This window comes from Cottoperca gobio, chromosome 12 (assembly GCF_900634415.1).
Source record: "Cottoperca gobio chromosome 12, fCotGob3.1, whole genome shotgun sequence".
Classification (NCBI taxonomy): domain Eukaryota; kingdom Metazoa; phylum Chordata; class Actinopteri; order Perciformes; family Bovichtidae; genus Cottoperca; species Cottoperca gobio.
The window spans coordinates 4,083,042-4,153,562 of record NC_041366.1 but is presented as its reverse complement, the minus strand read 5'-3'; the positions used below and the strand labels follow the sequence as shown (position 1 = coordinate 4,153,562).

Genomic DNA, 70,521 nt, shown 5'->3' with positions numbered 1-70,521 from the left:
AAAGCTTAAAGGTTCTGCCAGGAGCCAAAGATCAGCTTCATTACTCTGCAACTTCACTTTGCTTGATTTTTCTTGACTTCACCGTGCGAGGAGCCTCATTAAATAAAGCTACAGCTTCGCTTAATGATTATAATGATGATAATAAAGTTAAAGTTAGTATGACATCACTGAACCGCACAACACCAGAAAACATCTCAGAGTCTGTGATGTCCTGAAAAAACTTCAAAATTCTACTGAAGTAAAAGTATGTGAGTATAATCAGGAAAACGTAGTTTATGTATTACATGTATAAAAATGACCCAGGCTGTGACTGTTATACTATTATATATATCATTAGATCATTATTACTAATGCATTCATGTGAAAGAAGGATGTTACTGTTGTAGTTGGTTGAGGTGGAACTAAAGATTATTTTCATTATGGATTCATCTGATTGTTATTTCCTCCATGAATCGAATGTTTTGTTTGTAAAGAAATAGTGAAAATAGTAAGAAATGCGTCACAATAACCAGAGCCCAAAGTGACGCCTTTAAAATGTTTGTTTTGTCCAAGCAACAGTCCAAACCTCAACATTATATAGATACAGAATTTTGATAAAGTAATTCATTAAAAGGAAAATCTTCAAATCTGAGAACTTGGAACTATTAAATATTTTTGTATGAAAAATGATGATAATCAAAAAGGTTGCTCTTATAGTGAAACATTCATGTTTTATTTGCTAAAACTTTAATCTGTAAAGTAACTAAAGCTTTCAAATAAATATAGTGGAGTAAAAAGAAAAATATTTGCCTCTGAGGTTTAGTGCAGTAGAAGAAGAAAGTGGCATGAAAAGAAAATAGTACCTCGAAACTGTACGTAAGTCCAGTACTTCAGTAAATGGAGACTACTTAGTTACATTCCACCTCTGCTGACAATACAATACAAAGTCGTATCCGATGCCAAGATGCTGCATTTTACTACTACGGTTCTTACGGCAGAATTATTGTGTCTGTCTTGACGGTGAACAACAGAATTGCTCGGAAATCCAGACTGTTAAAAAAATCATCATTTTTTACCAATTAAATGCACTGTTGTCCTTGAGTCTGTGTCAGCACTCCTGCTATGCCAACAAAGTCATTGAAATGAATGAGAAGCCTGCGTTAAGCTAACGTCTGCCTTAATCTGATGCAGTGGCTTGATTCCTCTTGAAGACTTTTGGGAAATCCTCTTATTCACTTTCTTGCAAAGAGTCGCACGTCTCTCGTGTTTGTGCAGTAAATATGCAGCTTGACGCAGCAGGTGACTAGCTTAGCCAAAAGATAAAACATTGTTATACAGATTTAACAAACAAGATTCAAGTTAGTGAGTTAGCATTAGAGCAGCTGGTGGCTTTCAGTGCCTTGGGACGAGCCAGATCAGCTGTTTCCGGTCTTAATGCTAAACTAAGCTAACAGCCTGCTGCATGTTGCTGCATATTTAGAGACATGAGAGTGGTAATCGTTTTATCTTTTTATCTAACTCTCAGCAAGACAGCGACTTAGCACATTTTTACTTTTGTCAAACTGTCGTGTAAACTTGGTGTTCTAAATGTACAAGGAAGCCTGGTTTTACAACTGTGCTGCATAATATTTAGACTCAATTAAAGGCAATGATTACAGTGGACTGTTATTAAGGATGTTATCCAGAATGATTTTTTCAGAAAAATGTGAAAAACAATCATGAGTGAGTGGAGGACAGAACTGTCAATCATCTGTCTCAGTTAAAAGAGAAGGCAAATGAGATGAATAGATGTGTGAAGGTGCACGGAGGTAGATGTTTAAAGAGCGGACATGTTTGTTGTTGCTTTGAGTTGCACACAGGTTACAGCTGTGTTGGTCAAGACTTTAAAGTTCAGGAAACATTTAAAGGACTCCTTAAAGAGCAGTGTGCAGAAGAAAAGGTCTCCGTGGGACTTCATTTATGCTTCAGACAATTTAAACCTTCCGTGAAAAAGTCAAAGTACAGTCAGAGGGCAATATTAAATTCAAAATTTTTATTTCTATGCTTTCTTAAAATCAGATATGCAGAGAACACGTTATTTAATTTGACATACATAAAGCTGAAGTGAAACCCTCAGGAACAACTGCAATTGCATTTTAAAGGTATTTTTTGATAATATGTTTCAGATTTCAGATTCACACACTTCTTTCATTTTTTTCATTTATTTTTGTATTTCTTCTCTCAATGTTACTATCTAAAGTGAAACCTTTAGATAGTATTTTTTAAACACTTTTTTTTAAAGAATATTTTGTGAAACTGTTATTTCAAATATTGTTCCAACAGGATGGAAACGTCAAGTCTTCAGTACATAATTAAATGCTTACAAGACAATCTTACAAATTCTCATAATTTTTAACATTAACATAATTAAGTCATTTTCTAAAGTGAAACCTTTAGAGAATAAACTTGTTTTTGAATGTATTTTTTTAATTTTTTATGTTTTAGAATATCATTTGTCATTGTTAAATTTCTAAAGTGAAACCTTTAGAGAATTAAGACAATTCTGGAAAGTGGGAAACATTTCCGCTGATTGCAACTGTTGTTGTGTTGCTCAGCAAAGAGGACGTCTTTAAAAAGTCCCTTTTTAAGAACGCCTCTTTCTCAGCACCGCTTCTTCTCCTGCTGCGCGTGCTTTTCAACGTGCGACGTTTGCTCTGTGAGACCCACAGGACGCAGAACTCGCATCTCCTCCCTCTCCAAACCTCATCCACACAAAGAATGAGGGTCGATGCGTCGCTCTTGTGGCATACCTGACTCTCATTCACATAAAGAATGAGAGTCATCTTGGCATGGACGGGACAAGAGGCGACGGTTCACGGGGGGGCCCTCGGGCCGGCGCCGTGCTGCCTGGACGGGAAGCCTCCTCAGGAGTATCCAGGGATGAGTAGAAACAGGGTCATCCTGTTCGTCAGGATGAGTATTTCAAGATGAGAAGCTTTAACAGCATCTGAGCAAGAGATGAGCCGAGGCCCAGATCAGCGCCCGGGTAGGCTGATCTCAGGAACCCAGTCGTTGAGACGGCGGCTCTCCTCACAGAACAGGTGCAGCTTCTCCAGAGCAGGGTCCTCCCAAGACCCATTAGCTGGGTTCTGTTCAAACAGGAGGAGGAGGAGAGAGAATTTAGTCACATGTTTCGTTCAACAACGCACCAAACACACACTTGTGAAATGATTCAGTATCACATAATTATCTGAGCTCGACATACCGTGATGAGGATGCAGTGGGCATCTTCAAGCTGCTCCGCCTTGCCACCAACAATCTCAGCCAGACGCTGCATGTCGCTCACTCTGACGATGCTGATGTCGTTGTCGAAGCAGAAGGACTGGATGAGGGTAAAGTGGATCTGCAGAGCGATGTCACACTCAAACTCCTCATCCGTGGCCAGGACACAGAAAGACACGCTGTCTGGATCACTGTGGACAAAGAAAAGTCACCTGTGGTTAGCTGCTGCTGTTCATGATGGTCATGTTGGCTGTTCAGAGACGATGCCAAAGTCATATTTAAGTCCTGTTTAGTGTACTTACTCAGTCATGATTTTAGCGCTCTCGTAGACTCCAACAGTGAGTCGATCCTCGCCCTGAGCACAGCACAGAGCTTCCTTCAGAGATTTTCCAGCAGACTGCATGTTGCTATAGGTAATAGTTCAGGTGATGTGGTCGGATAGTAAACAGTTTGTGCTGTCTCTAAGAATCTGCCAGTATTTATACTGCAGACCCGGCACACGCTCGCTCTCTGATTGGCCGTTTGGGGCACAATAGCTACAACAGGCCTGCAGCCCCCACCCCACCCTCTGGGACGCGTGCCTATAGAAAAGCCATAGAAAGTTGGGGGAAGCTTTGGTTGAAAGGATCAGATGTAGAAAACTCTTTGACCTTTAAATGATTCCTTGAGATTAGAGAACTGATGAAACCACACATGGAGAAACCTCAAAGAGTTTTCTACTGTCGTCCAAGTCCTCAAAGTTCTGGAAGAATTAGATGCGACCAATAATCAAGCGAGGACCATACGCACATACAGTACTTTACATCACAGCTGAACGTTTTTCAAACTATGCAGTTGTGTCCATTTTTGTAGATTTGATGTTCAGTGTGATGGATTCTCACCTCGATCAATATTAAAGAGTGCTATTTGATTTTCTATTGAACAGAAAATGTATTGAAATCAATGGCTGCCTAGAGCTGTACAAAATAACTGAAGCAAAACTTTCAGGAAGTGCTTTTTTTATAGTCCTTCCATATTGTTTCATATTTCAAGATTCATATTCATATTTTAAAGCATGTTTTCCCCAACAGTCCAGTAGGCTGTTCTTCCATTCATTTCCATACAACATAAAAATCAAGTAGCAGACTCTTCATAGTTGCTTGAGCTGTGTAATGCACAGTGAACATTAATTATTGTATGAGGTAATACAGTGGCAACTTTTCAATCAATCACTCTGCACTTACAAATGAAAAGCTTAGGTTTTAACTTAAACCATATGACCGTGCAATTATAATATAACTTTGACAGAAACTAATTCAGACTTGATGTTCAGTGATTTAAAAAATACACAAGAATAATAATACAATAAACTTGTTGAAGTTTTCACCATTTTCATGTGATAATAATGTTTCACTGCATCGTGAAAAGTCTGAATTCAATAATTCAGTTCTCTGACTGTCCTTGAAGTATCTCATCTAAGGTTAAAGTTTATATAAATAAGTCTCATGTGGACCTTTAAAAGAAATATATTTATAATAAACTGGTTTCTTGTTCTCTGTTTTGAGTTTTGAGTTTTTTGGATTTTGGATTTTCTTTAAAAGGGAGTTTTTACCTCAGAATGTCTCTGTACAGTAATGGAAACCAAAACTTAAAACCTAACAGCATGCATACACAAGTACACAGTGTTTGCTAAAACTTGCTATAACTCTAGCACAGTCCTTTAAATAACAGTTAGTAGTCAGTATCAGTAGTTAGCATAATGATACAAATGTGCAGTTTGGAGCTGTTTATGTGTCATAAGGCTAAAATACAAACCATCCTAATTCCATTGAATGTCAGACACTTTTATAACTCATGACCAATTTCCCTGCATGCACTGTTTTTTCTGTAGACAGTGACACGCGCCGCTGCTTTGCATGCCTAAAGGCCGGTCCTCACTTGAGGCGCGTGGCATCTGGAGATGCGTGCATGCTTTATCTCTCTGTCTGCATCACTCTCCACAGCAACCGAGAGATACCATCTGTGCCCGCGGGGGGAAGGTGAAGGGGAGGGTGGACAAAGGAAGTCGGACAGCACCTGCTGGCCGTGATGGCAGTTTGTCAACCCGCTGTAAAAATGATTTTAAAGTTTTGAGGTGAAACAAAATCCAAACGCTGAAGTTTTTCGAGTTTTTCCTATTTACGTGTATTTACTTTTTCTATAACTACTAAACTATTCACCTATTTCCCCAAACCTCAGGTCATATTTGCAAAAATCTTTTCCTGCAGCTTTAGACACGTTCTATCCTTACAAAGAGGTTCAGAGCTTTATGAGTCGCTGCAGGTCACCAGAAAAGAGCTTAGACCACCAACACCTGTCGCGCGCTGCCGAGGAGGCCTCCGTCTGGCAGATGTGCTTCAGCAACAATAGGTCGGTATCGATTTGCACGCGCCTGCCTGCCCTGTGGCCATGCAAGCTGATCCTTCCAAAAAAAAAAAAGCTCAGTGTTTGACTTTTCATCTACTGGATCCAAATCAAACTTTGGCCCACATGTAAGTTTGGCGGCCAGCTGATGTGCTGATGAGGGCACGAGGGCAAGTGAAAGTGATGTAGAAATAAACAAATGTGCTGCAGTAATGCGCAGATAAGAATTATGTTGTTTAACAAACACACTTTGAGCATTCTTGCACGTGTTTACAGCGCAAACTGAATGTAATTTACACGTCTGGCATCTTTTGGAGATAACATCATTGTGAAAGTTTAGACCATAAGCTCGTGTCTTTGGTATTCAAATTTAATCAAAAGTCAGACAACAGACTGGCAAATGTGGAGACTTGTAGACAAAGGATCGGCGCGCCCAGGGGTCGGGGTTGACCTGGGTTTAGGAGAGAGGAGAGGAGGGGGGCGGGGGTCCCTCATAGCGACAGTTCTCCATCTGCCGCTCTGAACAATAGCGCTGAATCAATCACCGCCAACCTGTGTCTCCTGCACAGACAGCCCCCTCCTCTATTGATGCAGCAGTGGCAGCAGGCCTGACCTGATGCGAGATGTGTTTTGGATTATTATGCAGATAAAATAGAACCAAATAAGCACGTGCTGTTAGGGAGACACTGCTATCAGTGGAGCAGATGAAACAGAGGTGTGCGTAAAAGTTTTGTTGTGCGTAAAATTATTTAAAATAAATAGACAGATGTCAAAAGGTAGTTTATTTAAAACATAAACACATTTAGTGGATCAAAAGGCCAAATTCTAAATATATAACCAAATAGAGCCGTGCGTAAAAGTGTGTCGTGCGTAAAAGTAATCGGCAATGAACAAAAGGTTGTCATAAACAAGTGTATTTAAAAGCACAGATTAAGACATTTAGTGGATCTACACACCAAATACTGAACATAAACAAATACAGCAGTGCATGATAGTTTCGTCGTACTTAAAAGTGTTTGGATAACAGAACGTTGTCAACAATAGGTTTACATGTCCCCGATGAAGACATTTGCTGGATCTACGAACCAAATACCAAAAAAAGTGCAATAAACTTCACATGTTCTCCTTTAGAATTCAGTTCGAGTGGCCCCTGAACTCCCAAGAGCAAATAAATAAAAACCGAGCAAGGACAGCTGATGGCCACGTGGTCAGCATGGGCCAGCAGTGCAGATTGCGCAGCACGCACAGCGTTCTGGCACGCGCTGCTCATTTGCATTTGTATGGGTGACCGTAATAATAGAGGGCTTCTGTGAGCACAATGAGGCCGTTTTTATGGCCATCCTCTAGTCCACAGATGGCATCATCCACCTGCCCTTTCTCACTGCTGGAGGGGGAGGGGGCGCTGCACACTTTCTCCATGTTGTTGCTAAAATAATGTCACCAAAAATCCTAAAATGCAAGAAACTGGTATTAAAGTTTGTTGAGTTTTCTTTTAGTCGAGTTCATATTTAATGTTTGAATGTTTGGAAGGTTGATTATGATGAGGTTTAAACTGGTCTATAAATCGTCTCCAAAGAGTACAACATGAAGATTGTGCGTTTGAAGAGTTCTTATAAATGCATGTAAAAGTGCAATGTTCAGCATGCATCTCTGCAAAAAGAATCACCGGCTGTGTTTTCTATAATTTGTTGCACTGATTTTTTTTATGTTTTAATGAAGCTATTTTTAGTTTCAGTCCAGGCTGCTGCGCTCAGAGGGGGAGCGTGCGTGGCTCGATGACCCCCATCAATCTGCCACGAGCCGGAGTGTGACAATAGCATTATCATACCAATACACCATTCAGCTTTTAGCCAATCAGAGCGCAGCGCTTTCACTGCGCCGCACGAGCTGCAGAGTATAAAACATCGAGGCTGCTGCTCAGAAAGTACTCTGCTCCCTTTCGGATTTACTCTCTGACCATACTATCTAAACCTCTCTGCCTTTGCGGAATATCTTCATCATCTTCATCATGACTCTTGAGGAAGTTTTGACCCAGAAACCCGCCGAGCGTGCTCAATGCACCGGCAACGCCCTCGAGGAGGTCCTGGTGTCCGCTAAGGACAATGACTCCCTCACTGTCGGTGTCTACGAGTGCGCTAAAGTTATGAACCTGTAAGTATGAAACTCTCAGCTGAAGATTTGCACATTTTCATCAATCATATCAGATAGTTAGGATCGTTTTTGGATGAAATCTCATGTTTTTTTCCTTTTCTTTTGTCTCCACAGTGATCCAGACAGCGTGTCTTTCTGTGTCCTGGCCACGGATGAGGAGTTTGAGTGTGACATCGCTCTGCAGATCCACTTTACCCTCATCCAGTCCTTCTGCTTCGACAACGACATCAGCATCGTCAGAGTGAGCGACATGCAGCGTCTGGCTGAGATTGTTGGTGGCAAGGCGGAGCAGCTTGAAGATGCCCACTGCATCCTCATCACGGTATGTCGAGCTCAGATAATTATGTGATACTGAATCATTTCACAAGTGTGTGTTTGGTGCGTTGTTGAACGAAACATGTGACTAAATTCTCTCTCCTCCTCCTCCTGTTTGAACAGAACCCAGCTAATGGGTCTTGGGAGGACCCTGCTCTGGAGAAGCTGCACCTGTTCTGTGAGGAGAGCCGCCGTCTCAACGACTGGGTTCCTGAGATCAGCCTCCCCGGGCGCTGATCTGGGCCTCGGCTCATCTCTTGCTCAGATGCTGTTAAAGCTTCTCATCTTGAAATACTCATCCTGACGAACAGGATGACCCTGTTTCTACTCATCCCTGGATACTCCTGAGGAGGCTTCCCGTCCAGGCAGCACGGCGCCGGCCCGAGGGCCCCCCCGTGAACCGTCGCCTCTTGTCCCGTCCATGCCAAGATGACTCTCATTCTTTATGTGAATGAGAGTCAGGTATGCCACAAGAGCGACGCATCGACCCTCATTCTTTGTGTGGATGAGGTTTGGAGAGGGAGGAGATGCGAGTTCTGCGTCCTGTGGGTCTCACAGAGCAAACGTCGCACGTTGAAAAGCACGCGCAGCAGGAGAAGAAGCGGTGCTGAGAAAGAGGCGTTCTTAAAAAGGGACTTTTTAAAGACGTCCTCTTTGCTGAGCAACACAACAACAGTTGCAATCAGCGGAAATGTTTCCCACTTTCCAGAATTGTCTTAATTCTCTAAAGGTTTCACTTTAGAAATTTAACAATGACAAATGATATTCTAAAACATAAAAAAAAAAAAAAAATACATTCAAAAACAAGTTTATTCTCTAAAGGTTTCACTTTAGAAAATGACTTATGTTAAAAAATGATGAAAATTCGTAAGATAGTCTTATGAACATTTAATTATGTACTGAAGACAGAAATGTTAACAAATGAAAATATTTTCTAAAGGTTTCACTTTAGAAAATGGCTTAATAAATTAATGTTAAAACATATGAGAATTTGTAAGATTGTCTTATAAGCATTTAATTATGTACTGAAGACAGAAATGTTAAAACATATAAATATTGTCTTGATGTTCTGATTTTGTTGGAACAATGTTTGAAACAAAGTAATGTATATATTTCTAAACGTTTCACTTTGCTTTGGAAAATGCTTAATAAAAAACAAAAAGTGAATATGATTGGTGTGATGTGTTTTCACTTTCTAGTTGTATGTATTGTGTGTGTTTGGGTTGAGGGGGTCAGAGGGGAGGGGGAGGTTATAAAACTAACAAAAGTTTTAAACTCAGCAGATTTGCATGGAAGGCGCACAGGCCCGTCATCTGTTGTCCCTGCAGTAAAAAAAATATAATAATAAAACCTCCGAGGTCCCTCCTCCAGCAGACCTCATCTGCATGTGTATAGCGCGGCGCACAATAGCGCGAGCTCCCGGCCTGTCAGCTCCAGCGGTCCGCACAGAGCGCCTATTGTTCGGCCTGCAGATGTCTCTGCAGCCACGCCACGCCATCTGCCGCTTCCAGCAGGTGGGGGTCGGGCAGGGCTGGGAGGAGCTCGGGGGTGAGTGAGTTTGCCAGTGCCAGAGGGGACAGCCCGGGTTGGGTCTGGCTGGTTTGGGCCGGTTGTCCCATCATCATCTGGTGTCCTGCCAGCTGCTGTCGGGACTATTATTTACTCGCAGGCACTTAGTGAAACTTTTGGTAAACAAGGCACAAAGCCGCGAGCTCAGCTCTGCTGCCACCTGCTCGGCGTCCCAACAATAAAAGCTGCGTGACGCATCACATTTGTTTCTTCACCACTTTATTTAGTTTTTCATAAACAATGGGAGTCTTTTCAAGACACACACTTTTTGTAAGTGGGGGTAAGCTTCCCTTAAACACATGTACAATGTTCATATTTACTGAAGCCCAAAAGAGACACAAGCTTAAATCAGGTGCACAAACATATTTAGCTTTAAAGAGTTATTGCCGAGAAAATGAATTATTGATCATTGCAGCTTTTCGGTTTGATATTATTGTAAATCAAATCAAATCAAATCAAATTTATTTGTATAGCCCAATATCACAAATTATACATTTGTCTCAGTGTGCTTTACAGACTGTACAGGTTACAACATCCTCTGTCCTTAGACCCTCGCATCGCACAAGGAAAAACTTCCTAAAAGAAACCCCAAAATTAAAGGGGGAAAAATGGAAGAAACCTCAGGGAGAGCAACTGAGGAGGGATCCCTCTCCCAGGACGGACAGACGTGCAATAGATGTCGTGTGTACAGGATAAACAACATAGTACAAATACAACATTTGACAGAAATTATGTTGTGTTGGAAAAAAAAAAGAAATAGAAAGTTTGGATGAATCCAGGAAAATGTCAATAAGGCTTCCCGGTGTCCAGCAGGACCAGGTCAGCAGGCGCTGTCACGATTCATGATCCTGACGTAAACTTTATCAGTGGCAACCTGCCACATGAGAGACAGACACTCCGGGGATGATACCCCGGATGGTGAGTTAGTAACATACATTTACATAAATGCATACAGATAGAGAGGGAGAAGAAGAGAGAGGGAGAGAAGGAAGAGAGCAGGGAGGTGTCCCCCGGCAGTCTAAGCCTATAGCAGCATAACTAGGGGCTGATCCAGGGCAAACCTGAGCCAGCCCTAACTATAAGCTTTATCAAAAAGGAAAGTCTTTAGCCTACTCTTAAATGTGGAGAGTGTGTCTGCCTCCCGAACACAAACTGGAAGCTGGTTCCACTGGAGAGGAGCTTGATAGCTGAAGGCTCTGGCTCCCATTGTACTCTTAGAGACTCTAGGAACCACAAGTAACCCTGCAGTCTGGGAGCGCAATGCTCTAGTTGGTTTATACGGTGTTGTAAACTAATTGTTTTTGTGGCTGTTTGGCTCTGGGAGCTTGTAAAGAGCAGTTGTGACTATTTTATAAATTTGAGGGGTCCCAAGGATTAAACAAAGAAAAGTTACACAACATTCTGTTTATTTTTTTATACATCTTTAACTTTAGATTTTCTTCTTTCAAATATTGAAACAAAAATCAGGAAAAATAACAAAAATGGTGAATTTATTGATTGGATTATTTCACACATTTTACATTTGTTTAATTTCATCAGGCACTTAAACATTTACCAGCTAAGGCCAAAAAGTTGCATTGGAGGAAATGAAAGACATTTATCAAAAGCCTAAAACTACAAGTTTCCAGTAAACAATGCAAAATAAAATGACAAAAAGTCACTATTGCCACTAATTTCATGTTTGTATAAAAGTGTGTATAAAAACTGTGCTGCCAGTCTTTTATGAGAGCACACAGAGTTTGGAGGTGTGTCTGAGGCCCCTGTAGGCCCGGAGCCCCTCCCTCTTGGGGTCCTTCACCATCCCTCGCACCACTGGGGGACAGTCGCAGCCCCTCCTCTTCTGGGCTCGGTGCAGCAGGATCCGATAAACCCCGGTGACGGGGCTGCGGCTGTGTTTGGGCTGATTGTTGTGCAGGTGCTCCGTGGTGAAGCCGAGCTCCTCCAGCGAGCTCCTGACCTCCTTCTCCACCTCCACGTCCACGCCCCCCCGCTCCGAGTCCAACAGGCTCTGCAGAGGGCTCATTGGTTCGGGAGGCACCAACGACCAGGGAAACTCCACAGACAAGAGCCAATCGCAGCCCAGCATCTGGTCGATGGCACAGCGCTCAGTGGGGACCACCTTCAAGATGCCCTTGATGAGCCTCTGGCAGGGGCCGGGCACCCAGGGAGGAACGGTGTAGGCGCCTTCGATGACGCAGCGCCGAAGCTTCCCCATGGTGTCGGCACGGAACGGCATGGTGCCGGTCACCATGAAGAAAAGCAGAACCCCCATAGCCCACACGTCCACCGGGGGCCCCAGGTAGCACTCGTCCCGAAAGAGCTCTGGGGCAGCGTACGGCGGCGAGCCACAGAAGGTGTCCAGGGAGTCGCTTTGATTTGAAATCTGCGTGCTGAATCCAAAGTCGGCCACCTTCACGCAGCCGCCGGTGGTGAACAGAACGTTCTCCGCCTTCAGGTCCCGGTGTATGATGTTGATGTTGTGCTATACAGCAAAACATAAAAAGCTTTTTATTATAAACAGGATTGTAATTGATTATGATATCCTTTTACTGTTTGGGGACTTTGCTGCTTTATAATTGGGATTGATTATAGCAGTCCACTTTATTTAAACAAATATAAAGGTAAGTCTGTTATAATGTGTCTTCTCTACAGTAAGCGGCGTAGGTTAAAGCTTTCTAAAAATGTAGGTTTTAACCAAACAGTCCGGGTAGAAACTTTAAAGCCATCTTTGTTTTGCGTGGTTTAGTAAACCGGGCCAAAGTGAGTCCTGGATCAAAACCTGACAAATTGCATTTCTTGCTGTGTTTAGATGTGTTCAGTTAAGTCCCTGTAAACCCAGCAGCATTTAAGCTGCAACATAAGGTCTGGTTTTAGTAAACTTAATAGAATAAATAAATACAGCATGGAGAAAACAAACCAAAATGTTTCCATGTCACTCACCATATATGTGATGGCAGAAAGGATCTGGGCGAAGGTGATCTTGCCGGTGTTGTCGGACAGTTTTCCCTCGGTGCAGATCCTGTTGTGGAGGTCTCCTCCTCCTGCGTACTCCAGCACCAGGAAGAGGCGGCTCGGCGTCTCCATCACCTCGTACAGACACACAACATTTGGGTGATGCAGGCTCTCCATGCTGCTGATCTCCTTGGCGAGAAGACGCTGGGCCTGACTGTCCAACCGGGTCCTATCCAGGATCTTCAGGGCCACTTTGTCTACGAGGAGGACAGATGAAGGGACACGGAGACATGAAACAACAGTCCGGCTGTCAACTAGGAGTCCTGGTAAAATAACTCTGTTACAAAATAGGACTTGCGTACAACTTGGAAGCTCAAAATTGATCAGAAAACATCTTTGGGTTTTGGACTGTTTGGAAACATTAGCTTGGACTCTGGGAACTTGTCGGGAGCTGTTTCACTAGTTTCTGACATTTTAGAGATGATCTGCAGATCAGCTGATGATGAAAACACTGGGTATTTGCAGGCTGCATTACCACGGCATCACAATTTATAGAATAAACAACACAAATAACTAGAGTTCTGCCACCCTGACCTGAAACCAGACAAAGTATCAGGTGCGTCGAGTTTGAGCTGTTTTGCTGCGCAAAGCTTGGAGCTTGGGTTATTTTAAAATATAATTCATGGGAGGTTTATATTTGTGACTGTCCAATTGTCAATACATCCATAAATGTCATGTCAGTATTGCAATAGTCTGGTCAGCTGACGGGTGGGTCTCAGTTTTAGGATGGTGCAAAACTCTACTTGTAAAGGTGTGAAAACAATCTATTTATTTTTCTGCATCTAGCATGTACCTTACCTTTGGTCAGAGCATGGAAAGCCATTTTGACCCTGGAGAAGGTCCCGTAGCCGATCTCCCCGCGGACCTTGTAGAAGCCCACCCTGCGGCCTATGATCAGGTCCTTGATGGTCTTGTTGTCCTTGCACAGGTCGGTGGTGAGCTTCTGCAGGGGCGTGGGGGGCAGCAGGACGCCCGCCTCCTCATCCTCCGGGCCGACCTCAGAGTTGTCCGTCAGGCTGCACAGGCTGTGGTGGCGCCGGGTGCTTGTCACCTGGTACTGCTCTCCAATCATTTCTGCATCTTTAGAGACATGATGACATCATTAAGGCTTTACCACTTTGACACACATGTATTACTTTCTTCCTCCTGAAACTGCTGATAGGATGTTATACACGCTTTGTTTACTACACTGGAAGTGCAACAAGCAGTGCGTCATCATTTCATTTCATCTAAAACGTTAAAATAGTTTAAAAAGCATCCAAAAAGGGTCAAGATGTGAGATGAGATGTTAAAAGCAGCTGCAAAATGGGTTTAAGTCAAGAGCCTAATGTATCAAGTCTTAATGAGGAAGTAAGCTGCTGAGACATCAACATGTACGGGGGAGTATTTGCACCATGAAGCTCTTCATATTAAAATGAGGGAATACGATCACATTTCCCTTTATATGTTCGCTTCACATCACATATATTATATTCTACACCTGTGTCTTCCAGTGCTTCACTGTAGGGCTGCTAAAGATTATTTTCATTATCGCTTAATCTGCAGATTATTTTTAAGGATTAATTATTTGGTCTATAAAATGTCAGAAAACAGTGAAAAATGTCCATTGCAGTTTCTGAAAGTCTAAGGTGATGTTTAAATGTCTATGTGTGTCAGCCCAAAACACAAAGATATTCACTTTAAAATTATATAAAACGAGAAAAGCGGAAATCTTTATATTTTAGAAACTGAAAAATGCATTTTCTGACATTTACGCATGAAGAATGACTCGATTCTAACTATCAAAATAGTTGCTGATTATTTTTCTGTCGACCAAATGTTTCAGCTCCACTTCACTTAAGCAATATCACTTAAGATTTAAAGACTACGCCAGTATATTAAATACTAATTCTCAGATGTCTTATGGAACAGCTTGTACACATATAACTGCACATGTACTAGACTAGAAACTTTCAACCCTCAAATGACTTCAAAGATTTAACAAAAAGATATCAAGAATATAGAAAGAAAGATTTTCTTTTCTTACCAAGTTTCCAAATTGCCGCTCTGCATCAAAACGCAGCCGTAGAATCCACTGCATGCAGCAACATGCAGACGTTGTTTTGGCACAGTAGGAACCAGAATTGATTTGTCCTTCACTCACATGCTGAAATGTGACAGTTTGTCCTCCTACACGCTGAGCAGAACTGTCTTTAACTGACTACTGCACACTGATGGCCCAGAACACATGAGGGGAGGGCCGTCAGACGAGTGGACAGACACTCACAGCTCACCTCTCCTCTTCACTGATGAAGGATTAAGGTGGTGTCATGAACTCTAATCGTTCACTTGGCTCTATGCCAATCCCTTCAAATTGCTGACATCAGTTCAGGGGGTCAAAAATGAGGCCAAAGGGGATGCAACATACAACACATGTGCAGATGTATTTGTATCCACAGTATGCATGACCACAACGCTGCGGTTTGCAGGTTTCGTGTACATGGCTGTGCATTCGCAGCCAAGGTTGATCTCTTGGCTTTAGTGAAGATGAAAAGTTATGCAACGGTGTTACCCAATGTTCCCAGAGAGATTAGCTCTCTCTGTCCCTTTTAGATGCTGGCTGAGCAGCACATATAAAGGGATTACAAAGCTCGAAGTCAAGCGTCTTCATACAGGAGTATTATCCTTAAGAAGAGCAGTGGAGGGACAGCAGGGAGACATTACAGTCAAAAGACATCAGGACAGTTATAAAAGCATTCTCAACTCAGCTTTCTTTTAAATGTTGCAAGTGCAGTTCATGTATTATGGCCTGATCGGTACAACCTTTAGCTTATCACAGATATTTTGGTATCTGCAAACATGTAGGACGTAAGGTAATGCCACATATATGTTAGAAGTAACTTATAAACAGTGTCACCAGAGAGCACAAAGATATTCAGCTTTCTATCATATACGACAAAGCAAAACTGCAAAGCCTCACATTTGAGAAGCTGGAACTTGTGACTATTTGTAAAAAAAGAGGATGTTTGGTGGCATTGTGAAGTAGCACAGCATGGGAGTGTGTCATTGCAGCTTCTCCCAGTAAAGATTATTTCATTGTTCATCAATTCAGGAAGTTTTTAGCCAAAATGATCTGCAGAAGTCACCACCTCTCCAAAACAAACGGACCTGGTCATTGAAACCCTGGATAGAGCCGGTGGACAGGGAGGGGCTACGAGCTAAAGGCTAATGTTTGCTAAGCTTGTTTCTCTGAAAACTTAAGATCGAGATGTCCAATGACTGAAATCCTTCATCCTGTTAAAAACGACCAAGATCTAAAAAATGTATCATGAAAATGTGGCTTAAAACTGGATTAATACGTGAATTTATGACAGCTTCTGTACAAACAGGAATTACAGAAATCACAGAAATGGATTTTGGTATTGAGTTCAAATCTGTGAGGCAGGAGGACATCAGGAGGACATCAGGAGTACACGAGGAGGACATCAGGAGGACATCAGCAGTACATGAGGAGGACATCAGGAGTACATGAGGAGGACATCAGGAGTACATGAGGAGGACATGAGGAGGACATCAGGAGTACAATGAGGAGGACATGAGGAGGACATCAGGAGTACATGAGGAGGACATCAGGAGTACATGAGGAGGACATCAGGAGTACATGAGGAGGACATGAGGAGGACATCAGGAGTACAATGAGGAGGACATGAGGAGGACATCAGGAGTACATGAGGAGGACATGAGGAGGACATCAGGAGTACATCAGGAGGACATGAGGAGTACATCAGGAGGACATCAGGAGGACATCAGGAGAACATCAGGACAACATCAGGAGTACATCAGGAGTACATCAGGACAACATCAGGAGGACATCAGGAGGACATGAGGAGTACATCAGGAGTACATCAGGACAACATCAGGAGTACATCAGGAGTACATCAGGACGACATCAGGAGGACATCAGGAGGACATCAGGAGTACATCAGGAGGACATCAGGAGTACATCAGGAGAACATGAGGAGGACATGAGGAGGACATCAGGAGTACATCAGGAGGACATCAGGAGTACATCAGGACAACATCAGGAGTACATCAGGAGTACATCAGGAGTACATCAGGAGTACATCAGGACGACATCAGGAGGACATCAGGAGCACATCAGGAGAACATGAGGAGGACATGAGGAGGACATCAGGAGGACATCAGGAGAACATCAGGAGTACATCAGGACAACATCAGGAGTACATCAGGAGTACATCAGGAGTACATCAGGACGACATCAGGAGGACATCAGGAGTACATCAGGACAACATCAGGAGGACATCAGGAGGACATGAGGAGTACATCAGGAGTACATCAGGACAACATCAGGAGTACATCAGGAGGACATCAGGAGGACATCAGGAGTACATCAGGAGAACATGAGGAGTACATCAGGAGGACATCAGGAGGACATGAGGAGGACATGAGGAGGACATCAGGACAACATCAGGAGGACATCAGGAGTACATCAGGAGGACATCAGGAGGACATCAGGAGTACATCAGGACAACATTAGGAGTACATCAGGAGTACATCAGGAGTACATCAGGAGGACATCAGGAGTACATCAGGAGGACATCAGGAGAACATCAGGAGTACACCAGGAGGACATCAGGAGTACATGAGGAGTACATGAGGAGTACATCAGGACAACATTAGGAGTACATCAGGAGTACATCAGGACAACATCGGGAGTACATCAGGAGGACATCAGGAGTACATCAGGAGTACATCAGGACAACATCAGGAGTACATCAGGAGTACATCAGGAGTACATCAGGAGGACATCAGGAAGACATCAGGAAGACATCAGGAGGACATCAGGAGGACATGAGGAGGACATGAGGAGTACATCAGGACAACATCAGGAGTACGTCAGGAGTACATCAGGAGTACATCAGGAGGACATCAGGAGGACATCAGGAGGACATCAGGAGTACATCAGGAGGACATCAAGAGGACATCAGGAGGACATCAGGAGTACATCAGGACAACATTAGGAGTACATCAGGAGTACATCAGGAGGACATCAGGAGTACATGAGGAGTACATCAGGAGTACATCAGGACAACATTAGGAGTACATCAGGAGTACATCAGGAGGACATCAGGAGGACATCAGGAGTACATGAGGAGGACATCAGGAGTACATCAGGAGTACATCAGGACAACATCAGGAGTACATCAGGAGGACATCAGGAGTACATCAGGAGTACATCAGGAGTACATCAGGAGGACATCAGGAGTACATCAGGACAACATTAGGAGTACATCAGGAGTACATCAGGAGTACATCAGGAGTACATCAGGAGGACATCAGGAGTACATCAGGAGGACATCAGGAGAACATCAGGAGTACATCAGGAGGACATCAGGAGTACATGAGGAGTACATCAGGACAACATCAGGAGTACATCAGGACAACATCGGGAGTACATCAGGAGGACATCAGGAGTACATCAGGAGTACATCAGGACAACATCAGGAGTACATCAGGAGGACATCAGGAAGACATCAGGAAGACATCAGGAGGACATCAGGAGGACATGAGGAGGACATGAGGAGTACATCAGGACAACATCAGGAGTACGTCAGGAGTACATCAGGAGTACATCAGGAGGACATCAGGAGGACATCAGGAGGACATCAGGAGTACATCAGGAGGACATCAGGAGTACATCAGGAGTACATCAGGAGTACATCAGGACAACATCAGGAGTACATCAGGAGGACATCAGGAGTACATCAGGAGTACATCAGGAGTACATGAGGAGGACATCAGGAGTACATCAGGAGGACATCAGGAGTACATCAGGAGTACATGAGGAGGACATCAGGAGTACATCAGGAGTACATCAGAAGGACATCAGGAGTACATCAGGAGGACATCAGGAGTACATCAGGAGTACATCAGGACAACATCAGGAGTACATCAGGAGGACATCAGGAGGACATCAGGAGGACATCAGGAGGACATCAGGAGTACATCAGAAGGACATCAGGAGTACATCAGGAGTACATCAGGAGGACATCAGGAGTACATCAGGAGTACATCAGGACAACATCAGGAGTACATCAGGAGGACATCAGGAGGACATCAGGAGGACATCAGGAGGACATCAGGAGTACATCAAGTCCAGAATGACAGCAGTGCTATGAATGTTCTCACTGAGCTCTCCACTTTCATGTTAAAAATCAAAGTTGATCGATACAGTCAATAAAGAAACTGATTCTTAATAATCATTCAGGTAGAATTTACTTTCCTAAACATCAACAACGGGAACTAGAATGTCTACATTAGTAGCATGCAGCTTTGACTTCAATGAATCTGATATAAATAGCAGATGTGAGTTAAAAGATTATTTTTTTCATTGAATAAAGGGGATAAACATGTTTAATTCCCTGAAGAGGATTGGCCTCCCAGCTATCTGATTTACTCAGACGTGTGCTTCTCCTGCTTCAGCGCCTTGCCTCTTGCCCTCCCATGCAGGCGTCTGATTGGATTAAAGCCTTAGACAGGAACATGACTTGTGAGTAAATGTGCTGCACACTGGTCACCTCCAAGTCAAGTATGACCGTGCACAAGAAGCAGTGTAGTTCAATAAGTGATCTGTAAAATACGTCAACAACTCTGAGGAACTGAATTTAAATGTGAAAGGAAACTGAAATACAAATCTGGAAATTTCTCAAATCTTTAGTCCCTTCTGCCCCCTGAGGAGATTCACCCGCCTGCAGATTGGCTCGCCTCCAAACAACTTAGATCTTTCTCTTCTTTATCTGGCTGTCGCTGAAGACGCTGACACGCTGGATCTCTTCCAGCTCTTTGATTCGCTGACGCAGAACCCCAATCTCCTTGTTTTTCTCTTCCTGGAAAGACTTCAGCTTCTGAGGAAACACGCACAGTTAATCCACACACGCTCCAACAGAAAGTGAATATTTTCTGGTTTCTTTTCTCCTCCATGATCTTTGAGTTGTGGACAGAATTGGTTGGAGTGTGTGTGTGTTGCTAGTTAGCTACAGCTCACATTTGTACAGTCGGCATAGTCGGCTGTTTGGGGAGAATAAACACGGACAGACACTGCAATAGTCAAATTTGTGAGATGAAAGTTGTGTCTGAATGTGTTTTCTTTTTTAGACTTTTGTCTTTCAGACCAAGCTGATGGGGCATACTGGAAACGCCTGATGTGTCCTAGAAGGTAGGGACCAACAGGATGAGGTCAAATCTAATACAATTTGCTTTGCTCAGCTGAGGTTGACATGCAGAGGGTACAATCTGACAAACCCAAACCATGTTGTATTTCTGAGGCTCAGGAAATATGTTCCTGCACGGCAGATATGGCAGATGCCATGTCAGTTCATCTTCATAATGTAACGTGCACTGTGTGGGCTGCTCACCCTCTTGAAGACACTCTGTGGAAGAAGGTTGGAGCCGTGTTGTTGTTGCTGCTGCTGCTGTTGGCTCCACTGAGCTGTACTCTGAACTCTGGCTAACTTTGCACCAAACTGCCAAAACGTACAGAGAGTGAAACAACAACGAGCTTAAAGAAAAGCTGAAGGTTAATATCAGTTGATAATAATCTATTAACCAATACCGGTCTATTCCTATGTAATCTGGTGATTGTTAAGCTTAAAAGTAAATTATTTTGACTTTCTTTTTAATTGTACACGTTTAATCCCACACAGTGGGATTAAACGTGTCACTTTACCGCACCGTTGTGACGAAAAGAGAGCTGAGCCAGAAGGCAAAGCTCTCAATCTACCGGTCGATCTTCGTTCCTACCCTCACCTATGGTCATGAAGGCTGGGTCATGACCGAAAGAACGAGATCACGGGTACAAGCGGCCGAAATGGGTTTTCTCAGACGGGTGGCTGGCGTCTCCCTTAGAGATAGGGTGAGAAGCTCAGCCATCCGTGAGAGACTCGGAGTAGAGCCGCTGCTCCTTTACGTTGAAAGGAGCCAGTTGAGGTGGTTCGGGCATCTAGTAAGGATGCCACCTGGGCGCCTCCCTAGGGAGGTGTTCCAGGCACGTCCAGCTGGGAGGAGACCCCGGGGAAGACCCAGGACTCTGTGGAGAGATTATATCTCCTCACTGGCCTGGGAACGCCTCAGGATCCCCCAGTCGGAGCTGGAGGATGTGGCCCGGAGAAGGGAAGATTGGGGTTCCTTACTGGAGCTGCTGCCCCCGCGACCCGATTCCGGATAAGCGGTAGACGATGGATGGATGGATGGACGTTTAATCCCTCCAGCAATACTGTTGGAAGCAGCTTTTCATTTACCTCCATCTGTAACTTGAGGAGCTCGCTCTGCCTCTCCCTCTCCTGCTCCATCAGCCTCTTCTTCAGCTTCTCCAGATCCAGATCCTTTTCCTCCAGCAGATTCTTAACTTCAACATCTTTAGTTTCCACTGTCAGGGAATAAAACAGCAGGCCACAGCCAAATAAAGATTCATCTTATTTGTTTTATTACATTTCTGTTCTGCTGCCCCTCTCCGATGCTGACATCATTCTTAATGTTACAACTCTCACAATGTTGAAGAATAAAGCTGGAAATGTTCCACACTTTTGCCAACATTTCAACCACAAGTGTTAATTATACATTTCAGGATAAATCTGCTGATTCAAGTTGTTCTGATGTCCCTAAAGCAGTGGTTCCCAAAGTGGCGCGCACAGAGCTATAGCAGGGGGGCGCGGGAAGCCTTGAGCCCAGCTAGCATAACATGGACAAGTTTGTGACAGGGCTCCCAGGGGGGGCTTGAAAATATTCTTATCTACAAAAGGGGGGCCCTGCAGAAAACGTTTGGGAACCACTGCTCTAGAGGACCAAAAAATCTGCCATGAAATGATATATTAATATTTTTGGTTAAATCTTTTCACTTCAATCGTGATCATCACTACAAAATAGTCATTCATTCATTCATTCATAAAATTGTAAACCTTTAAATGCCAGTTTGTTTACAGCTGTTATGAAGAAAACAACACACAATTGTAATTATTTTCTGTATAATAAATGCTAAATGCTCCAAAGTGGAAACCAGGAAAATAGTATGTTTTTATTATAGATTTATTAAAGGAGCCGAGGTTGAACTTCCAAAATTCAGAAAAAAGAGACAAACAACAAAAACCTCACTCCCTCGTCAAATGGTATGCCATATGCATTAACACAACGAAATGAGCCTTTAGGACTGTAGGGAGGTTTTTCATGCACGTATAATCTTAGTATTCCCTTAAACATCAACACTGACTGCGTTTTGTTTGGACTTACACTGATGGAAACCCTCCCGGTGGGCGTCCTCCACCTCTCTCCTGCACTGCTGCCCGACAGTCTCTAGCTCCCTCTTGTGTCTCTCTCCTTCTGCTCTCATCTCACTGACGAGCCGCTGAAGCTCAGCTTCTCCATCCTGATGGCAACACGTTTCCAGTTTCAATTACTTCCAAACAAACATTTGGAATTGCTACCTAATTTTAAAGTTTTGAAAGGCACTGACCAGCTTTAACATATTGGTTAGTAGGCATATTTATGGAGAGAATCAACTGATTATTAAGATGTCAAATTTAACTTTAACTCAGTACCTAGAGTTACGGTCCAGAATTATTTTTTTTAAAGTATCTTTATATACACACACAGACACACATATATATATATATATATATATCAATGTTGTTTATTTACATACATTAATATTGATCTAAAAAATTACACTTTATAATGCAATCTCTCTTCAGAATTGGTTAAACATCTCTAACCACAAATCCTAAAAATAAATAAAGCAAGCAAAGAAAAACAATATATCAAAAATGAATTCCTGTGTGAGGAACACTGTCCTTTGCTGCCTTAGCTTTGATTGATATTTTCCTAAAGAATATCTTGTGATAAGAAAGATAGATTGGAAAGGGGAAGAGAGAGGGGATGATATGCAGCGCACAGCTTTTGATTTAAAAAAACATATTTAAACTGAATAGAAAAAATACATAATGTCCCCTTTATATCAAAACATACAATTTATAGATGAATGTTTTTAAAGATTGAGCGGATGAGTAACATATTGACATAACAATTTATCTGAATTTTCTATCAACTCAGAGCTTCTCTCATCTGGATTTTGGCAGCGAGACAGTATGAGGACGATGCTAAATAAACTACAGGAAACTGTAACTCAGCTACTGTGTACAGCCTGCATAGATAAATAAATGTCTCTGAACATTACATTACATTACAATACGGTACATAATACTTAATGTAATGAACATTACTAACACATATCACAACATACAGAGAACATTACCGTGACCACAAACCAGCTATATAAAGCATTCACCTTTCAATCAAACTTCTTGATTCACTGCTGTATTCAATTTAGTTTAATGTTACATTCTGCCAGTGTTCTCTGCTTCACTTCTTACCTCGGCTGTTCTCTCATTGTGTTGTTTCACTTCCACCATCGTGTTCCTCAGTCTCTCATTCTCCACTACAATAGGGACAGTTTCAGAAGAGTCACAGGATGAAAATCCTTTCACCAATTCCAAATTCCAAATATAATATAATACTAAATGGATATCACACAGAATAAATTTTTTTCCAAGCAATGTTTAAAATAGCAATAACAAAAGCAACACTATTAAATCTAAGACTATTGTATTTATTGTAGCCTAGAGACCATTTTCTTCTTTAACTCTTGTGTTAAACATGTGCTACATTAGAGTTTAGGATTTCTCCATCCTGTAAAGACTGATTTGATTACTTTAAGAATCCAGGGGTATTGTTATATATATTTCTGAAATAAGTGTCTAGTGGGTTATTGTGCTTACCTCTGAGGTTGCATTGCTCTTGCAGAGTCTGCTGCAGTCTGTTCACTGTGACCAGAAGACTGTCTCTCTCTGCAACAGTTAGATCAAATTAATTAGCAACTATATATATATATATATATATATATATATATATATATATATATATTATATATATATATATATAGCATTAGCTTCCAATAAAAAAACAACTCAATGGAGGGACATACCGTTTATGCAACGCTTTAAATGTATTTTTTTTATATATTGCTTTTCTGTAGGAAGAAATTTAAAACTGAAACTCACCCATGTGCAAACAATATTCAACCATCTGACACAGTAGGCTACAGTCATCATCATTTCATCATCCTCATGACAATGTATTAGAAATTATGTCCACTAACATATCAGCACTTCTGTACATTTTTCACAAATTTAGGATTTCATTTCCTGAACTGAAAACTGGAGAAGCCAGATCAGGAGGCATGTCATTTAGCAAAACACCCAGTAGAGGGTGACATGCAAACACCAAATCAATCTCCACAAGGATCTTAAATCCTAGAAAATAAACACTGTAGTACACAAAGACAAAAACTCACCCTCAATCAGATTTTTCTCCTTGGTCAGATAGAATTTCATTTGTCTATTGGCATCCTCCAGCATGATCTCCAACATGTTGTTTTTGCCATTAACCTCTGTAATTTTCTGTTTGATAAAAGTAAAGGCAAGTGGAAATACTCTACACTTTTACTCTTCACTACTATTAGTGCCTTTTAAAGTGTATTTTCTATCTATCTATCTATATATCATAAAATAGCGGACACAAAGTGAAACACTAAATAAATACTAATACAGACAAACAAATAAAAAAAGCAAACATTAACTAACAATAATCAGGGTCTTGGAACAACAACGCGTCTATTGAGTCTAACGCGAAAAGATAATAAATCAAATGGCAGAGACGTCCATAAATAGCCATCCGAGAGTTAGCATAGCTAACGTTAGCTACTTTACCTGTTCTAGTTGAGTAAACTCCTCCATAAACCTGTCAAGATTAACACAGCTGAACTTTATCATTTTACTAGATAAAAAGCAAACGGCTGTAGTAAAAAGTAATAGGCTACTATCGTATAACTGCTTAAGTTTCAATAAGTCTACACTAATGTTAAGGTAGATAAAATCAAGTCTCCTTTAGCTAACTGCTGGCAACTATTGAAGTTACGGTGTTATAGCTAGCACTGTCATGCACGTACTGGTTACTGGTTAACGGCTCTGCTCATGTGCTCGTGCACAAAGAAAATATTAATTTCTGTAAGAGCGGAGGTCGGAAGTATCCATTCAATTAGCTTTATTGGCATGAACAATAACATGTTGCCAAAGCAGTTTACAGAAGATTATACATAGGCTACATATTAAATACATAGTTGTCACGTTTGTATTTACAATATGCTTTTACAAATTACAGTTAACGTTACTAAATAATTACTTTTGGCGCTTGTGAGTAGGTATTATTATAATCTGATATTTCGCTTTACTTTAACTCAAAATGTCATTGTAGATAATTTGGATCTACTAAATGTAATACATTTCCCAGAACAATTTATTCGAATGTGTTTCTATTTACATGCAAGTACAAGATGTAGCATCCTGAATGGAAGCTGCTAATTACATTTAGCTGTTAGTACATCCACTTAAATTAAATGTCAATGCAGGACTCTTATCTTCTAGTATTTCTCAATGCAATGCTGCTACTTTTACATAAAAAAAACTCTGAATAATACCACTCATCTTATTACACTCGCAACAGAAATGATGCAGTGTTCTGTGCGGTCTAGCTAATATTAAAGAGACAGACAAATGGGAAAAGTATGAAAGTGCTTTATTTGTAACACCTGAACAGTTAAAATGCATTAACTGTCCAAATCCAGCACTGATGACCATATACCACAAACTTTTAATTTGAATTAAATGCACTGTCAACCAGACACCAACTGAAAAAAATATAAACTTTTATAGTCCGTGCTCTCAAAAAGAAATACTGATTGAGTACTGAAACACTGACAGCTGTGAACACATTTCAAAGTTAAGAAAAAAATGACATCAAAGTAATAGGCATGTGATATTTTATATTCCATTTGATCCTTTTATACACGCACAGATCATGCTTTATTTTCCTTTTTCGGATGTTTTTTTCATTTTGGCAATTCTGAAAAGGTATGAAACATTATGAAAAACATAAAAATGTTGGATTCATAAAAAGAGGGCACATGATCTTTCACAGAGTACATCAACTACATATGACCTGATTTTATCAAAAAGATTTTGAAATGTACAACATGATAGGAATGAAGCATGTGACAGTAACATTAATGTACCCTTTTTAAAGCTTATTTTTTAATTTTTTTTTTATATCAACATTGAATTGAATTGACTCGTAGTGACAAAACCACAGAGAATAACCACCAACTCTGCAAAGCCTCGTCTGCTGAATAGTTTGGTTTAACAAACACAGGACTTTTACCCAGGCGACCACTGTTCGTGTCCCGTATGTAACTAAAAGTCAACGTTCACTTGTTTCATTTAACGTCCATAATTTACATAACACAACAAGCATTCTCATTTAGTCAGCGCTTTTAGCCTGTTTTGGCTCTGCACCAAATAGCAGACACACAAAATGAGCAGCTATCTGGTGAAGATAGTTAAGCAATCAGCTGCTAAAGAGGCAGATCATTTTCTAATGGTTAAAGGAGAGTAAATGGACTTACATTTATCAACTGGACAAAAACACAACTCCAAATGAAGATTATAGTTTCCCTTTGCCCTTTTCTACAACTGCAGCAAAAACACATTCTCATGAGCTCTTCCTCCCTCATACCAAACCTCCGACTAAAACTTTACAGCCCTGTCAGAGGGCGCAGCGGGAGGTCATAGGTGATGGCAGAACAGGAACAGATGTCCCCCAACTATTTTAGGACATTCAACACTTAACATTGGGACCATCAACAGTCAATCTCAAAGACCGTACCCAGGCTTATCTCTACCTTTAATTGAACAGTCTTAACTTTGCCCAGTTCACCGCTGATCTATGGTGTGATGCTTCCTAAAAGGTCAGGGGTCAGGTAGCCGTCTGGTGTCGGCATGATTTTTGGCATTATGAGCTGGGGGGCGTGTGTCGAGTTTGGCGTCAGTAAGAGGCTGTTCTGCCTGTCAACACACTCTACTACGGTGTAGACGGGAGCAGGGGGAAGAGGGGACATGTGGGTGGTATCTGATTCGTGATAAGGCGACAGGGACGGTGAAGAGCCTGAGTCTCCTCCTGTCTGGCAGGGTTCACTCATGTCTCCCGAGTACAATCTGGGGCTCATTTTTCCTGCGTTGAGCTCCGAGGTGTAACCTGAATTCACTACCAGGAGCTGAAACTCTTTCTTTTCTTTCTCTTTCTCCGCCATGATTACTTTCAATGTGTCTTTGCTCTTGCTTTTCCCCACCTCAGCCTGTTCCTCAGGTGAAAGCAACACCTTGCCAGATGACCTCACTTCACTCACCTGGGTGTACAACGCTTCTCTACCCGGTGCAACAAAACAAGGCTCACCAGCGGCGGGGCTCTGGACAGGGGGGCTTGGCTCACAAGCAGTTGAGCATGACGAGTCCTTAGCGTGGCTTTGATTCGGGATAAGAGGAATGAAAGATGACGCTTCTGGGTCGTTTGGGAGATCTGGATCGCAGCAGCTGGACCGGCCTGAGTCGTCGTCTCTGAAGCCCATGGAGAGGGGTGAGCAGTTGGAGGACAGGGAGCGCTCCATGAGACAGTCCGTGTCCAGGTCCGTCAGTCTGTCGCTCTGCTCCTCAATGTCCAGATCGATGAATTCTACCCAGGGGTCGTTGTTGTACAGCTCCGGCCTCAGAGTAGGAGGGCCACCTAGGATGGATGTCAACTCACTCAGCTTCCCTTTCTGTGAGATAAAGAAAAAAAGAGTTGAGAGTCAAGAAGCCACATTCAAGTTAAGATCTTTTCAGACCAAACAAGAATAAATTGCACGTCAATTTATACATTTGATTCCATTCATCTCTATGAGCCTATCTACACACAATCTAAAACAGTGCAGGGGTTTTTCCACAGCATGTTCGATTTCTACAAATGTCTGATGCCGATAAAAACTAGCGAACCAATAAAATGATTACATTTTCGCACACGATCAATAGATTTTCTCGGACGTCCTCATAGTAGCCGATGTTATGATTCCGTCATTCATACTGTCACACAACAACAGGCATGGATAATGACTGATGGATCCATTTGGTCTCACAACAAAGTAAACGGATATAAAGAGAGTATTTGGGGAAGTATAGCAGTTGAACTTTATTGTGATGGTGAGTAGCCTAGAAAAGAGGAGTAAAGACACTTATGACACGGTAACATGTAGAGAACCATTAGCTAGTGTTAATGCTGAGAACGTTATATGCGTTAGAAATAACATGTAGTCGTTGTGAAATGTATACTAGAAAACCTGCCTGTATAAGATAAGCGATAGTGTTACATCAATCATTTCTGTTGTATGTGCACACGGTCAATGGATGATTGTGTGCACGAAATGTCTCGGTCTTGTTGTGAAAAGTTGGAACGTAAAATATTGTCGACGAATATATATATATATATATATATTATATATATAATATATATTATATATATATATATATATAATATATATATATATATATATATATATATATATATATATATATATATATATATATGAATATTCCGTGTTTTTGTTTAGTTCCTGGTGTGTAAAGGCCTTTAGGTCGGCTGCTTCAGGCATAGTTCCAGTTTATTATGACTTCGCTCTTATTTTGTAGCTTTTCTATCAGTAATGTGACGTTGTGCTCGTCAACTACAAATAAGTCAGACTGGGCAAGAAACACAAGCCGTCTGAAGGTTTTAAAAAAAGCCCACAGGTTAGCCAAACTTATTTCGAAGCAAACCATCCTAACTGTGTGCGCACAGTTTGGGTGAGCTCACTTTACAAATAAAATGGTTTGGATAGTCTGAACAAACAGTTGGCCTGTATAAAACCTGCCTGATCGTCTGCCTGCTTGTGTTTCTTGGCTTGTCGGACTCTAGCGGTGTTGCGAAGTACTCAGCAATTACTTTGATGAGCACAGTTCTTTGAAATAATGCCCACACTATGGAAACAAGTTGTAATAAACCTGCTATACGTTGTGCAACACTGTGTTGTAGATGATTCTATTGGCTTGTCAATCATTACAACCTCAGATATTAATTTTGAGTGGAAAGAGTTTCCTACAGAGAGAGTTGCATTATGGGCTAGTGATTTTCTTTTAGAATTAGTCAGCCTTAAAAGTGTTGAGGTTGATGTGTGATTTAGGAGAATATTTCCTTTAGGTTAGAAAGTTGGGAATGATGACAACATCTAGAAAAAAACCAAGATTGAAAAAGTCAATAGCTCCGTACTTCTGTGGGTCTGAAAATGGTTTGCTTTGTTCATTTTAAGTGACAAATCTCTTTAATACAGAGTGTGTGCTAGTAAATAAGGACACATTATGATAAAGCACAATAATATTTTGCATTGAATACCTTGAGTAGTTTAGGGTCAATTCCTCGTATTTTAGGTCCAGGAACAGGAGGCAAAAGAATAACCATCAACCTTAGGGAGGAAAAAAAGGACAAACGTGAAATTTGTGAACTTGAATTTTCTCCAAATTAGGTAGAAAATAATAAGCATGTGCTGAATGTATCAAAAACAAAGTGCATCGTCTTTGGTTCGAATCATGCATTGGGGATTTAGTTGCCTCATCCCCTTGAATAAACGGTTTAGTTTTTGTGTCTCCCTGGATGAACAGGTTACCTATTCTTGTCATATTGATAAGATTGTAGCAAAAAAGGGAAGTGAAGTTCAGTCAAGTGCGACTAACAGAGATTTGGACAAGCTTCAACTTGTGCACAACACAGCTGCACGTCTAGCTATTCACTGTTCATCCAGGGTGAGTGTCAAGGCCATGCATGATGATCTCTCCCAGCTGAAAGTGGAGGACAGTCTTCCTTTGCAATATTTGTACTTTAGCATAAAAAGCTTACGCTCAAATATTTTATATTTTATAACTAGACCAGTAACACAAGGTCATGGAGTTGTTCCTGCACGTACAACTTGTGCAATGCCGACAACAATTTTGTACAAAGCTAACACCATACTCCCTAAAGAAACTACTAGTAAAGCTTGTTTTAAGATGAAGGGGGTACAATATTGATCTAATAAGTTATATATATTATTATTTTCAACATGAAACTTCCCCAGTTGATTACTTCCATTAAGATAATTATTATTTGTAAACCGTGTTTTCTGAAATGATTACATGCGCAAATGGGGCATTTTATTATTAAATATGTCCTTATTTGCGTACATTTCTAGAGCAGAAATCTGGACATTGTATAAAGCCAGGTTCAAAATATTGTCAGTGAATAGAGTTAAAAAACAAATAAAAAAACAAACATTATTACCTTGAAACTTCCTCAGCTGATTACTTACATTAAGATAATTATTATTGTATTACAAATGCTCTAAATATTTATGTTTAAATATGCAAATGAGGCATTATCTAATGGTAACATTTCTGAATTTAGGAGAAATCTGAAGACGCAAATAGACAAAGTAAATAAAATCAACACCTAAATGTGTATTTTGGATGTTTTATTTTCACTAGTCTGCAAGAAGACATATTATGGAAGCAAAATAGCCCAATGTCTTCAAACTGACCTGTGCATAAAAAAAGCCATAAAAAACTCCTAAAAACTTTATTTTTTTAAGATAAGTAAAGAAATCGTTTTGGTTTGTTGACCTGTCAACCGTCGTCTGGTGTACGGCTGGATGTCTTTTGGTCTTGGTATGAACCTTCCCAGGGATCTTGTTCATTTAGTTTAGTCTGTTCTGTTTCTTTTATTTTGTGCTTTCCTTCCCGGGTCGAAACAGAGTTTTGTTTGTTTCTATTTATATTATTGGTTTTCTCTGTTAATTGTTATAGTTATTATCATTGTTTTTGTTTGTGTGATGTTTGGTCAGAGTTGGTACAGGGGGGTCATGGCGTAGCAAAAAATGGGAATCCAAGTTAACAAATAAAGAAATAAACACATGAATGGCAATAGAAAACAAATTGCACTTGACGTCAGTACAAACGTTGAGGAGCAGTTATATGGAATGTCTCACTTTTCAACACCTTTTAATGACACCGCAGATAAACAGTTACTGAGGCAGTGTTTCAAGGTCTAGAAGCCCACACTGAGGTGCATACTGCACTTCATCACTTCTCCAAGCATTTCCAAACCATCCAGTCCTACACAGAAATCTTCAAGGTTGTAAAACACTTACTTTTCCTGCTGCGAGATGATAACTAACATCAAGAGGGTCACTAAACACAAGGCACCGAAGATGAGCAAGGCCATCACTGGGAATCCTGACACTGGGAAAATAAATTCACATTTAATATATTACATCAAAAACTCAAAACAAATAGGATATGTTTAGGTTTGACAAATGTATTAATCACAGAAGCCATTTTCAGACATCACATACATAACATTGCTGGATTTATCCGTTAACGTAATGGCTCTGTCCTTCAGACATAAACTGTTCTGTAAAAGTGACTCAATGTAAAATTGTCATCACATTTACTGTATGAAGTGCATGTCTGAAAGAGGCTCTAAATAACCTGGTGTAGAGCTGAAGACACCTGGCATGCTCTGATATTAAAGGGGTATTTTTGGATTGTGTGAAGTGAGGTTGCATTAGGTAGCCTACTTATCCATAGTCAGTGGTAATAACAATAAGATAATAAAATACAATAAGGTCCGAACTACCCCTTTAAATCATTTCATAATTACTGTATAACTACTGTAGCCAATTGTATCATCCTTCACATTTCACTTTAGAATGCAACATAATTGTTTAGGCATGCTAGCTGCATGGTTGGTCATTCAATTAGTCCCCAAATGTGGTCCAGACCGACATGTCTCAACATGTACAGTAACTCAGCAAGACTTCCAGTCTTGTTATATTTGCAATGCTGATTTCATTAAAGCTACAGTAATACAAAACGCTGTTTTTGTCCAAAATAAATAAAACCTTTGAGATAGCTAGTAAAGCAGCAACCAGCTAGTGCTGCCACCTTTGTTTGGGTAAAGAAATGGAGGAAGGCCTACACTTTATAAAACGGATCAACTTCTACTTTACTGTTTGCCGTAGGTAACATGTTTTGTAGCGGCAGGACAGAAGAGTCTTTAAGCAACATTGACATGTCTTCAAAAAGATAGTAGCCTAAATACTGAGATAGTTGTTCTTCTGCTTGTTTTTTCCAGATAAAGTGCGATGGCTTACTGTGGCTTATCAATGGAAAATTCTCAAATATTTTGGCATAAAATGGAGCTGGATTCACTCATGGCTACTGGTACATTCTGATCACAGGTAACTACTGGAATATACATATTTAAAAGGTTTATTCACGGTGACAATAAAATGCAGCTGCAGCCTCTTCAGGTATAAAGTAACATTTTTCATCCAGCCTGTAAGCAGTTAGTGTTTACCTTTAGATGGGACGTTCACAAATATAGAGTCGCTGAACTCTCCAAACTCCTTCCCACCTAACATTTTACACCGGACCCGAACCTCGTGATTGGCATTAGCTTGAAGCCCATAAATGGAGCGTTGTGTGTCTTTCCCAATGTCGGCCTGTGGTTAAGAAAACAAGGTTGAAATAACAGAAGCAGTGCTGCAGATTCACCATCTTCTCCTCTACAAAACATTCATGTGACAATAATTTAACTATAAAATGAAACAATGCTCCGTAGGACTCTTGAAAGCAACTGTACTGAGGTTAACTGAGGCACAAAAGTAGGATTTAACATGATACATGAATAAAACACCCACCACTTCCCACAGGTCAGAGTTGGCGTCACGGTACTGGACCTCGTACTGCAGCGTCATCCATCCCATCTGCACGTCTGCGGACTGAGGCGGCTTCCAGCTCACTATGATGTCATAGTGATTGGCGGTCAAACTCACATTCAGCAGAGTCCAGTTCAGGTAGACCGGAGCATCCGGCTCCACTGCAGGCCAGAAAATAAGAAGAAAATGTTTTAACTTAAAAGCTTACACACATGTATTCATGTATCCATTCTATAATATACAGGCGGGGGAGGAATGTTAGTTGGAGTCAGAGAGTTCAAAGGGACCAAAGGGACGTTTGTTAAAAGCAGACACTACAGGTGAATAGGGTACAACATGAAACTTCCCCAGTTGATTTCTTACAGAGGGAATTGTGGATATCTCTTTGCATCACTCTGTAAATCAGAAATACTGTCAACAACCATAAAAAAAGAATATAGTAATGAAATGTGATATATAAACAAGCCCCTCTGTGTGCATGTAAGTGGTACTGGTGGTAGTGGTTTCTGGCTCAGAGTGAGAAAATAACAGCCTTTAAAGATATGTAATGTAAAATTCCATACATTTTGCAAAAACACTACAGGTGAATAGGCAGTTAACTAAAAGATATCACCTTGAAACTTCCCCAGTTGATTACTATTAAGCCAATTATTTATTGTGTTACATGTTTTATGAAATGTTATGTTTAAATATGCAAACTTTCGCTGAAGTTAGGAGAAATCTACAAACCAAATAGACAAAGTTAGTAACATAAACACCTAAATGTGTTTATTTTTTTCTTTACCTTTAGTCTGAAAGAAGACATGTTATGGAATATAGCCCAACCTTTCAAAATTGAAAAGAACTCAAATGTTTTTTGCCTGTAGTGTCTCAGCTTCAGGGGGAAAACAGACCAAATGAATCCTTGTGTCAAGATCACTGCCCTTTACACTACATGGACAAAAGTAAAAGGACACACCTGTCAGTTCTAAGCCATGGAATTAATCTGCTGCTATAACAGCCTTCATTGTTATGGTTTCAGGCTTTCTACTCGATTTTGGAACCTGTCTGCAGGGATTTGTCTTCATTCAGACACATGAGTTTTAGTGAGATCCAACAGTGATGCTGGCTGATAAGACCTGGCTCAATCAGCGGTCCAATTCATTCCACTGTCCCATTGAACAGGACACAGTCTTCCCCAAACTGTTGCAGCGAACTTTGAAGCACTCGATTGTCATAAAATATCATTGTGGGGAGTAGTATCCAAAGGCTCTTCAGATAGTAATGGTATAGTAGCTATGGTGGAAGTTGGATAAGAGCATTGGTACTTTACCAGTGTTCAAACAAATCCTGTCTTTAGACTTTTGAGTGGAAAAAAACAGTGGAATAGGAAACCTCACATGGGTTTTTAATCCACTTTCTGTCTGGGTTTCTGTGAAAGGTGTGCAGGGGAGCAGTACACTCACCGATGTCCTGAACGTGGAAGAGTTTCTCGTCATAGATGATCGATTGATCCCTCGAGCTGAGGTGGACGCGGTAATGTGTCCAGATGGATGTGTGTTTCTCGTTGAAAAAGCACTCGTTTGGCCTGTCTGTGCTGTAGTGAGGACACTCGCTCCACTCTTTAGGAGGAGTGTTGGAGGGTCTGCAAGAGGGGGGAAGACAACATTTGGTCTAAAGAACAGCATGAACGAGAGCAAAGAGGTGACAGGAAACACCTCTTCATTCAGTCAGAAAATCTACTCAAAGCAGTTCCTAAATATTTTATATATACGGCGCATATATATATATATATATATATACACATCTATATCTATATCTAGATATCTATATATCTAGATAGATAGATATAGATATATAGATATATAGATAGATATATTAGCTAATCTAAGACCAGTAGTGGGGTTTATGTAAATGTAAAGGTTGCCTTGAAGGTAAAGCTAAAGCAAATGTCATGGGGCTGTATTTCATTAATCTGCCAATTAGATTATGAGATATCTTTTGAACAAAGCTGACATTTTGACCTGATGGCAGTGGTGGAGGAACGTTTATGACTCTCGGTTAGATACCGATTCAGAAATTCGAGATTAGATACAATTCTTGATTTATAAGTGCTTCTCTTAATGTTTCCAGGGAACTCAAATGTATTTTTAATGAAAGCAATAATGTTGTTTGCTTCAGCATAAAAAAAATGTAAATACATTTAGAAAGAGCAGCAGAGCAGACAGCAAGCAGTTAGTGACCTGCCTCTCAAAGCGGCCCCTAATATTCTTTTTACCTTTAAACATGTTTATTTCTGCAGTAAAGCTGGGCATTTTAACATGGAGGTCTATGGAGATTCCCTTTTGATTCAGATAACCAATGTTTTTCATTATATGTCTCCTTTAAAAGTACAACTATATAATTCGGAGCGTTTTGTATTGATTTATGTCTTCATAAGGACCGGTGGGCTTGGGGCTGAATACCAGACAGGGTAGGGAAGTCAGAAAGACTAACACATTGTTGGGTAAGGTCTAAATATAGAATAATATCAGGCTTATCATTTAACCAGCATATTAAGGAAATCTCATGGCCTTTTGTTGCGCATATATACATTCACTTACCAAAGTCACTTTAGGCTGCCCCACACGTTGTAGGCCCAGTTTAATATCAACTCAATTGTATACACATGTAGGGGTTCCCTGCTCCATCTGTCTTTCAGCTAAGAAGTCCTTGTCTTGAAAAATGTTTAAAACTCCTGATCTAAGTAATAAAAACTAAGAAACAACTTGCTATTTGATAAGAGAGAAACACTACAATGCCCTCAGACATAGTAATGTCTCCCAACTAAGTGTAAACCTGAAGTGGACTTTTGCCTTGTCAACAGAGTGAGCTGGTGCACCATATGCCAGATAAGGCTTAGACACAACCATGTGCACATTTGAGTTGTAATAGCAGTGACCCTGCTTGACCTTGAACATGTAGGTGAATTTTTAGTGTGGTTTACAACTCTAACCTAAATTCACTTAAGCTTAAGTGCATTTGTGACACTTATTTCCTTTCCTCTCTTATGAGACATATAAAGTATGTATAAAGAAAACTGCATAGACTGTATATACAGTTTTCTTTTGTGTCTGTCTTTATCTGCGTCACATAGCATTATTGCACTGTATACAATGCTAAGATCAAACAAAAGTTTATATGGGTCGGTTAATAATCAACTCCATGTGTTTGCTGTAAATGTTTGGTTTCTTTTCATTATGCACTTATTATAATTATTATCCTTTTCTTTGAAAGGCCTGGATAGTTGAAGATGTTTTTCTTCTGTTGAAATGATTTGTACTCTGCCTCGTATGCAAATAAAAAGAGAATTCATAAAAAAGAAACCAATGACGGGCCTCTACTCACTGTTTTAATCCGTCGCCTTGATTTGCTTCAACGCACAGAAAAAGCACATAAGCAAAGTTTGCATCCTTACATTTTGTTAATGTAGAACAAGCGCAGATCTCCCGGCTCGGAGAGCCTCCGGGGAGTTCCGACATTCCATCTGCAGCGGAATGTCTCCATGTTGGTGGAGACACAACTGGTGAGGTGCGGGTTTATCTGGGGGGGGACTGTAGGGAAGAGAGAAGGAGAGAGAGAACACATCTAATTATCTTTTATACTGTAAAGATATGTTGCTTTCTCTTCTCTGTTGTAACTTTTATGACTCATCATTGCACTGCACTTCAGGGACAGGAAAGAAACTGTAACCTAAATCCAGCGAGTGGCCCAGCCACACGGAGAATATCAGCTTTTTCCTAGAAGTCATTTTACTGCTCTTCAAGCGAAAGCTGCAGCTGGAGAGTTCACTGGCACGGCTGTCGTGGAATGAGCTATCGGCTTTCAGTGTACCTAAAAAAGGCACAGAAAGTACTACTTGGATGTGTTTTACTAAGTCAAACCAAATGTGCACAGAGCACATTTCTGCTCCTCTCTAGCAGCAGACATGAGCTGGGTCCCAATTCCTGTCTGTGTGTAGTGTGTTCACACTGCCGGTGTCGAGATATACTGGTATTGACGATAACCGTGGTATAAAAAAAAATTAAATAATGATATAATTTTAATAATACACATATAATGTTAATATGGTAGTTTATCTGGCTGCCGTTTCCCAATGCATTGGTGTACAGTTAAGGTTACAGACTCTCGCTCAACCTCCCTACACTCGTATTTTGAGTGTAATTATTTTGCCTAAAAAGAGGGTTAGTTAAATATGAATTTGACTGATGGCATAATTATTATTGTATTGTACATTTTCTGTAGATATCCCAATGACTTGATTGTTAAGCATGCTGTGGATCTGTGTAGAATAAAACAGAAACATCTCTTTCAAAAAACACTATTCTGGTTACTCCAGCAGAAAGTACTTCCGATGAAAACTGCGGTCTGTGAGGTCTGTGGATTAGCAAGAGTAACTGGGACTTAGAAAAACGAGAAGCCGACCAAAACATCCGCCAGGCTCATCAGCCTGTATAGGCTTATCGCAGATATTTGGGTGTTGCCGTTAAGTAACAAGAAATTGCAGTAGAGTAATGATAAAAAATATGTGGGAGGTCATTCAGAAATATTGTTGCCACTACATAGTTTGTCCACCAGATAGCAGTCAAGTTTGTTTTTATTTTTTATGTGAATGCTAACGCATTTCATCCAAATTATTTAAAACATACATTAACATATTTTAATTACATTACGTAACACAAAATAATATTGGCAAATATGATCTTTTATATTCTCAAATATCTATATCAGCCATACAATGGAATTTATAACATACACTGGAAAGACATATAAAGCAAAAACTTTGATGAAATTATCAGAACTCAACTAAACCCATCTAGAAAAGTAATAATTGCAATTAATTTTATCCTGATAATCATCAAAATTTGCTAAAAACTCTTAAATGGCACTATATATATATATACAGTATATCTCAAAAGTGAGTACACCCTTTAGATTTTTGCAAATATTCTGTTATATCCTTTCAGGGGATAACATTATCCTACTGAAACTTTGATATAACTTAAAGTAGTCAGTGTGCTGCTTGAATAACAGTATAGATTTATTGTCCTTTGAAAATTACTCAGTACACAGCTGTTAATGTCTAAACAGCTGGCAACAAAAGTGAGTACACCCCATAGTGAACATGTCTAAATTGTGCCCAAAGTGTCAATATTTTGTGTGACCACCATTGTTATCTAGCACTGCTTTAACCCTCCTGGGCATGGAATTCACCAGAGCTGCACAGGTTGCTTCTGGAATCTTCTTCCACTCCTCCAAGACGACATCACGGAGCGCACGGATGTTGGACACCTTGCACTCCTCCACCTTCCTCTTGAGGATGCCCCACATGTGCTCAATTGGGTTTAGGTCTGGAGACATACTTGGCCAGTCCATCACCTTAACCTTCAGCTTCTTCAGCAAGGCCGTTGTCATCTTGGAGGTGTGTTTAGGGTCATTATCATGTTGGAAAACTGCCCTACGGCCCAGTTTCCGAAGAGAGGGGATCATGCTCTGCTGCAGGATGTCACAGTATATATTGGAATTCATGTGTCCCTCAATGAAATGCAGCTCCCCAGTGCCGGCAGCACTCATGCAGCCCCAGACCATGATGCTGCCACCACCATGCTTGACTGTAGGCAAAACACATTTGTCTTGGTACTCCTCACCAGGGTGCCGCCACACACGCCGGACACCATCTGACCCAAACAGGTTTATTTTGGTCTCATCAGACCACAGGACATGGTTCCAGTAACTCATGTTCTTGGATTCATTGTCTTCAGCAAACTGTTTGCGGGCTTTCTTATGCATCGGTTTCAGAAGGGGCTTCTGTCTGGGGCGACCGCCATACAAACCGATTTGATGCAGTGTGCGGCGTATGGTCTGGGCACTGACAGGCTGACATCCCACTTCTGCAACCTCTGCAGCAATGCTGGAAGCACTCGCACGTCTATTTTTGGAAACCAACCTCTGGATATGACGCTGAGCACGTGGACTCAACTTCTTTGGTCGACCCTGGCGAGGCCTGTTCCGAGTGGAACCTGTCCTGGAAAACCGCTGTATGATCTTAGCCACTGTGCTGCAACTCATTTTCATGGTGTTGGCAATCTTCTTATAGCCAAGGCCATCTTTGTGAAGCGCAATAATCCTTTTTTTCAGCCGCTCAGAGAGTTCCTTGCCATGAGGTGCCATGTTGTCCAGCATTCAGAGAGAATTGTGCCCAAAACACCAAATTTAACAGCCCTGCTTATCATTTACACCTGAATCCTTGTAACACTAACGAGTCACATGACACCAGGGCGGGAAAACAACATCATTGGGCACAATTAGGACATGTTCACTATGGGGTGTACTCACTTTTGTTGCCAGCTGTTTAGACATTAACAGCTGTGTACTGAGTAATTTTCAAAGGACAATAAATCTATACTGTTATTCAAGCAGCACACTGACTACTTTAAGTTATATCAAAGTTTCAGTAGGATAATGTTATCCCCTGAAAGGATATAACAGAATATTTGCAAAAATCTAAAGGGTGTACTCACTTTTGAGATATACTGTATATATACTGTATATATATATATATATATATATATATATATATATATATATACAGTATATCTCAAAAGTGAGTACACCCTTTAGATTTATTAATATCCGTCTGTCTATCTATATACAGTATATTAAGGATTATCCAGATAATGGAAATTCCCCACTAGACTTATTGTTAGACAGTTTGCTTAGAAAACAATCTGCATGACTAGCTACTGTATCACTAGAGGAAAGTGTTATGTGTTTAATGTGGTTGCACTGGTCCTTTAAACAAAGAGCTGAGGGAGCTTTTTTACGTTCCGTTAAGCAAACACTGTTGATTGTATTACCAGGAGGCTTTCTGATCAATGTTTCTGGGGACATCAACATGTCAGACAAGAACAACACACAAGCCCGTGCAGACTGAGCACAAGATGGCTCCTTCCCAGCTGAGAGGCACCGCTCGGAGCGGATGATGAATACCTCTGGCCCTCTCAGGGTGCTTCTGGGAAAAGGAATTACATGTTAAAAATAACCTGTTTACCAGATCCTGACTCCTAGGAACTCTGCTTAGCTCAGGATTAAGAGAAAAATCAATTTGACACTCCGCTATGTGGAACATTTATATGGCTCATTTCATCATGATACATGAGCACATGTGGATGGTTTCTAAATTGTGTGCATGTGACCGGGAAAATGTGTCATTTCTGTGTATTCCATATATAGGGTTTTTCAAACACACAGACATAAAGATCTGAGCATTTCACTGTACACTGGCTTCTGAAATATGTTTCCAGATAATGTACTGTATCACAAAATATAATCTCTATAAACGGATATCTGCATAGTAATGTGTAGCAACCGGAAAATATCTGGCACCAGATGAATTCTGGTTTATGTTTGAAGTTCGAGTAGTATTGACCAACCATGTTTTAGTGGGCTTTGGTTGCATGCAGGTAAACAGTCAGTGTGAAGAGCAAAAGAGGCTAAAATACAATCTTGGCCATCTTCAGACCAAGCTTAAAATTAGCTTGTAAACTGGCTACTTGAAACAATCTGGTTGCAGACATCGTCTCTTAACTGCATCTCCAGTCTCACATCTCAAGATGCTAAAGACTGTAAACAATGACCGGCGCATGGAAGAGGAAGTCTTGGCCCAGATATCCACTGGCTACAACAGAACCCCAGAAATATTGACCATTGCCCCCCAAATCATTGTCAGACTGATGGAGATGGGTTCACGAGATTGCAAAAAATATAAGAATATTGCGATAGAAAATGACATACTGTCACCCACCTCTATTCGTACTACTAGATTTCACAGGGCAACATTGTACCTTTTTTTCTACCAGATTTATTTGCAACTCTGTTTCTCTACAAATTACATTTGTATACTATTAAATTGTATTGGCATATACGTTTTGAGGGCAAATGTAATTACTGCCTGGATTATGTTATGTGGCACAACTTGTGGTTCAAGTCAGTGTTGACAATTGCTGTATTTAACCAAGACCTTGATCTTTCCAACACTTTCTCATTCCTGACTCGTCACATACGGACGCTTGGTCAGACACCTCGGCGTTACTTTTTAACGCGCAGCATTCCCCTTTGGTGTCACTTAGGTTTAGGAAACAAAACTACTTGGTTAGGTTAAGGAAAAGATCATGGTTTGTGTTAAAATAAGTATCTTTGCTACGTAACATAATTTACGTACATAAGTTAAGTACGTTATGTAAATGGTGTAAATTAGGTACGTTGACGCAAGTTATGTAAGCAAGACAAAATAAGTCAATGCTGACTTTTGGTTTCGCATGAGACATGAACAGCGGTCTCCTGGTATAATATGTTGAGCTGAAATGATTAGTTGGTCCGACCCATTGTTTGATGGATATACCAAACAATTACGGTAATCAAGTATTTTTATGTTCACATTTTGCTGTAAATACTTTTGTACTTTCAAGTAAAATTTTGAAGGAGCCAGTACACCTCAACATATTAGATCCACTTGCAAACCATAATTTGTGTGCTTGTGTGCTTGAGTGCTGCTGTGTTTGCTCAACAGCCGCCAGGCAGAGTTCACTCCTGGTGTAAGTAAACATGTGAAGCCGAGCACTTTCTGAGCCACACAATTTCTAAGACAGAAAATATAAATGTACAACCCATTCTCGTTATAGGACAACCCCTTTCTTAGGCAAACTGCCAAAAGCATACAAAGTAAACATGTTTACAGCCTGATTTCTCTCCGAGTGCTGCGGACACAATCTGCTTCAGGGCGAAACAAAAACATCCTTAGTCAATCTGTTTTGAAAAGCCCACATGCGTTTCCTCTTCTGCCGCAATTTTGAATGGAGGAGGAAATAGCAGCTAGTAATTCCCTTCAAAGGACCCCCACATACAGCAGATGCTGTTTATTATCAGGTAGAACACAGCGTATTGTCTTTTGAGTGCGTTTTCCCATCATAGCATCTATTAACATCTGCACAGTGTGTTGGTGGGAAGCCTTTATTAATGTCTTTCCTATGAGCACACAGGGCAAACGGTTATTTAGAGAATCCCGTGTTTAGACATCAATCAGTTCACTCTCAGGAGGAAATACCTCATCCTCCGTATATAGAAAAAGCCATTTCCTTCCTTGGCTAAGAGCCACAATGCTCTCAAAACTGATTGTGGAACCTTTTACTAACCTAATGAGCAAAACATAAAATTAAAAAAGAGACAAAAAAAGCTTGTGTATGCCCGAATGTGAAGAGCGACAGGATGATCTCGTAATCACATCAAGAAGCAATGTCCTGATTCCTGGGTGATATAAGATGTGGTGCTTTTTCTTATCCGTCAGAGAACAACACCATCAACGATCGATTAACTAGTGCACAGTCTCCTCATGTGAGAAGAGTCTACTGACAAGTAGTATTATGAACAAAACTGATGCATTCAAGTTTACTCTGATAAATTAGTCCAGTGTTTCCCAAAGTGGTTGGCAGGGGGGGCGCGGCAAGGCTTGAGCCCTGCTAGCATAACATTGAAAAGTTTGTGACAGAGCTCCCAGGGGGGTCTCGGAAATATTCTAATCTACCAAAGGGGGGGCCTGCAGAAAAGGTTTGTGAACCACTGAGTTAGTCTGCCTGTCTAAGTGCACTCTGCCTGTCTGAGTCTTCTACCATCTGCCTGCTTGACAGCTGTGAGTACTAACAATAGTCATGTCCATTGTTTGCGTTCATTATCACAATGATACATTGGGGGAAATGGCTTTACAGGGAGACCTGAAGGAACGGGACGTCACTGCTGCCAATTTGGCGACTTTCTCGCTGGATTTAGCAACTTCTGGAGCTGCTGCTGCTAGCTACTTCCATTGCGAAGAGTTTACAACATTGGGCTGGGTTTTTTGGTTGGATAATTTAAAGAATCTAGTTTAATATTGCTAGCTTCTCCAATGTAATCAAGCTTACCACAACGCTGTCAATCTCAGAAAGACCCAACTCTTCAAATGAGTTATTAGCAAGTATGTAAGGAGCCTAGCTAGTAAGGATAGCTAAAAGTTCAAGTTAACGTTAAGGAATACAGCTGGATTGTCAAGGTACGCATGCTGTAAGCGGCTATCCTGCTGCCGTAAACTGCTAACTTAATTCTGTGGGAAACTCTAATATCTCACGAATGTTACTGATATCTGAGAAGGCCTACTCTGAATTACAAACATCTTCACCAGCAGTGACAACATATTTGTTGAAAGATCTTAAGCATAAGCTTCAAAGTTAAATTATCCAGTTTGATTCAATGTAGCTTAACTTGCTATGTTAAATGTTTTCATATTGCTTACCAATCTACTTTAAGCTACATGGTGAGACTGAGTAGGTGGCTAGCAGCAACCTGTGTATCATTGGAGGAATGGGAAGTAGCCGGTAGCCACAGCAGATGGGTTCTGCGAATTGTGAAGTGCTTTTTCATTTAAAAAAAAGATTATTTATAAATAATTATTTTGTTAGCCATTAGCACTCCTTCCCCCACCCTGAGTATTTACTCATGTCTCTTACAATGAATTAAGCTAAGCAGCCAACACCACACTCCAAACAGGTTTTGATCAGTCAACACAATGTGGGATGAAGGCAGAAATCTGAAGCCTATTAAAAGTTGGCAAACTTGCTACCAAGTCTGCATAAAATAAAAGCTATAGCTAGCTGAGGCACCATTGAGTCCAAAGAACAATTTGGTAGCCAGTTGAAAGCTTTCACTCCCTTTTTATGTTGCAGTGGGAAATTGAATGCCTGTCAAAACACAGCAGTCTTGTTCATACAGGCATGAAAAAACCCGGAATAAAACTAAATAACAGGAGAACGGGATTAGAGGAGAACACATACTCCGTCTACACCTCCGCTAAACTATACTAATAGTGTTATGTAACCAGACAAAGCACAGGATGTCCCCATGTGACTTAATGGTCAATGCAGACCTAGTTTATATCTGTGGTTTAAATACAAGCCATGCATGCAAATGCACAGTCTGTTTACTACCACTGAGGGGCTGTGTGGAAGAAAGGGGGGCCGAGACACACTAAACAGCTTCCCATTGTTCAGCAGTGGAGTACTCTCTGCTCTCTAGAATTCCTGGGAAGCCACTTCACTAGAAATCTGCTGGCTCTGTGTGGTGTTGCGCAACACATTTCATATTCATTTGAATGCCAAAGCAGTACGGAGCACAAAGTAACAATGCAACTATACACTTTTTGTATTATTCAGGGCTGAAATTGTCCTGTGGTCCATTAAAAGCAGATTGCAATTTTCAATTTCAGATTCCAAACCAAATAGTTAAAGAAAATAAACACTATAACACTACATTATATAATAGCAATCATTTCAAATCTCTCTCAAGTATTCAAATGCCAACAAATGTGTTTAAATTCTGACTTACTTATACTTATATTCATAAACGTACCTTGATCAGAGGCTGATCCCTGCACTGAAGCAGTGAAGATGTGAAGGAGGAAGAAGAGCATGGTGAGAGCGGCAGCCATGGTGTTGAGCTGAGGAGAAAACATGTGGCGAATGTTAGTTTCACAGTGCAGTCCACCCAGCTGAACCATACAGCCCATGAAGGCCCAGCCCACTACCACCATTAAACACTCCTTAACTTCTCAGAGTAGAGGTTGGGTACACCCATGATAAAACTGTATAGAGTCCCAGAACCGTAACGTGCTTTAGATAAACGCATTTATCAAATGACTGAATGTTTCCGTTTGTAAATCCTGCACCCGTGCATACATATCAGCTTATCCGTTTCAGCTGGAAGAAGTCGGTTACTTTGTTACACGTGTAGATTAGTAACATTGTACTGTTACTGCTTTAAGATATTCAAGTTCTTAGGACTTTTCATTTAATTGACTTCTACATGTGAAGTCACACCTTTGGCTGCTTTAAAAGGATCTTATTTCAGATTTTCATCAAGACCATTTAAATGAGTGTCACTTTAACTCAGGGGTGTTAAACATACGGCCCGTGGGCCAAAACCGGCCCGCCAGAGGGTCCAATCCGGCCCGCAGGATGATTTTGCAAAGTGTAAAGATTACAGATAACCCATTAACTGCAATTTTTCAATAAAAGTAACTTAAAGTTCCCACTTTAGTTTGTATGGTGTGGTGTGTCAGGATTACTACACAGATGTGGAAATTAATCTAAATTGAAAATAATTTCTAGATCTTGACAAGTTTTGATCATAAAGTAAAATAATTGTTCAGTTCTAGATACCTGTGACTAAATGTTGTGTGCCTTTGTAGATACACTGTGATCTGTAAGTTGTAATGCACATGTGTAAATGATAAACTGAGGCATAATATTGTTGAAATGACACTTATTTTTCTTAAGAAATGTCAGGTTGTTCATAATGTTTTGTAAAAAGATAGTTTATTAAATGTGAATATTTTCAGAATGTACTTTATGCCATTATTTATAGGTTATTATGGTCTGGTTTTACTGGTGCGGCCCACTTGAGATTAAATTGGGCTTTATGTGGCCCCTGAACTTAATTGAGTTTGACACCCCCGCTTTAACTGATATCTGGTTTCTGTTTTTACAGAGACCAGATATCAGTTAAAGATACTTAACACTTATTCTTTTTATAATTTATACTTCATCTGACATTTTACCTCCATTCATTGCTTTCCCCTTACGTTTGCAATTCAACTTAGAGCTGCAACTATTATTCAACTAATTGATTAGTCGATCGACAGAAGAAGAAGAATCAATTATTTTCATCATCAATTAATGGTTTAAGTAATGTTCAAGATGTCAGAAAATGCTGTTTAATCATATTAAAGTAAATAATAATAAAATATTTTCCTCGTGGTATCACAATGTGTATCCTTCCTGGAGAGAGAACGTTTGCTTCCAACGTGACATCCATCTGCAGCCAACAGTGCTGGGATCCTGCCAGCGCATTGTGAAAAACATCCCTACTACATTCTGGGCCTCGCTTGGATCTTGTTTACTGAGCCTTGTGTTGGGATTCATACGGCGTGTTTCAACCCAGGAGTTGGGCTCCTTTGTGAGTTTGTGAATAGGATTCACAAAGTATTTCTAAGCCTGATTTATCATTTCAATATATTCAAAAATACTTCACAACATTGTCATAATCTATTTGGAGATGCCTCCTGACTCAGATAAAAATAGCAATGTCGTTTTCAGATGGAACCTAACACCTAACACTCGCATTATGATGTCATGGCCTAAATATCTGTGTCAACAGCCAGAAACGTAGGAACAAGACACTAAAGCTATTTTATGAAGAGACAGTTCAATGTTTGTTGGAAATATTTTCCTTTCATATTTGTAATTTAAGAGGCAGTTAGTTGTGTTTTAGCAGTATACTGAAAGAAACAGAAAGGCATCACTGAGTACACTTTAACGTCTGTTTATTTATTTATCGCCACTAATATCGTTATCGCGTTGTGTTAAGTTTACATACGCAATATGGTGAAAAAAGAATTACTGTTACATAATCCGTCACTCATTATGTTTGGTTAAGTAGAGGCTAAATACATATTGATATGAATCTCTAATGCTAGTGCGAGGTGTGAGAAACTTTAGTGAATCATATCGTATTGTGTATGGCATTAATCTGCAGATGGTTCAAAATGAGAACAAACTTTGTTTATGGATGTCAGTTTTTGACCCACCATAAAGGCCAAACTGTGCCTGCAGCAGACTAAGTAAGGCTTGTTTAGCCTAGCTGATAACCAGAAAGGCCTTTCGCTACTGAAGCAGTTGTTGATCACGTGTGGCTCCTAAAGGCCGGTTAAGAGGAGTCAGCGATGGTATAAAACTGTCAATAAATAGGTTTTTCAAAAATTGTGAACTACCGCAACTTAGAGAGGTCCTTAAGCATACGGTCCTAAATATGCCATAAAATATAAGGCTGATGGGTCCATTAATGTGCGAGATTAGCTGTGGACAGACAGACAGACAGACACACACAACCTAATGCATGATCTCCACAAAAGGCGGTATGAGTGTATGTTAAAGTAGATGGGATTTATTGTTTTCTCTTACTTTTTTACCGTGGTATATAATTGATATCGAGAATCGTGGAATTTCACTGGTATTAGTATCGACTGCTGGTATCGTGACATCCCTAATCACATTACAGTAAGATGTACAAAATGCACAAATCTGCTGATGCATGTTGAAACCATTGCTACGTGTTGACTTTCACATTGATTGATGATGATTCGGAGAAGAAACCTTGAATGTAAAAGAGTGAGAGCACGTTTTGTATCAGGTACAAAGCAGAAACATAAGACCTAAAGACTTCTATGTCAAATGTTGTTGTAACCTTTTCAGTTCCCATGTAGGTCATTTGTTGCAGAATTCTATACAATATTTACCCTGCCATTGTGAGTATGCACCATCCGTGATAGAGCATTACTGTAGATCTGGGAATGTCTTTCAGAGCTTTAAATGGACTTTTCATTGTTACGAACACAAGAGGAAAATTGTTCAGGCGGAGCTTCAGGCTGATGATGGTTCAGATGGTCCCAGCAGTGACTGGGGGTTCCCTGTCGTGCTGGTACGCAAGTGCGACGGGTCAATACAGTTCTGTGTTGACCATTGCAGGGTTAATAAGGTGTCCAACTTCAATGCTTATCTGATGACCAGGGTCGACAAACTCCTGGATTGGCTAGGCACGGCTCGTTTTTATATGACACTGGATTTATCAAAGGGCTACTGGTAGGTTCTTCTATCTCCAGAGTCCAATGAAAAAACGGCATTGTTCATTCTGTACGAGTTGTACCAATTTGTGACTCTTCTGTTCGGGTTGTTTGGGGCCCCAGCCCCCTTCCAGCAGCTCATGGATCAGGTTCTGTGTCCCCACTCTGCATATGTTGCTGCTTACTTGGATGACGTCATCCTCCACAGCGAGACGTGAGGAGCAGTAAATGCAGGAGGTTGGGGCAGTGCTCGAGTCTCTGAGGAGAGAGGGGCTCACACACAGCCAACCTGAACAAGCGGTAGGGCGGAGGGAGATATGGTATCCGGGGTACCACTTGGGCAGCCTACAGACGCTTCATTCCAGCCTATTCTGAGCGGACCAGCCCCCTGACCGACCGGACCTGAAAGGTTGCCTCAGATCCGGTCCAGTGGACGGAGCGGTGTCAGCTGGCGTTTGAGAGGGTTAAGTAAGCCCTCTGTGGCGAGTCACTCTCGTATTCTCCTAACTGTACTCTTCCATTTGTTTTGCATATCAATGCCTCGAACAGCGGCGTCCTGGGGAATCAGGTAGTCAGTCTAATAATATAAGTGGTGGTAACCTGGTTCTGGTCTCTTGCAGTAGGCTGAGTCCTGGATGAGGGACGTGTGTGTGTCAGAGAACGGCCTAAGGACTGTGGGAGAGACCGTATTGGAGCGTGTTGTTTCGTTTAGCCTGGAAAGGCTAAGGCCATGACCATTAAACATCTCCACCAAACAAACTAACCAACCCTCCTTCGCATTCCGTCATTTTCCTCTGGGTGAGATTGTTCATTTACCCCTACAGCAGGGATGGGCAACTTTGAGGATAGTGAGGGCCACAAAAAATGTGTCCTCACTACCAGAGGGTCACTTTGATTATAAAAATCTTTTTTGTTGCGACAGCCATTATTTTCTGAATAACTGTCCTTAACCAAAGATATTCCGTTAACAGACGATGATTTAAAATAGTAGCAGATTAAATAAACAAATTGATTAATTGACTATTTGTTTAACTTCTTAGTCATTTTATTTCAAGATAATAAATGATCTTGCACCATAACAAGGTCACTTTGTCCCTCCAAATTGAACTTCACAGAGTTTTTGGTACCTAACAGTATTTCAAATACTTGATACTTTCCACCCTTTAACACTTGTAGATTTGACATGTTCCTTTATTTATTTGCACAGATACAGGACGTAGATATAAAGTCAGGAAGAGTTTAAGAAACAGTTAGAACATTATGCAGGAAAGATACCCTATTAGACATCAATAGTCACAGTTAAGATAAAAGCAAAGATTGTGTAATTCATCAGTTTTAAAACTTGGCAGTATTACAAAATTGATAGAAATGTATTATTTACATAGAAGTTAATTGTTAAAAGTTGATATGCACATGTCACGTGTAAACCTTGACAGGCTACTTTTATGATATACTATAAACAACTTTAACTGTTTCTTCACATCATTTCAGTTTAACGAGTCTGTTCTCACTCTGCTTCACAGATTGGGCTCAGACCTGTTTTTCACACTGTGCGGTCTGATATTGTGTAAGATTCATGGAGGAATATGTAGATAAAAAGGCTAAAAGCTCTGACACGATAATATAGTGTACCACGAGAAGTAAAATGCTGGCTACACTGTGTAAACGGCAGTTCAGATTCCAGTGTACGATTATGAGTAAAACGCTATCAGACACTGTCGGCTTACATACAGCTGCGTAAACACACACATGCAGGACAGACATGAGTAGTAACTCACTGTGTAGAAGTGGACAGCAGTCTGCTCCGCGTCCTAAAACTCTCGCAGGGTTCCGTGGTAAAACGGCAGCACCATTTAAATCTCACACACACAAAATTAAGTCCACAATCCTTCTGAACAGACCGCGAACACCCTCTGAAAACTAACCGGGAAAACCGAGATCCATGCAGGGTGGTGACGCTGTCGAAGAAAGCCTGCCTCACTGGCTGCTGAAAGGTGTGTGTGTGTGTGTGTTCCGAGCTGCACAGCTGTAATAGTCCGCCTGTTGTTCCTGGGGCTCGGGGAAAGGGCGACATCTGTCGGTGGAGTCCGGGTACTGTGGGAACACGGCCAGCAGATCTCCAGGAAAGTCAGTATGTTAAAACATGTAATCATAATTTAGATTTAGCTTCACATCCAATTAGTTTTAAAGCTAAAATGATTGTCTCTTATTTCAAATGTGATTATAACCGTTTATGCAGCCTACTGTTCCTAACCTTTTATTTAATCTTATTAAAATCATAGCTAAATGTCTTAATTCGAATCAATATTTTTGGTTGTTTTTATTGAAATTGAAAAGTAGTAATACCACAATGTAGAAACACTAAATTACTTAATCATTAGCATTAAAATTACCTTAAAGTACCAAATGTAAAACTACTCATTATGTAGAATGGTCCATTTGAGAATAAACTTTATTAAATCACTGGCTTATAGTATATCCAATATATATTAATGCATTCATGTGTTCATCACTTTAATGTTTGCTAATTAAGGTGGAGTTTATTTAAATTATTTCATATACTACTGAGTATCTTAATGCATCATCATTTATTTGATGATTTATATTTTGGATTGATAGTCTGAATCTGCAAAGTAACTAATGTCAATGAAATGTAGTGCAGGAAAAAGTACAATATTGGCTTCCAAAATGTAGTGGAGTCGCATAAATGGAAATACTCAAGTAAAGTAGAAATACCTCAAAATTGAAAAGTACTTGAGTAAATGTTAGTTACATTCCACAACAGCCTGTCAATACATTTGGAAGTGAAATCCATTACTTAAAATGTCTTGCATTCAAAATGGTCTCTAAAAGCAAAGCAGTATTAGCAGCACAATGTCACATCATATGCTCAATCTGCAAAGTAACTACAACCATCAGGTAAATATAGTAACATTGAAATGTTCAGTATGTCCTTGTGATATGTAGTGGAGGAAAACCAGTCTGTAGCATTATATACTGTATGTACTGTAAGTTGAATGAGGATGTTAGCTGCCCCTGTTGTTCCTCTTTCCCATGTGTGAAATGAATTCCGATGGAAACTATGATTAACCTAACAAAGGATACAGATCAATAACTTAAAATAGTATAAAGTTCAACTTCTGCATTTTTTTTACTACAAAACTGGAAATATTAGTTTGTCTACATGTAACAGAAGTGCTCCTCAACAGTTTCAGGATGTTATTTCACAGCCTGTAGAGTCACATTTCAGGTCATGTTCAGTCTGTGTTACATGTGAGTCTCACATGTCAATAACTGGTTTTTGACAGCCTGCAGTGACCTCCCACACCCTCTTCCACATGCTTTGCATAGCACTCACACACAGACAGAGACACATGTACACATATAGTCGTACAATTTGAAAGAGGGCACTAAATCAGGTAAATGGTATTTATTTGTGTGTTAGAAAACCATCTTGTTCATTTACTTTAACTGTAATAACCATATTGGGGCATAGGGAACAAGCTGTGGACACAACACCAAAAGTTAATATGATACAAACAGCAACATTATAATTCATTTGGAGGTGTGTTCCTGGCCAGCTGATGAATGTACTGTATGTGCAATATTCACTCTTCCACTCCATCAACTCCTGAGGGGAAGTATCTGTCTCTTTAGCTGCTGAATACTCCACCATGTTCACAAGTTAGTCTCTAACTGTTTCTGTCTGCTGTTAGGAACTGAGCGTTTCTGTTGCAAACAGCTTCCTGCTTGGCCTGAAAACATTGCTCAAATGTTTTTGGTTACATTGTCTCGATCATGGAAGCAGTGTAAGTTGGCAGTGATGATGGCAAACAATTTTTTTACTGAATCACGTATGGCATATCACAAAGATACTCTCAGCGACATCGGAGACGGAAACATAGTAAATGGAATAAGTCAAGCGGACTTTGAGACATTCACCACCCACAACATCTTCTGACCACCGAACCAGTGAGTCCGACCTGCTTTACCAAATACCACCAAGGACTTCGCTCTGGAGGAGAGCCCAGAGGGGAGCTAAAGATGTCAGCCATATTTTCTGTGCTGAGAATTCCCCATTGGTTTTGTTTGCTCACATTCCTCCTGTTGCAAATTAAAATGCTCTTCAGGAATACAACAACTACTGCTGTTGTTGTCCTGTGTTGTCATGTTTTTTGTGTGTAGCATAAAGATCTAAGCTACAACTGCATTTAGTTGTGCAACCCTATATTGCGTAATGACAATACATGATCCTTGAATCCTTTCTCAATGCACCGTTCTGGTCAGGGTGTTACATTAACTGACAAAGTATTACATACGTGTATGTAGTGTATCACGCACATGAAGAACACTTCTTTACCTGTACAGAATAATGAGAGCTGAATCCCTAGTGAATAAACACTAGATTTCTTATTTCTAGAGACACAAGACTTAAACAGCGGTAAACGTGTCACAGACAGAACAGCATTGACACAATATAGTTACAGTTAAAGTGTGGGAACTACAAGTTGAGTTTGTGAAGTGCAAGATAAATAGTCGTTGCATGTGAAAATGCATTTGTGTGTGTCTAACGAGTTACTTCAAAGCAAAAGTTCAAAGAAAATAAATAGCGATGGGAATGGAAAGTATAAAAAAAGGAAAGGAAAAAATAATCAAAGCAATAAATAATGGGAGATGGAGGCAAGCTGGGTCTTGTGTGATTGTAATTTGCAAAACAACATTCCCAACCACAGCTGCCGTCAGAGGAGAAGATTTAGATTTAGAAATGTCACAAGACCAGAAAGGAAAGAGGGCGTATCCACTCACTCTGTGCTCACCTGTAATGGAAACATGAAGAAAACATACTGTGTCGCTACAGTATGTCACGTGTGACCTGGTGCTGAACCCTAAAGAAGAACTTAAGTTACCACTAGATGGAAAATAACAGTTTGACATTAAGACACTGTGTTTATGGCTATAAATGTGAAATGTAGATTAAATTAGTACTTGCATGCTGGCATAAATAGGAAATTGATTTTACAAATGAAGATGTGGATGTTATTTCCACATGCATTTTGTATTTACAGAGCAACAGAGTCAAATGCTACCTGTTTCAACTGCACCTCGACAAAAGAAACAAATGATTCTGTTCTTTGTATGTTGCACTTACATTGGTTTGGCTTATTTGTAGCTAATAGTTGAATTTGTATTCTATTGTTTCTGTGTGTTGCACTTTTGTGTGTCTTATTTGAAGCTATTGTTCTGCAAAAGGATTGCACCTATTTGAAGCTAATTTACTTGCAAGATTGTTCCTTTTCTGAGTTTGTATCCTCATGATTGTTTGCACTTATTGTAAGTCGCTCTGGACAAAAGTGTCAGCTAAATTAACTGTAATGTAATGTAATATAAAAATGCATTAAAATATGGCCCAAATGGGGATTTGTATTACCTTTTGCCAAACAGGTTAGACTTAGCTGCTGGTGTCCTTATCAAGAATAAACAATTGTGATGCAACTATTCCTGTCAAATTCCAATGAGGCTGAAAAAAACTGATTTCATCACTTTTCCCTTTGAACCCTTCAGCACACAAAGCAAACAGGATCATCACAATTGTTAATGGAAATAAACTCACAAAAGAACAAAAAGACTGGTCACGGACTGCAGCTGTGGAAAACAACACTGGGTCGGTAAAAATGTGGTTGTTTTATTTGATTGATTCGAGTTTCTTCAGTCTGGGAATTCCTGAACTCAGGGATCTGTTGAGCAATCTCCCCCGCTGCTGATTAAATGACCCGAAGCGCTCCATGGAACAGAGGAGAGGGCCGGAGCCTGAGGAGCACATCATGAAGGTATTGTAAACCGCACAACACAGCGATCATACAGACTTTGTGTCTCCATAATATCAAAAGTTGGATAGTATTATTCTAATGCTCCAAATATATCCAGGCAACAACATTTTTAGTTAAGTCACTTATATAAATGATATTATAAACTCTCTGAGTTGTGATAATATTAATGTTGATTTACTTTAAATTCAAATCTGTCTGCTCTACCGCTTACAAATGATCAATTTATAAGTTAGCTTGGATTTTGATTTTAAAATAGTTTTGGTGATAATACTTTGGATTTGCTGCTGTTTAACTGACCGAGAAACAATATCGGTGAACATGAGGGTAGAGTGCTATGGATGCAGGGAGTGTCTACATGTCTTCAACATCAGTGTTTTCATTTAGTTTGAAGAGACATCGATTTTACTCCTCTGAGACACATGTGCAAAAGGACACATAACAGCCTCCATCATGTAACTTTTTGCATATAAAAAAAGACCTCAATTTGATCCTAATTACAATGAATGTTGGGAAGTTTATGCAAATAAAATAACAATGTTTCTAGATAACTTGAGTGAAGTCAAGATCCACTGGACGTTTAGTCAACCTAACTAGAAGTTCTTAAAGTATTAATTAAAACAATTTTAATCTGTCATTCTTATCTCCACTGAGTTAATAATAAAACAAAAGCTTATTTAATAAAACGTATAAGATTTAACAGGGGAAGGATGAAGTCAACCCTGAGTCATAATCAGTTTTCCTGCATTACGCAACTGAAGTTTTGTAATCGATAACAGATTACGAACCAAAGTTACCAGGATTTACTCACTCTTGTTGAAACAATAGAATATAGCTTCATTTGTTGGCACAATTCAAATATATACTTTAAATTCTGATGAATTACATTTCTATGTCCTAACAACCTTTAATTTGTATTCATGCCAAAAAGTAATTTCCTTCATGTTATGATGATAACTGCTGCCAATAACTTTGGTCAGGAATAAAACCATTTTATAAAATATGTTTTGTGTTCTGAATTACTTTTCAAACATGGTTAATTAAGATTGAGTTAACATTTGTTTTGCTTTTTGTGTCCAGATGGATTTGGTTGCAGTTCTGTCTTCTTTGGCATTGTTGGTCGTTTTTCTGTCTCCAGTTTGGTATGTGTTCACAAACGAACCACACAAGCTTAACATCTGAGTGTGATATTCTCACTTGGATAATAATGGAGTAATAGTGCAAACTATGTCTCTCTTCTCCACATTATCTATACTCCTGGGACGTAAGAATACAGCTTTTCAGTTCATTCAGAGAGGAATATAATATAAATGTTCTTTTTAATAATGTTAAATTCCATTTCTCTCAGCTGTCAGCAGCCTGTGAACTGCAGATGGGGGCCCTATGGACAGTGGTCTGAGTGTGATGGGTGCTCCAGTACGAAGGTACTTCAGAGCACACAAATACTCGTGCCGTACTTGTGAGGACATTGTGTAGACTTTAATTTCTTTGCCTGGAAGTGTGATCAAAAGCTAACCCTAATTGCACAATACCAAAACACTAACTGTACAACTACATTACAACCTAAAATACTGTACAGTACATATGATCTTGTGAAGACTTAAGTTGTGTCTCCAGATTGTCCTCATAATGTAATGTACTGAATACAGAGCACACACAAATTATTTAAACAATGGCCAAATTCCCAGTAGTGTTTGAATACAGACTACATGAAGCCATTAAGCAGATTGTGAATCACAGCGAACTGTATCTGTGTCGTCAAAAATTAGAGCTCAACAGTCAGTTTCCAGAAGTGAAAATCCCTTTTATATCCTGTATCGAGGATTTTGATTAATATCCATAATGTCGTAACCATCCAAGATACCATGAGCGATGAGATTGTTAAAAGATTCTGAACTAGAGAGCGAGCTCAGGCACTACAGACAATAAATGAACACAGTTTATTTAAATTATGTATTTACTTGTAAGTATTTGGAGCAGTTTATTCCCTGGCACAGTGGTGTGAAGCAACACAGCTACATAATATCTTTTTTAAGCTCTTTTTCTCCTCAAATGTCAGCACTGTTTGGACGTTTGCAATGGGTCAGTGGCACACTTTGTGTCGTCAACTGTTTGGGCAGCATTATAATTTGCCACAGCAAGTATATCCACTGATCGTGGTGAAATGAATAATATTAATAATACATGTTTGACTTGTATAGCACTTTTCTAGACACTCAAATACGCTTGACAGAGTGAATAAAACAAAATAAAGAAATAGTTGAACAAAAAGTTAGGATAAGGAGAAGAGACGGCCAGTGTTTGAAGGCAGTGTTGAACAGGTGAGTCGTGAGTGATGATTTGAATGTGGTGAGTGAGGAGGAGTCTCTGAGGGTTTGAGGTAGAGCGTTCCAGAGGGTGGGAGCAGCGATGGAGAAGGCCCAGCACCAGCAGAACGGACGGTGCGGCTGGGAGTGTGTCTGTAGAGGAAGGCAGTCAGGTAGGATGGGGCAGGTTATGGAGGGCTTTGTAGGTTATGGGGAGGATCTTGTGGAGCCAGTGGAGCTTGTAGAAGACAGGGGTGATGTGGTCACAGGTCCGGGAGTGGGTGAGAAGACGCCCAGCAGAGTTCTTGATGTGTCGGAGTTTTTTGATGACTTTTGAGGGTGAACCATAGAGGAGGCTGTTACAGTAGTCCAGGCGGGAGGTGATGAAGGCGTGGATGAAGGTTTCTGCAGCTGTGGAGGAGAGGGATGGACGGAGATGTTTTTGAGGTAGAAGAAGTCTTGGTGAGCTGTGAAGTGTGTTGGTTGAAAGAGAGGGTTTGATCAAAGATGATGCCAAGATTCCGGATGTGGTGGATACTGAGAAACCGTCGATGTTGAGGATGAGGTTGTGGGTGGATTTGGAGACCATGACAGCGGATTATGTGACCAAGGGGGAACAGGTACAGGATGAAGAGGAGGGGGCCAAGAACTGAACCTTGGGGGACACCTTGGGGGAGGGGAGCGGTGGGGTATTTGCAGTTATTAATGGAGATGAACTGGAAGAAAGGGCAGTGATGTTAAAGGTGGTTTCAAGTCGGGTGAGGAGATGGAATGAATCTGATGTTTATAGTAAATGTTATTAATCCAATAGGGGCTGCTTTAATGGTGAAAATAAAATACTAAATTACTCTAAAAACAGCTTCACAGCAGTAAATTACAACATTGTTGGACCTAAAGTGGAGTAATGAAAGACCAGAAAAAGTATAGAAATCCTAGTCTGATTATGTGATACATCTATACATGTATGCATCTTGTATACAGTGGGTTTTCCTTCTAAATTGATGGCAAAGTAAATTAAAACAGTAAAAATAAAATAAAAATGTAGATTCTGATAATCATTTCAGTGATTGATGGTGTCAAAGGAAGCAATGAGGTCGAGGAGGTAACCGGCGTCAGAGGAGAGGAGAAGGTCGCTGCTGACTTTGAGGAGTGTTTCAGTGCTGTGGATTGGAATGTTTCATACAGGGAGGTGATGTTTAAGTTGAGAGGCACGTTCCAAACTTTGCACAGAAAGGTTGGAGATTGAACTGAAGTTATTTGGGGTGTCCGGGTTGAGTCCAGGTTTTTTTCAGAATTGGGGTGACAGCAGCGATTTTGAGGGATGGTGGGACGATGCCAGTCGACAGGGAGGAGTTTAATGTTGCAGTGATAAGTGGAGAGAGAGCAGGAAGGCAGGCCTTGACAAAGCTGGAGGGGATGGGGTCCAGAGTGCAGGTGGCCGTTTTCATTCCTGTGAGGAGTTCAGAGAGGTCAGTAGGGGAGACTGGGGAGAACTGAGACAGGGGCTGACAGGATAAGGGGGGGCAGGTGGTTGGAGGGGGAGCAGGTGCGGTGGTGGTTAAACTGCTGTAGATGTTGTCTACTTAGATGTAGATGTTGACATCTTGTATACAGTGTGCCTTCCTTGTAAATTGATGGCAAAATAAAATAAAACACTAAAAATGGATTGAATGAAAAAGGATTGTGATAATCATTTCATTTAATTAATTTCATGTTTATGGTTGCTTCCTTGTCAGGTGCAAACTCGCCATGTGGAGGTGTACACCCAGTTTGGGGGTGTGCGATGTTCAGAAGAAGCCACACAAACACAACCGTGTGTCCCACAGAAAGGATGTCCCCTGGCAACAGGCTGTGGAGACAGGTTCCGCTGTACCTCTGGTATGTTGCAACATACGTGTATTTAACTAAATGGGTCTAGCTTTTTTCACCATGAATTTAAATTTGTATTAAATAACAACATCAGTGCCACAATACCTACCTATTTATTTATTTATAGTTTGGGCTGAGTTTTCTTAGGCTAATCATTTGCTTTAGGCTTTGCTCAGGGTTTCACTTGATGTGCCAATATTTTATTACACATTATATACTTCAAAAAGACTTTCCATATACAGTATAATAACACATGTTTTTTTCTAAACTATGTCTCTTGCAATGTGGAATGAAAAGTCTTTATTGAAACCTTGACGCAGGTCAGTGTATCAGCCAGTCTCTGGTGTGTAATGGAGACCAGGACTGTGAGGATGGTCTGGATGAGAGAAGCTGTGATGGAGACAGCAGCCAGTACTCATGCGACATTGACAAAACGCCTCCCAACTCTGGCTTCACAGGCAGAGGGTGAGTAGCTACATGAATTATTATTTAAGACATAAACTTTATAATGAAGATCTATGTAACGAAACTTCATTATTAAAGATCTCTGACTGTAAGTTCAGAGGACAGTGTACGTTATATTATAAACTTTAAAATATCCGTCAGGTGAAGACCAAGTTATACTCACAGAGCCTTCCCTCTCTGCTAGAAGTACACAGTAAAAACAACCAAAGAGCAAATAGGACAGTGGCGTCAGGGAGAATAAACACTGAATTTGTCAAAAAAGGAGCCTATGATGTATGATTGTTAAAAAAAAAATACATAATACAGACAGAGAATTGTATAAAAAGTTCCTAAAAATAACAGGAAAACTGATCTCTGATGCAATATTCCCAAGAAACAATCTGCTCAAAATTCATCCAAATCGCTTGTTTTACACAACTCCCTGTTATTGTGTCACTATTTGGGTTAACCGTATAATGTATCAGTTGTTCTGTATTGTTAGTGCTTTGAGAGGTCCCTGAAGAGAAAAAGGTTGGAAACCACTGACCTACTAGATGACGGTCCATCAAATAGCTTTGTCGTGTCACGCTCTGCAGGTACAACGTGTTGACAGGCAAACTGAGAGCAGGTGTGATCAACACTCTGAGCTTTGCAGGGCAGTGCAGGAAGGTGTTCAGTGGTGACCATAAAGTCTACTACAGACTGCCAGGGAACATCCTCAGGTACAACTTTGAGGTGAGTCGAACAAGAAATTCATGTTTGGTGTTCATGTTTACAGATAAGGAGCAAATGTACGATGATACATGATGTATTTGACAGTAAATCAATAATTGACTGTACCTTTTATCTTCCTACTGAAGTAAACATTTTCTAGTTAATGATTTTATATATATAGACTATACTTTTAAGAACACAATGTATAAATTACAAAAAGTAACCAAAACCTTTCTCAAGTGTTCCATTAATCTACAGCAATGCATCATATTCTGTGAGATCATTATGTTTGTAGTTTTGTCTCTGTCCTGTAAGAACCATTTATCTCTAAAAGGTCACCTTTTCATAAATCTCTCAGAACAGCCATTTTCAGATTTGTGTCGTTGCATTTTCCAGCTGATCCAAGAGGCTTTATAAAGAGTTAATTTAGGTTAAGAAGAAGAAGAAGAAGAATGTTCTCAACACATAAAGGAACACTTCATCCTTCAGTTTATCACAAGAATTCAAAATCAACACATACATGGTTTTCTCTGGACAGAAAGGGGATGAAAAACTGTAATCTGGAAAGTAACTGAATATGTCAGACAAATGTAGAGAAGTAAAAAGTGTTTTCCTCTGAGATGTAGTGAGGTAGAAGTATAGCGTTGCATACAATATAAATACTCAGGTAAAGTACCTCAAAGTTGTACTAAAGTACAGTATTTGAGTTATTGTCTTTCTTTTCATCAATCAATGAAACTTTATTTTACAATACCTTCATTACCTTCACATGGTGACCTACAGGGATGAGTCCTCCAGGTCTTCCCTAGAGCCATGCAGCTAGCATAAAGCACGATGAGCTCCTGTTGAGCATGTTGAACTTCTGTTGTGCTGCAGGTGATGGTAGACAATGAAAATAGCGATGAATCCTACGAGAGCTCCTGGTCCTACGTGCAGCACATCCAGGCCAACGCGTTGGTGGGACACGACCGTCGCACTTTCCATAAAGAGCTCACTGACAATAAGGTAATGATATAACCTGAGCTGCTTCACAAGTCACTTATTTTGGACTTCTTACTGTATGTGTGGGACAAAGTGACAGATATTGAATTTGCTGTTCTTGGGTGTTGTCACAAGTTGGCTTGATTGACATCATAATGACATCCCGATATTTTAATTTCTATCGTCCAGGCCTACAGACTTATCATTCTGAAGAATAAAGTTGAGCTGGCCCAGTTCCAAAACTCTGCCCCACAGTATCTGACTCTGGCTGAAGGATTCTGGAAGGCCTTGTCCTCGCTGCCGTACACGTACGACTACTCTGCCTACCGCCGGCTGTTTGAGACGTACGGCACACACTACCTCTCCGAGGGCTCACTCGGAGGCGAATACCAAGCTTTGTTGGAGTTAGACCACCAGGCGCTCGAATCCACCAGTAAGAACTTTGATAATATTAATGTTATATGTAATATTAGTGTTTTTACACACACAGCAATCTTGATTCAGCACATAATATCTGAAGCTGAGGGAATCTGTATCTTTGTAGATCATTCTGGGAATTAGTTTCTTGCCTTGCTATATTGATCAATACCACATATGAACCATTCATTTTATTTAAGCTTAATACAAATAAAATATTTAAAATGTCAAATCATGTGTCTGATACCAACAATGAGTCATATGCTCATCTTCTCTATGGACTGAAATGTGGTGCCCGTCAGCTGATAATTTCAGAATCTCTTGCTTCTGCCTTATTTGCGTAAAGGTACAACAAATATAGACTACCAGAGGTGTTGGAGAAAGGTGAAGCGCCGTCTCTTCAGGAAGAAAGTCAAGACAGTCTGTGAAAAACTAACAAAGTCTTTGGCATCCAGCCACGGTGAGTGAAAGCTTTGTTATTTACAGCTTTTAAAAGTGTCAAAGAATCAGTTATACAATTTCCTTTTGTATAGTTTGGAATGAAATTCATTTAAACTTGACTATCTCACAGACTAGCCTGAGCTCTATTGTCTTTTGCCTGCAGAAAACAAAGTAAACAACATGCCCATTAAGGTCAACATCTTCGGTGGAGATACGGCCTTTACAGCCGCTCTGACTCGTCTAGATCTGGATAACCCAGAAGCTAACGGAGAGATCTACGACAACTGGGCCTCGTCTGTCAAAGACTTCCCTGAAGTAACAGACCAGAAGGTATGACAGTCAGCTGGTACACAGCTGGTTGTTTGATTGGTTAAACTAGCTCAACTGACCCTCCACTAAACCCCGCCCCTACCTTAGTTACTTTTGCCACGCCTATCAATTATTTTATTTCAGCATGGCACGTTTACACGGACAACGGTAGCAGATTTACCCTTAACATTTCATATTTGTTTTTTAAACAGTAAGCATGCTCTATTTCAGAATTAAATAAACTAAAATAGCTTTCTCCTTATTAACCGGCGACCATCGATTTCAGCTGCGTCCACTATATGAGCTGGTGAAGGAAGTGCAGTGTGCAGGTTTGAAGAAGCTCAACCTGAAAAGAGCCACTGAGGAGTACCTGGCTGAGGAGCATCCCTGTCACTGCCGGCCCTGCCAGAACAACGGCCAGGCGCTGCTAACAGGCTCCGAGTGTCGCTGCGTCTGCCGGCCGGGAACGTCGGGACAAGCCTGCGAGAGCGGAGCTGTGATTGGTGAACAACCAGGTAAACAGACAAAAGACTGGGTTTGGATAAACATGGTTTACTTTTAGGTTTGCTTTTAACGGTTGTTTCAATATAAAACACAGCTACACATTTAATAAAAAATAAAAAAAATAAAACATTGTAACATTTGTAATTTTTATACTTACATACTAAAAGCTAGTAATAGTGATAGTAGTAGCTAGCTATTTAAAATTAATCAGTGATCATACTTTAAGATGGAGTTAAAAGGTTTAAAGTTATAAGGCAAACCACTTACTTGAAGATTTAATATAATGTACAGAAAATGTTGAAAATAATCCTGTTTATTTTCAAATCACGTGTATCAGAATAACGAGATAACAAAGATTAAATCCAGGTTAATTAATCCAAGTTGGTTTAACCCACTTTCATTTATTATACGTTACAATGCTAACTTATTTGTCTAAGATTTACATTAAACATATGATCAAAATGTAAGTTTTATGTTACCTTGCTGTCCAGTCAGAGACAACACAACAAAGAGAACCTCTCTTCTTCTCTCTCAGGGGTGATCCATGGCAGCTGGAGCTGCTGGGCCTCCTGGGGATCCTGCTCTAAAGGTCAAAGGTCAAGGACCCGAAGCTGCAACAACCCCGCCCCCAGCAGAGGAGGCCAACACTGCTCCGGACTGCAGGTGGAGCAGAAGCCTTGTGAGGACGCAGACATCCAGTACTTACAGTAAGGACACATGCACATACTAACTTGTTTGTCAGGGAGTAGTAGTAGGACAGAGCTCTGCCTAACACTGTCTCTTACCTTAACCCAAAACAAGTCTTAACTCCCCCATGATTTATGGGGAAATAATACTTAACATCCTTTATTTGATTCTACATACAGATTTGAAAGTGACCAGTTAATGACCATGTCCTCCTAATAAGTACAATCTTAATGCTTAATAAGCAGCCGGTTTTTGCAGTGTTGTAGTTTTCTCACTGTAAACTGTTTGTGTGCAGGATGATGGAGCCTCAGTGCTTCGGTCTCTCCGTGACTCCACCAAAGACATGTGGAGCGCCCCCTAACCTCAGGAACGGATTTATTCAGGTGATTTTTATATTTATGTAAACCTCGGAAACCACCGGGTTTAAAAAAAGGTTACAAAATGATAGTAAACTTGAAGCTCTTTAGAAAAGGATATTTTATTTGTTTATGTTGTTTCCAGTTACTTTATGACAATTAGTAAAGAAGGTGATTAAGTGCATGTTTCTGAGCTCAGCTACTGCTGTTGTATTTTATTTCTCAGAATCCCAGAGACTTTTACCTGGTTGGAAACACGGTGCAGTATTCCTGCATATTCGGTCATTACCTTAGTGGAAGCGCTGTGGCTGAATGCACTGACAACCAGAAGTGGAGGACAGGAGCGCCACTTTGTAAAAGTACGTCTTCACTCCATTAACTCTGCGAGGGAGGTCATGTATTGTCTGTACCGAATCTTAATCCATTCCGATAGTTGCTGAGATGTTTGAGTCCCAAGTCAAGGCCAACAACTCTCGATTAAATCGAAGTCGTAAGCTTTGTGTTTTAAAGGCACAATGAGTAGAATTTTCCTAAAAGGGGCCATCTTTGAATGTTGTGTTTACAAACCACAACCGACAAATCCTACTCATTCTGCTTGTAAGTCCTAACCAAGTCGTAATTTGTCTGTCTCTGTGTCGGCACTGACAACTGTATCTTTAGCTCTCACTCACAACTGCTGGAAAAACAAAGAGTTATTATAAGTGTGCATGGCGATAATATCAAGTCATTCCAACTCAATTTTCAACAATCATGGTTGCAATAAGACAGCAGTATTGTATGTCACTATGCGTCGAGGTTAAACATTTCTAAAGATTCTATAGTATTCACTCTCAGGCATCACAATGCTGTTATGTTATGTCCTCACTTTCTCTCAAGATCCCTCTCTTCCAATCCTAGGTTCCACATGTGGGATTCCTCAACTCAACAGTGACGTCATAGCCACGCCTGCCGAAGCAGCCTATCAGATTGGAGACAGAGTGTCCTTGTCCTGTCCTGCGGGGTCAGTGCTGGACGCTGAGGTGTCAGAGATCATGTGCAGTCCCAGTCTGCAGTGGTCTCCTTCACCAGCCAGTGCTCATTGTAAAGCCGGTACAGTGCATTTATTCTCCGTATCAAATCTCCCTGTGGTAAAGCTTTGTACGTCCATCCATCGTCTACCGCTTATCCGGGGTCGGGTCGCGGGGTCAGCAGCTCCAGTAAGGAACTCCAAACTTCCCTTCTCCGGGCCACATCCGCCAGAGGCAGCTCCACAAAAATCATTAATTATCACCAAATTTTATTTAACATCCTTTTAAGCTGTAAACAATGTCTCAGACTACTGGTTTACATGAATAACTGCAGTAAATATATAAAGAATATACACTGAAAAACAATTGTAATGTAATTAACATTTATTGTAAAAAAAACTAAACAAAACAGAGACCAAAATTCACAGAACATCAGAACATCAAAAAGAATAGTTATGTGTAGTGTGTGTGTGCGTGTGTGTACGTGTGTGTACGTGTGTGTGTGTGTGTGTGTGTGTGTTCACACATCGGAGTGGCATTTTACTATCATGTCGGAGTGTGCCTTGCAAACGTAAGCATCACATTTGTAGCATGTAAGGCTGGTTTTATTGTCTCTAGAGGCACAGAGCTTGCGTCTCTTCCTCTTCTGCAACCTGTCCTTGTTGGGGGAGAGCAGACTCCTAACCAGACTGGTAGAGGCTGGTGTGCAGGGAAGGTGCTGGCACCATTGAATTAGAGGAGTCCCCAAAGCTTTCCCAAGCTCTGCCAGGAAGAGTCTCCTCTTGAAACATTTCCCTTGCTTCCAGGTATGGTCGATCGCTGTCCACACCACATATGCGTTGCTTGCAGACATATCCAGGATGTTGTGAAACACCACCACAGGCCGACGGGCTGTTATTTGTTTGTTTGACCGATAAACTCCTGCTAGAATCAACAGACATATGTAGGCTTGGAGGTCTACCTGGTCCAATGCTCTCCATGTGTTCCCAAACACACGCCTCCCCTCCAGGTTTGTCATCTCCATTATAATTTCCTCAATGGACTTTGGTAAAAAGAGTTGTAAGCTGGACTAGATGTCATCCACACGAGATGTTGCAAACCGTGTTGGCCCTGGCGTCATCCTTACAATGTTTTCCACTCTCGCTCTGCCTCCTCTGTTCTGGGAGGATGACTACCAGAGCAAGTTGCCACCCTTGGACTGGAATATCACCTCAGGTGCCGGTTCCTCAGGTGCCTCTTCCTCAGGGGCCTCTTCCTCGCCATCTGTTGACTGCTCAGTCTCACAAAAGTCTTGATCGAAATCAGGATCGATGTTGTCTTCCATTTCTGAGACATCCTCCTTTATTTCTGGGTCAACTTCAACTGGCTCAAATATTTGGTCAAGAACCTCTCTGACAGATAATCGCCTAATCGGTCGCCTACTCATTGTGCTCACAGAGTAAAATGAGGGCAAGGCACAAATAAAACCTAATTGTTCAGTCTGAAATAGGAGGGCTAGGGAGGCGCCCAGGTGGCATCCTTACTAGATGCCCGAACCACCTCAACTGGCTCCTTTCAACGCAAAGGAGCAGCGGTTCTACTCCGAGTCTCTCACGTATGGCTGAGCTTCTCACCCTATCTTTAAGGGAGACGCCAGCCACCCGCCTGAGAAAACCCATTTTGGCCGCTTGTAACTGCAATCTCGTTCTTTCGGTCATGACCCAGCCTTCATAACCATAGGTGAGGGTAGGAACGAAGATCGACCGGTAGATCGAGACCTTTGCCTTCTGTCTCAGCTCTCTTTTTGTCACAACAGTGCGGTAACGCGATTGCAATACCGCCCCCGCTGCTCCGATTCTCGGGCCAATCTCTCGCTCCATCGTCCCCTCACTCGCGAACAAGACCCCGAGGTACTTGAACTCCTTCACTTGGGGTAAGGGCTCATTCCCTACCCGGAGTAGGAAATCCACCGGTTTCCTGCTGAGAGCCATGGCCTCAGATTTTGAGGTGCTGATCCTCATCCCAACTGCTTCACACTCGGCGGCGAACCGATCCAGTGACGGCTGAAGGTCACAGACCGATGACGCCATCAGGACCACATCAGAGCAGCAGAGATAAGATCCTCAGGCCACCAAACTGCAACCCCTCTCCTCCACGACTACGCCTCGATATCCTGTCCATGAAAATCACAAACAGGATTGGTGATAAAGTGCAGCCCTGGTGGAGGCCAACATTCACTGGGAACGAGTCCGACTTACTGTCGAGTATCCGGACACAACTCTCGCTTTGGGCGTACAGGGATTGGATGGCCCTCAGAAGTGACCCCCTCTCCCCATACTCCGGCAACACCTCCCAAAGTATCACCCGGGGTACCCGGTCATACGCTTTCTCCAGATCCACAAAACACCTGTAGACTGGATGGGCGTACTCCCAGGGCCCCTCCAGGATGCTTGCGAGTTGGTCCGTTGTTCCACGACCAGGACGGAATCCACATTGTTCCTCTTCAATCAGAGGTTCGACTATCATATATAATATATTCATATTGCAATAGTGTACTTACATTTGTACATCTGCAGCTTTAATCAAATAACTTATTAAGCTTATGTTTTACCACAACCTCAGCTGTCATGAAGCAACAAGGAGATGTTTCAGGTCAATGTAAAGGCTATGTAGGCCATTTAATACATTTTACTTTCTTACCATCAGAGTTTCTGAATAAGATTGTGTCTAGTGACTATGGATTAACGCTACCGATAGCTAGTTTCTAACCTTTGTATTAAGTTCTAGTTAAGATAGCTAGCGTTAGCTGTAAGGATTGAATGGGTTCCTTTTACGCCCTGGAGAAAAAGTTGCGTCACACTCCTTCACCTGATTGTCATCGCACTATTTGCACTCTGCTGGAAAACAATGAGATGGAAGTGGATATAAAGACCTGTACAGCTGAGGGGAGCTGCAGCGTCAGGTTATAATTATTAAAAGTTCATCACTATGAGCAGTGCTGGAAAGTAACTAAGTACATTTACTCAAGTACTGGACTTAAGTATCATTTTGAGGTACTTGTACTTTATACTTCTACTCCAAAGTTTGTACCACAGTTGTTTAATAAATTCAGTTTCTTTACAGATTCAGATTAATAACACATAATATTATAAACAAATAGAATAGTATATGTTAATACCCAGCAGTATATAATCTAATTAAAATTAACTCAATAATTATAATCCAATAATATTATATCATTCTGAAATTGGCTATTCTGCATGAATACTTTTACATTTGATACTTTAAATATATTTTGATGCTAATAGTTTCAAACTTTTACATAACATCAATGCAATACATTTACTTGTGACATAGTATTTCTACACTGTGGTATTACTACTTTTACTTTAAAAGTAAATCTGAGTACCCCTTCCACCACTGACTATGAGCGATCCCTTTCTCATACTGTACATGCATTCATGTGATCTTTTGTTGTCTATTGCAAAATGTTGATTATAGACGCTTTAAGGTTGTGCTTCTGTGGAGTATACACACACCAATCCTGCTTTCTATATATTCTCCTCAGCGCCCTCAGCTCCCTCCCCTTCTTCTGGCCTGAAGTGTAATATGTGGGAGAACGTAGGAAAAACCGAGTGTGTGTGTAAGATGCCATCTCAGTGCTCGTGAGTATGATTTGTGATGATTATTTCTGCATCTGGAATAGGGAAATGCTTACTTGTGTAAAAGTAAGATTATTTTTTTAAACACTTGCATTTCTCCATATCTTGCCTTCATTTAGGACTTCCCTGCAGCTGTGCGCCAGACTCGGCTCAAGCCAAACCCGTTTGCTTGGTGTTTGTCAACTTGGAGCTCTGCAGTGTATGGGGCGGAGCTTCCAGTTGACCAGTGACGGTGACTGTGAGTGGCCAGTGGTGACATCCACGTCCTGCAAGGACTGCAAACCAGGGACAATCTGTCAGGGTGAGTCTGCTTGACCGTCTTTATAGGATAATTACTGCTCATTACAATTTGAGTTTTATTGTTGTTGTTTTGACCATGATATTAACACAGTACTAATCTCTACATCAAAGTCCTATGGGACAATCAGACAGGCTGGGAACACGGTAACAGTTAAACCAGATTATTATGGAGCCGGAACACTCACTTTAAATATTGTCCCATTATTCTGAAAGCCCATTGCTCCAAAAATACACACTCTCCCTGCAACAAACAGAAGAAGCTTATTATTATGCTGGATGGCTTCAACGGATCTTCTGGCAATGGTATGTCCCACCATACTCCACTTCTGATTGGCTAGTACTTGTTTCCTTTATTGGTGAGGTTTAGGGTAAGAATATCAGGGTCAGCCAACCAGAGGCAGAGTACGGTGGGTCACGCCTTTGCCATAGTGAGAAATAAGAAATTGCCACAGGGAAGGTCCGATGACATCATTCTGCATAATAATTAGCCATGTGCTTCTGTTTTTTGAATGGAGAGAGTGTATATTCAGAACAATGGCCGTTTGTTTTCGGGATAATGGGCTTTTTGTACATGTGACATTGTTCGGACTTTTGGGGTTTCGGAATAATTGGCTGTGAGAACAATGGCATCAGAATGCAAAAAAATATAAAAATGAAATTAATTCAGTTTTATTGCCTGTGTTTTATTTTTCAGTTTAACTTTTTTCAGTGTCAAAACTTCTTTCAACTTTTGTCCAATACAAGTGTTCAAATGTTTCCTTTTTCAGTTCAGGTTTTGTTTTCAATGCCAAATTTTAAAGTCACTGTCGTGGCTCCATAGATTATCGATTAGCCAAAACAGAAAGTGAGTGCACTTAAAATGTAACTAATAATCCTTAAATGAAATAGTAAATTGGTCTGTAAACTGTGGTGGATGTTTACAACTAGTTTTGGAGTTTGGTTAATATGAGTGGTTTTGCTCAGTTATTAGCGATGTCATTCCCCGATCTCATGAGGCGAAAGGAATGATATCCAAAAGAGTAATTTATTATTTAATATATATGTATAGTGAACACGTATCATATATGTGTGACTGCATCAATACATATAATCATTGTGTTTTAATTCTAGGATCTGAATGTGTGTGTCAGAACGCGTCAGAATGCCCGACAGACTCCGCCCCCCTGTGCGTCAGCTCTGGTGCTGGCAGCGTTGCCATGACGATGACTGAATGTGAGGTGGGGGCCAGGCGGTGTGCTGGGGGGGAGCAGGTCAATGTCGTCAGTATTGAGGCTTGTCCAGAATAAAGATGGCAGAGCACACTGACTCGTAAACATAAACGAGGGACTTGTTTTTCAATGAATTATAAAAAGAATCAAATATTTTCTACACTTGAATGATGTAAATGTGTTCCTCCGACATCCTGTGTGTCTTTTTGTGTCATGATAAACAACATTTGCATTTAAAGTTTATGACAACATCCTATATAAATGCCTTTGTTATTGATTGTTTTTGTTATAGGAAGTTAATAAAACACTTTTTAGAATATGTTTTTGTTCTCTCGGTATTGTTAAAATATCAAATATTTTTAGGGATTATTTACCTATTAGGTCACCCATCAGATTTATGAAACAAACTATTTAGCAAATCCCTAGTTGTGAATTCAAAATGTGTTTTTTTCGTAATACCTGATACTGGAAATGTGTTCCTTCATCCATTTTTTCCTAAGTTTATCAGAACATATAACATTTTAATTAATACATTTATTTATAACCTTTATTTTACCAGGATATGTCTCATTGAGATTAAAAATCTCTTTTTCAAGAGCGTTCTCACCAAGATAGGCAGCAGCATAGTTACAGACACAAAGATAAACAGTCACAATCACAATCACAACATTAATTAAAACATTTACAGACACAGCGGTCTGCCTCAATGTCAATAACTAAAAGCCCTTTTCCCAAGTTCAGTACGGACTTTTGGGACAGTTAAAAGAAACAAGTCCTCGGAGCGAAGCCGATATGGTCCACTACATTTCCGACTAATATAGATCCTTAGGTATTGCGGAAGAGCACCAAGAATAGCTTTATAAATAAGAATGTGCCAGTGTTTGAGTCTACGGGTGGTCAGGGAAGACCATCCAACACGAGCACATAAGGTGCAGTGGTGCGTCAGGGTTTTGAGGTTTGTTATGGATCTCAGTGCCCCGTGGTAGATGGTATCCAGAGAGCTGAGGCACTGAGACAATGCATTCATTTTAACAACATCTCCATGCCAATGACAAGATATTTGAACTGAGATACAGATTCAATCTCAGAACCCTGTGAAGTGGTGATAGGAGGGAGGTTCAAGTGTTTGGTTTTTGCTTTCTGCTTTCGAGATCATCATGAGCTTCGTCTTTCCAGCATTTAAAACAAGTTTCAAATCACACAAGTTACATTGTACAATGTTAAAAGCAGTCTGGAGCTGACAAAGAGCCTGATTTGGGGAGGACGCAGAGCAGTAAATTACTGTGACATCAGCATAACAATGGAAATTTGCATTTAAAACATTGTGATTAAGATTATTTATATAAATGATAAATAACAATGGTCCTACAACCGATCCCTGTGGCACACCCTTGGATACATTAAGAGAACTAGAATTTATACCTTCTGCCCGCACACACTGTGATCTGCCTGATAAATAGTTTTCAAACCCTAACCCTAACCCTAACCCAACAGACAGCTTGATCAAAAGCCTTGGATAAGTCAATAAAAAGTGCTGCACAATGTTCTCTATTGTCTGAGAAATTCATAAAATCATTTACTACTTTTAAGGCGGCCGTTGTAGTGCTGTGTTTTTTCGGAAAACCAGATCAGGTCAGATAAAATATTATTAGTCGTTAAAAAGTCCTTTAGTTGTTGACTTACCAATGATTCCAGCACTTTATTTAAGACAGATAATTTGGAGATGGGTCTGTAATTGTTTAGGAGAATGGGGTCACCCCCTTTCAACAGTGGGAGAACAAAAGCAGATTTCCAAATAAGGGGAATTTCATTTGTCTCCAGGGATAGATTGAAAAGATAGGCCAGGGGCGAGGCGAGGAAATCAGCTGCTAATTTTAGTATGGCTCCAGGTTGTCCGGACCTGCTGATTTTCTTGTGTCTAAACTTTTAAGGGCTTTATGCACCTCTGAGACTGTTACTGGATTAAAAGTAAAGGGTTGACCCTGCCAGACACGACCTTCAGAGTGAGCAGGAGCTCCTTGAGGTATGTTCTGAGATTCAAACAAGGAACCAGAAGCAATAAAATGTTCATTAAAACAACCGAGCATTTCTGCCTTGTCAGAGATTTGAAGAGTCTTTGACAATACAAGGTGGAAGCTCTATCACATTTTTATTTCCAGCTATTGATTTAATAGTTTTCTAGAATTTAAGGGGATTATTTAAGTTATTTGTGGTTTCAGTTTGGAAATAATCAGATTTGGCTTTTCTGATTTTAACAGTGCATGCATTTCACAGCTGCCTGAAGAGCAGCCAATCCGACCCAAGACCTGTACTCCTGGCTTTTGACCATGCCACATTGCGTTCGTGAAGTAAATCAGAGAGATCTGAT

General features: G+C 40.6%; 6 protein-coding genes across 7 annotated transcripts; 2 read left to right on the top strand and 4 right to left on the bottom strand.

The window, feature by feature from the left end:
- Nucleotides 1-2,993: 2,993 nt before the first annotated feature.
- On the bottom strand, nt 2,994-3,676 carry LOC115016775 (growth arrest and DNA damage-inducible protein GADD45 gamma-like). The gene is made up of 3 exons (XM_029444795.1): nt 3,543-3,676; nt 3,224-3,431; nt 2,994-3,107 (listed from the first exon to the last, which is right to left on the bottom strand). Exons 1-3 carry the CDS (start codon nt 3,641-3,643, stop codon nt 2,994-2,996), a joined length of 423 nt encoding a protein of 140 aa, XP_029300655.1. The 5' UTR covers nt 3,644-3,676.
- Nucleotides 3,677-7,400: 3,724 nt separating this feature from the next.
- On the top strand, nt 7,401-8,909 carry LOC115016679 (growth arrest and DNA damage-inducible protein GADD45 gamma-like). Its single transcript, XM_029444627.1, has 3 exons — nt 7,401-7,773; nt 7,888-8,095; nt 8,212-8,909. The coding sequence occupies exons 1-3, from the start codon at nt 7,631-7,633 to the stop codon at nt 8,323-8,325; spliced, it is 465 nt and encodes a 154-aa protein (XP_029300487.1). The 5' UTR covers nt 7,401-7,630; the 3' UTR covers nt 8,326-8,909.
- Nucleotides 8,910-11,148: 2,239 nt separating this feature from the next.
- Nucleotides 11,149-16,180, bottom strand: nim1kb (NIM1 serine/threonine protein kinase). Its single transcript, XM_029444831.1, has 4 exons — nt 14,696-16,180; nt 13,468-13,749; nt 12,598-12,866; nt 11,149-12,139 (listed from the first exon to the last, which is right to left on the bottom strand). Exons 2-4 carry the CDS (start codon nt 13,739-13,741, stop codon nt 11,378-11,380), a joined length of 1,305 nt encoding a protein of 434 aa, XP_029300691.1. The 5' UTR covers nt 13,742-13,749; nt 14,696-16,180; the 3' UTR covers nt 11,149-11,377.
- Nucleotides 16,181-18,776: 2,596 nt separating this feature from the next.
- On the bottom strand, nt 18,777-24,709 carry ccdc152 (coiled-coil domain containing 152). The gene is made up of 8 exons (XM_029445029.1): nt 24,486-24,709; nt 24,071-24,176; nt 23,496-23,564; nt 23,091-23,155; nt 21,952-22,087; nt 20,967-21,094; nt 20,085-20,192; nt 18,777-19,574 (listed from the first exon to the last, which is right to left on the bottom strand). The coding sequence occupies exons 1-8, from the start codon at nt 24,546-24,548 to the stop codon at nt 19,446-19,448; spliced, it is 804 nt and encodes a 267-aa protein (XP_029300889.1). The 5' UTR covers nt 24,549-24,709; the 3' UTR covers nt 18,777-19,445.
- A 624-nt stretch (nt 24,710-25,333) lies between these two features.
- On the bottom strand, nt 25,334-49,060 carry LOC115017159 (growth hormone receptor-like). Of its 2 annotated transcripts, XM_029445402.1 has the most exons (9): nt 48,923-49,060; nt 43,877-43,964; nt 35,862-35,997; nt 33,871-34,049; nt 32,408-32,586; nt 32,065-32,209; nt 30,854-30,944; nt 29,068-29,137; nt 25,334-27,424 (listed from the first exon to the last, which is right to left on the bottom strand). In XM_029445402.1, exons 2-9 carry the CDS (start codon nt 43,953-43,955, stop codon nt 26,555-26,557), a joined length of 1,749 nt encoding a protein of 582 aa, XP_029301262.1. In that variant the 5' UTR covers nt 43,956-43,964; nt 48,923-49,060; the 3' UTR covers nt 25,334-26,554. The 2 variants fall into 2 exon arrangements, with proteins under 2 accessions (XP_029301262.1, XP_029301261.1); XM_029445401.1 differs by lacking the exon at nt 48,923-49,060 and having other exon boundaries at nt 43,877-43,979.
- Nucleotides 49,061-49,135: 75 nt separating this feature from the next.
- Nucleotides 49,136-68,453, top strand: LOC115017158 (complement component C7-like). The gene is made up of 19 exons (XM_029445400.1): nt 49,136-49,271; nt 52,707-52,972; nt 54,050-54,111; nt 54,318-54,393; nt 57,012-57,153; nt 57,465-57,609; nt 58,185-58,323; nt 59,179-59,307; nt 59,473-59,716; nt 60,047-60,160; nt 60,305-60,471; nt 60,737-60,965; nt 61,490-61,661; nt 61,937-62,024; nt 62,224-62,356; nt 62,895-63,086; nt 66,552-66,648; nt 66,765-66,946; nt 68,056-68,453. The coding sequence occupies exons 2-19, from the start codon at nt 52,928-52,930 to the stop codon at nt 68,229-68,231; spliced, it is 2,532 nt and encodes an 843-aa protein (XP_029301260.1). The 5' UTR covers nt 49,136-49,271; nt 52,707-52,927; the 3' UTR covers nt 68,232-68,453.
- The last annotated feature ends 2,068 nt before the right edge of the window (nt 68,454-70,521 follow it).

Coding starts and splice junctions, on each gene's coding strand:
- nim1kb (XM_029444831.1), bottom strand. CDS start 13,741: ATGATTGGAGAGCAGTACCAGGTGACAAGCACCCGGCGCCACCACAGC. Junction 12,867..13,467: donor TTTCCATGCTCTGACCAAAG/GTAAGGTACATG, acceptor TCCTCCTCGTAG/ACAAAGTGGCCCTGAAGATC. Junction 12,140..12,597: donor TTTCTGCCATCACATATATG/GTGAGTGACATG, acceptor TTTGCTGTATAG/CACAACATCAACATCATACA.
- ccdc152 (XM_029445029.1), bottom strand. CDS start 24,548: ATGATAAAGTTCAGCTGTGTTAATCTTGACAGGTTTATGGAGGAGTTT. Junction 23,156..23,495: donor AGAGCAATGCAACCTCAGAG/GTAAGCACAATA, acceptor TCCCTATTGTAG/TGGAGAATGAGAGACTGAGG. Junction 22,088..23,090: donor ACAATGAGAGAACAGCCGAG/GTAAGAAGTGAA, acceptor TGTTGCCATCAG/GATGGAGAAGCTGAGCTTCA.
- LOC115017159 (XM_029445401.1), bottom strand. CDS start 43,979: ATGTTTTCTCCTCAGCTCAACACCATGGCTGCCGCTCTCACCATGCTC. Junction 35,998..43,876: donor GGGATCAGCCTCTGATCAAG/GTACGTTTATGA, acceptor TCTTCCCTACAG/TCCCCCCCCAGATAAACCCG. Junction 34,050..35,861: donor TTGTTCTACATTAACAAAAT/GTAAGGATGCAA, acceptor CCCCTCTTGCAG/ACCCTCCAACACTCCTCCTA.
- LOC115016775 (XM_029444795.1), bottom strand. CDS start 3,643: ATGCAGTCTGCTGGAAAATCTCTGAAGGAAGCTCTGTGCTGTGCTCAG. Junction 3,432..3,542: donor AGCGCTAAAATCATGACTGA/GTAAGTACACTA, acceptor CTTTGTCCACAG/TGATCCAGACAGCGTGTCTT. Junction 3,108..3,223: donor CCCACTGCATCCTCATCACG/GTATGTCGAGCT, acceptor CTGTTTGAACAG/AACCCAGCTAATGGGTCTTG.
- LOC115016679 (XM_029444627.1), top strand. CDS start 7,631: ATGACTCTTGAGGAAGTTTTGACCCAGAAACCCGCCGAGCGTGCTCAA. Junction 7,774..7,887: donor TGCGCTAAAGTTATGAACCT/GTAAGTATGAAA, acceptor TTGTCTCCACAG/TGATCCAGACAGCGTGTCTT. Junction 8,096..8,211: donor CCCACTGCATCCTCATCACG/GTATGTCGAGCT, acceptor CTGTTTGAACAG/AACCCAGCTAATGGGTCTTG.
- LOC115017158 (XM_029445400.1), top strand. CDS start 52,928: ATGGAACAGAGGAGAGGGCCGGAGCCTGAGGAGCACATCATGAAG. Junction 57,154..57,464: donor CAGGTTCCGCTGTACCTCTG/GTATGTTGCAAC, acceptor ACCTTGACGCAG/GTCAGTGTATCAGCCAGTCT. Junction 60,966..61,489: donor TGTGATTGGTGAACAACCAG/GTAAACAGACAA, acceptor CTTCTCTCTCAG/GGGTGATCCATGGCAGCTGG.